General features: G+C 38.8%; 2 protein-coding genes across 2 annotated transcripts; both read left to right on the top strand.

The window, feature by feature from the left end:
* Positions 1–28,237: 28,237 nt before the first annotated feature.
* On the top strand, positions 28,238–29,479 carry LOC110906457 (hrp65 protein-like). Its single transcript, XM_022151588.1, has 2 exons — positions 28,238–28,970; positions 29,127–29,479. The coding sequence occupies exons 1-2, from the start codon at positions 28,238–28,240 to the stop codon at positions 29,477–29,479; spliced, it is 1,086 nt and encodes a 361-aa protein (XP_022007280.1).
* A 12,332-nt stretch (positions 29,480–41,811) lies between these two features.
* LOC110906456 (probable ATP-dependent helicase PF08_0048) lies at positions 41,812–43,866 on the top strand. The gene has a single exon (XM_022151587.1). The coding sequence runs from the start codon at positions 41,812–41,814 to the stop codon at positions 43,864–43,866; it is 2,055 nt and encodes a 684-aa protein (XP_022007279.1).
* Positions 43,867–72,089: the final 28,223 nt, after the last annotated feature.

The following is a 72,089-nucleotide window of genomic DNA, read 5'->3' as shown; positions in this document are numbered from 1 at the left end:
GATAAATGAGTTGGCACGTCGGTAATCGGTGTGGACCAAAACAACATTGACAAGTTTCATATTGAAACAATAACGTGTGAGGTGATATACGAGATCAACGTGTTTAGTCAGAGAGTGTTGTACGAGATGTTAGAAATTTATAAAGTAGCTTAAATATTGACAAGGATAGGAGAGATTAGAAATTCAAAACCATAATCCTGCAACTTCTTCGTTCATTGGCAGGAATCTGAGTGCTCTCCCAAGCTGGATATCCACCCGGTGTGGATTTCAAGGTCGATTTTGCAGCTACTTCAACTAACTGAGAATCTCTTCACAGCAACAAGATTAGAAACCTCCAGGTCCGGCTGGTAAGTGGCAAGGGAGTATGTGGGAAAGCATGTACACATCATCTTTGGACGGTCCATACATGATGTCTTCCACATGCTTTTGCACCAGCAAAGGTCTTTATATTTCTCCTTTAGAAGTAGTGTGCGGTTGTTCAATCCATGCCAAGGTATCCGCACACTCGGTTGGTTTGTTCAACAAACACATTTTCTTCAATCACACCGTAGAGAAATGTACATTGCACGTTCATCTTGTAGACTTTGAACTTCTTGTGGAAGAAAAATCCATGAATCTTCGATAAACTTGTGACGTGCTGCAGTCGCGTACACTTCAATTGAGTCTATCCTATTGACCCGATCAAAAACCATAACAATCAAATTTTGGCACATTTTTCATCTTGTCGTATTTTTCAACTTCATTCATTCACATTCTTTCACCATCATTCCTTCATCGGACATGCTATCTTCTTTTCTCTTTCTCTCTCCATCAAAGGCAACAATATTCTCCTAGAAGTAACAATGTTTCGGAGACTTTTGTCACCGATCTTATGCATGGACGCTCCACTATCAACAATCCGAAGATTATCAATAGTTCCTCTTGGAACATCCTGCACACTCATTCAGAGATGGAAGGGGGAAGTCAGGACCTCTACATTTACCTCCCTTGCAAGGTGAATGCCACCGAGGCTAATTTGTTGAGGGCATCAGCCTTTGTGTTCTTCCCTCGGGGGACGTATTCCAACCGGAAGCTATTGAAGGTCTCCGCTAGCTCCTTCACTTTGGTCACATATTGTGCCATTGAGCTGTCTTTCGCCACGTATTCCCTGTTGTATTATCTTACCACCAATTTGGAGTCCATGTTAGCTTCCACATGCTTTGCTTTCATTCTTCTAGCCAATCTTAATCCAGCCAGGAGTATCTCGTACTCGGCTGTGTTGTTGGTGTTATCAAAGTCTAACCGGATGGCATAGGTGAATTCGATCCCTTCAGGGCTCATGAGAGTGATCCCCACTCCATTTCCTTCTTCACTAGAGGCTCCATCAGTGTACAACTTCCACACTGCCTCCTCATCCTTTTTTTCTCATGTTCCTCCATTTCTTTCCACTTGAGGAGCTCTCTCTCCTCCTACTCGTCCGGCACTTCGGCCAAGAAATCTACCAAGACCTGACCCTTTACTGAAGTTTTTACCCATACTCTAAAGCATGTACCCCCAACTCCACAGCCCATTTGGCTAGGCGGCCGGAGAGCTCTGGCCTCCTAAACACTTTCTAAAGGGGTTGGTCTGTGAGAAAAACGACTTTGTGTGCCTAGAAGTACCTTGAGTCTTCTAGAAGCAAAAACTAATGCCAAGGTTAGTTTTTCTAGGGGCAGGTACCGTTCTTCTGGTCCTTTGAGTGTTCTGCTGATGAAGTATATGTGAATTTGTTTTCCCTCTCTCTCCATCAACATTATCGCGCTGATTGTGGTCTTTGATGCCGTCAAATATAGAAACAGGTCCTCCCCGGGCACAGGGGTGGCCGGGGTCGGGAGCTAGCACATGAGTTCTTTCATTTCCTAGTAGGCTGCTTCAGCCTCGGGAGTCCATCTGAACTTGTTAGTTTGGAGGCAATCCTTCAAAACTTTCCTGAAGGGCAGGGTCCTGTCTGCAACTTTTGATAAAAATGGCTGAGTGCTATCAACCTGCCGTTTAACTGTTGGACGTCCTTCAAGGGTTTTCTTTGATCCTACCTTTTGTCAATACCACCCCTAGGAATTTCCCCCTTCTACCCTGAAGTAACACTTCCCAGGGTTTAGCTTCATATTAACCTCCTACATGGTCTTAACTATTTCTGCAATGTCCTCTAGCATAACTGTCTTAGTTTGGCTTTTTATGAAAATGATGTCCACATATACCTCCAAGTTTCTTCCTTGCTTCTCCCTGAATAAGGTGTTCATGAACCTCTGATAGGTAGCTCCCGCATTCTTTTGCCCAAAGGGCATCCTGGTGTAGCAGAAGGTCCCTTCGTCTATTACAAATGATGTCTTTTCCTCATCCTCCAAGGACATTTGAATCTGATGATAACCCTTGTATGCTTCCAAAAGGCACTTTAGAGGGTATTGGGCCAAAGAATCAACTTGGACGTCTATCTCAAGGAGGGGATAGCAGTCCTTGGGACAAGCTTTGTTCCAGTCCTTGTAGTCTATACATATTCTCCATCCCCCGTGTGACAACCCGAGTTTCTAAGACCTTTCCTGGACATGCTATTTGTTACAAACTCTGTCTTTGAAATTTATTCGAGTATGCGTACTATTTAAATATGTGTATTTTTGAGAATGTGTAAACTATGGGTTGGTTTTTGGTTATAAACTTATGCAAGCAATTAAACTAATCACAAACCACAACCATACCCGACGAAACGCTAGTATTAAAACCCCACCATGAACTCGATGAAACAGTGAGTTTCGTCATCATTGAGCCGACGAAACAGTGGGTTTCGCAAGATGGACTCTCGGCCCAAGCATAGCCCAACTAAACCAGCACTTACGTATATATTGCACACAAGACTCGTGAAACCCTAGAACTCTTTCCTCACCCTTGGTGTGACGGCAGAAGGAAACTCCAAGGCAATCGTTTCATCCCGACCGATTCAAACCCCCTTTCGTATTACGGTTAGTGCATTAAACATTGTGTTTAATGATATGTTGATACATGATAATTGCTATGACTTTGAGTGAAATCTAATAACATTATGAATAGGGTTTTATGCAAATAAGGTTGCATGATTAGCATGGAATCTAGGGTTCAATCATAGGATGGTGTGTTAGAATATGTGATTGATTGCAACATGAAATTATGATCAATGACTGATGTTGTAGTGATTTAAAGTTTAATGTTCTATGCTAATCTATTGGGCTAGATTCTGAGAATGTGAACACTATGGTTGTATTCATACATGTCCACTGTTGATATTTATGTGTAAGTGTGTATATCATGATTGTCTGATGTGTGTGAACATTATTAGTGCGTGATTCGGGTATATGTGTGACAATAATCTGGTTATGTAAGAGTTCATGATTAGATAATGATTTCCAATGATTATGCTGATTAGGGGCAGTATTGTTGCAGTTAGGGTCTGTCTGTGTAGGAGATGACTGTTCCCCGACGAAACATGGAGTTTCGCCAACTGTTATCCTCGACGAAACAGGATCCTCGACGAAACAGGATTCTCGATGAAACTGTGAAGTGTTTCGTCACCATGGCCTTTCGTCGCCAGGGGTGTTTCGCCGAGTCAGTAAATAAACTAATCTGAACAGTAGGCTTGCATGATGATGTGTATGTGTATGTGTTAGTTTTTGGCATGGTGATAGGATCTGATGATTAATCTTGTAATCGGGTAAATCGCTATACAACCATGATGTGCTTGACATAACGGATTTCAATAATAGTGGGAAGTAGTTGGGTCGGACCTTCACCTTGGGTTAAACACACATCAGTCGGATCTCATGTCTTGTGGGATCAACCTCACTATGTGAATACTTGATGAAATGGGATGTCATGTTTACGAATATTAGCTATTGCATGAAAACGATGCTGTCTATACACGGAAACTTTGAATTGTGTGGAAAGGTTAGAACATGCACCTGATAATGTGTGGGATAGTGGGAATCTTAGTGGATAGGGACTTGCACGGGAAATTAAGTATTGGTACATGTCGTGCCATGATTTCTGATAAATGCATTCTGTGTAACTATGCGTGATTTACTGTGTGCTAATGTACGACGTGAATGATTTCGAAACTCATTGTCTCTGGTAATCGCAATAGGGTTTTGGTTAACCAACTGGGAACTGGTAAAGTAAATTAATCATCCGACCAAACCAAGGTGAGTTCACACTCTTACCAAGGAATGGGATTCCTGGTGGGTTGGGAATGGGATTGAATGATTACTCGTACTTTCATAGCAACTGGTTTACGTACCACTGTCCTCTGGTTGGGAAGGACACCTATGGATACAACTAGACTAGAACACATGGGAAGCCCCCACTATTCTTCGCAAACATGTTTGGGAGGCCGCGATACGAATACTAATCTTCGCAAACATGTCTAGGAGACCGCGATACAAATACAGATACAACTAGTCTAGTAACACATGGGAAACCCCCACTAATCGTCGCACACATGTCTGGGAGACCATGATACGAAATAATACGATACATGGTTTACAAAACGAACATATGATTTACGAAACGAATACTATGACCAAACAACCAACTGTGAACTCGCTCAACTTTGTTGTTGACTTGTTGTTACATGCCTTGCAGGTCTTTAGGTGTTTATCAATGGAACTTGTTGTCTGAGAAGCTGGAGTGGTCATGGGTCAAGATACATGGAAACACAATACAAGATTAATGGCTTTTCACATGTGGTTAATAAACACTTAACGAATGATTTATGCTTCCGCTGTAAATTGTGAATTATTGAAACATTGTAACACTTACTGATAATCAATGAAAGTCTTATTTGCATATACCTATGAGTTCAATGTGATTGATGGCTAAGATCCTAGTCAGTCACGCCTCCAAGCGGTGGTACTCCGCATGTGGATTTTGGGGGTGTGACAGATTGGTATCAGAGCCATTGGTTATAGTGAACTTGGTTTTGATTCAAAAAGGAAAAAAAAAGGTTTTTGGTAAAACCAGACTATAACCGAACAGCTCTAAATACGTGAACACGACCATGACACTCGGCTCCAGATTGCAAGGTTCGCCTCTTTTACACTCATTATACTACATAACTAGTAAACACCTACATATGACATTGCATGTGATTTCACGTTTAACGCAACAGTATGAATTCACGTACACTTGCACGTATTATGTAACTGATAGGGTGGTATTTCCCTGAACCTTCACGACTTACGCTTCGTGATACTCCTTGCTTGCTACTAGAGTTTGAGGAACCATTTGACATGAGGTAAGAGGAGCTGAGATGAGCATGCAAATCACAATATTATTGTGGGTGCACACATGATAATATTGTGGGTGCATACGAGTCCCAGTGATGCTTAACAAGTGAAAAAGGGGTCCCGTCTCGCTATTTGATCAATGTGAAACAAACGAACCTATAGGGGCCATAGCAGTAATTGTCCCCTACTCAAACTCAAACGTGAACTTCTCATTTATCGTTGGATTCTTTCGAAACTCGATGCTATCGAGTGTTACCAAAACACCCATCTGAACGCCTAGCGAACCGTGTAGAATGCTAGGTGCTTATACGAACGTCCCTGAGTTGGATGTCCCAGCGTCGAATGATTGATCGATACCTTTCTTACTCCTCCTCGTTTGCTGAAACTCATGTATTGACGCCTCCGAACCCGAAGTGTGATCACTTCTGCAACACTCTCGCAACAGACCGTGAATTGCTCGAACCACTTGCAAAGACGACGAACGGGAGGATGAGCGTAGCACATTACCGACCTCAGTACTTTGACTACTCTGATTATCGGCAACGAGCACCAGTGAATTGGCTTCAATCGAATCCTTAACCCTCGTCAGCGACTCATGGGAGTCAACACCTATGAACCAATCGAGGCATAAGCGGTAATCATTGACCTTAGCGTGGTATGCGTAACTGCCAGCACAGTGAGTAACGCTTTAGGGCGTGGCTCAGGATGTGAAAAGATGGATTATGATGGAAAGGGATCGTAGGGATTTGTTTTGAGCAACGGCATTGAGAGCAGCAGTCACAGCGACAACAAGGTATTCGTAACCCTAGCTTTCGGTAAGGAAATAAAGGTGCCTACATCATGTATTGGCCGTAGTTAAGAGGTCAACGACCAAGGGAAAAACGATAGTACTTGGAATTCTTGTGACGAAAACCAGCAACACCAGAAAAGATGCTCTTGGAAAGGCATTTAGAGTTGGCATGGGCGATGTCAGGACTTTAACACCGCGATAGCAAGTATGAGTAGCAACCTGTTACGTCTCTGTTCTATTTGATCTGAATGCTTCTAGAAATTTGAACCTGTTGTGGGGTCGACTGATGGCAAGCTAACGGAAACCTCATATGATCGTTGGGATGCAGACACGACCTTGTGGGACAAGTGTTCGACAACTATCTTCTTCTGTTATTTTTGATAGGTGTACCCTGTGAGGGAACAATTATACGTAACCCCCCTCCTTCGTGGAGGATTGTTACCTGTTCTAACGCGCCAAAGTAGCACAACAGTTAGCTTCATTTCGGCAAGAAAGACCAGGAGTGCCTACGGAAGGAATTTTCCCGCAGTGTTAACGCTCGATACTGATGTCAAGGCTAAGGAAAGGAGGATCGATGATCCACCAATTATTCGTGATTTCTCCCTAAGTGTTACCGGAAGAATTGTCAGGTACACGTACCGGAAGCCTTTTGTATATGTACTGATTATCCGGAACTCAACAAGGTGACAATCAAGAACCGTTCACATCGACCACGTATTGACAACCTGTCGACCAGCTGCAAGGAACAAGCACCCATTCGGGGATTAGCTAGTGAACAAGCTATGGTCAGATGGAAATCTAAAGGGTTGAATGCTCTTAAGAACAGCATGTCGAATATGATGCAGCCATTTCAATGTTATACACCATGACCATTGAGTTAACCAACTCACCAGCAACTTCAGGGAATCACATGAATCGACCTCATTTGTTGACAACATTCTGAATCCTGACCAGGAGAATGGAACGCCATGGGTGGCATTGGTGTCTTATTTTAGGGCTTCTAAGGGAGGAGCCATTCTACTTAAGGTCTTGTTAAATGTAATCTCTGGATTAGAGAAGTACCTTTTGGTTATATAATCAGTAAAGTGGGAATGCACGTGGATCTCGCTGAGATCCATCTTGGTTGGAACTGACCGACACCAAAAAGTCCTTCGTGGATACAACAACTTCTTAGTCTTATTTGATGCTATCACAGAGAAGTCACGAGATTTGTGAAAGTCGCGCAGCTTAAATCTCCCTAGCACCGCAGGGTGCTGTGTTCGTGGAAGAGAGTACAGGAGGACGTCATCTCAGCTTTCAAATCCCGACACTGCAATGCTCTAAGCATCGTTTTACCCGAGGGTACGGGTGATATAGTGGTATACCATGATGGTCCGAATCAGAGTCCCAGTTACACACCAATGCAACACGAGAGAATGATGACTTACGTGATGGAGCTACAAAGAGAAACTGCACGACACACTACTGGCGGTGAAAACCGTGGCCTTGGGATTTTAGATGGAGGCATTACTTGGACGGTACCAGATGCATCATGTAGACCGGTCACAAGGGCCTCCCAAGCACCGACGTTCGAAAAATCTAAAGCATACAACGTTCCCGCTGGATGGAACTTCTAGATGAATACGACTGCGAAACCTGAACGTACACGAGCCCTGCAGCTCACAATCGACTCTAACTTACCAATATCAGACTCGCTCTGTTCAGATTGGAGAACTGAGGGAAGAGGAATTTTTCAAGTTGAACCCATGCGGGGCATTGAGAAGCAACCTTTCACCAGTCGGACAATACACGATACTTCCTGAAACGAATGTGGGTCCCATTACCCGGAAACTGTAGGGAACTCGCGTTGAGCAAGCACACCAGTTCGACATTCTAGCCGTCCGGGTTTTGATGGAAGGCATTAGGGTTTACACACCTTGCACTGGTAATCGGACATGAAGTCTCGTCTAGTTAGGTATGAGAATGATAGATCGACTTGTGGAAAGTCAAGATGTAGCGCCAGCAACCAGCAATACTCACATGGAAACAAAAACAGACTGCCATGGACTTGGTCGATAGTCTACTTATAACTCGAAATGGAAACGACATCACTTGGACACTCAGTGATTGTTTTGCACAACCAACACACTTCCTAACCATCAAAGAAACAGATAAGTTTCTTCACATGCAGTCATCTATCTTAAGGGAGCGGTCGCTAGGCACGGGGTGCCAACCTTCATTACCTATACTCGCAACCCACAATTTACATCTGATTTGTGGCAAGCAATGCACAAATCCTTTGGCTCAAGTTAGTCATGAGCACAACATATAACCCACAGACGGATGGACAGACTGAACGCATCATCCAAACTTCTGAAGACATGCGTCGGACACGTGAAATCGACTTTGGCAACGGTCGGGGAAAAACACCTCCGCTTTTGCGGAAGCTTTCGAATAACAACAAGTTACCACACCAACATTCAGGCTACTACGTTTGAGGCATTGTACGGACGAAGGTACCAATCATCTCTTTGTTGGGCAGAAGTCGGAAACGGCCAACTCGCCGGCCCAAAACTCATCATTCACACAGTGGAGGAGATTACTCCGATACAGCAACGAATGGCGGCAGTTCGTGATCGCCAGAAAAACTACGCTGTTTAGCGCAAGAAACCACTCGAGTCCCAAGTTGGGGATCGAGTACTACCTAAGGTCTCACTTTGGGAAGGTGTACTTCACTTTGGTATTCGAGACAAAACTCAAACCGCGATGTGTAGAACCTTTCATAACCATTGAGAATAAGCAAAGTAAAGTGGCTTACAAACTAAACCTACCCGCAGAACTCAGTAGAGTTCACAACGTATTCCACGTGTCATCTGAAGAAGTGTCTGTCAGGTGGAACCCTCATAATTCCTTTCAAGGAGCTCATCATCGACTATCAGTTGCGATGGTTGAAAAACCATTGGAAATCTTGGACCGGGAGGTCAAGATTCTCAAACGCACCAGGATACCTATTGTTCGAGTTCACATAACCCCATTGTTCGAGAACAGTGCAACCACTACTGAGGTTGAAGCTACTGCGGAATTTCGGGACGAAATTCCAAACCAACGGGGGGATGATGTGACAACCCGAGTTTCTAAGACCTTTCCTGGACATGCTATTTGTTACAAACTCTGTCTTTGAAATTTATTCGAGTATGCGTACTATTTAAATATGTGTATTTTTGAGAATGTTTAAACTATGGGTTGGTTTTTGGTTATAAACTTATGCAAACAATTAAACTAATCACAAACCACAACCATACCCGATGAAACGCTAGTATTAAAACCCCACCATGGACTCGACGAAACAGTGAGTTTCGTCATCACTGGGCCGACGAAACAGTGGGTTTCGCCAAGATGGACTTTCGGCCCAAGCATAGCCCAACTAAACCAGCACTTACGTATATATTGCACACAAGACTCGTGAAACCCTAGAACTCTTCCCTCACCCTTGGTGTGACGGCAGAAGGAAACTCCAAGGCAATCGTTTCATCCCGACCGATTCAAACCCCCTTTCGTATTACGGTTAGTGCATTAAACATTGTGTTTGATGAGATGTTGATACATGATAATTGCTATGACTTTGAGTGAAATCTGATAACGTTATGAATAGGGTTTTATACAAATAAGGTTGCATGATTAGCATGGAATCTAGGGTTCAATCATAGGATGGTGTGTTAGAATATGTGATTGATTGCAACATGAAATTATGATCAATGACTGATGTTGTTGTGATTTAAAGTTTAATGTTCTGTGCTAATCTATTGGGCTAGATTCTGAGAATGGGAAGACTATGGTTGTATTCATACATGTCCACTGTTGATATTTATGTGTAAGTGTGTATATCATGATTGTCTGATGTGTGTGAACATTATTAGTGCGTGATCCGGGTATATGTGTGACAATAATCTGGTTATGTAAGAGTTCATGTTTAGATAATGATTTCGAATTATTATGCTGATTAGGGGCAGTATTGTTGCAGTTAGGGTCTGTCTTTGTAGGAGATAACTGTTCCCCGACAAAACATGGAGTTTCGCCGACTGATATCCTTGACGAAACAGGATCCTCGACGAAACAGGATTCTTGATGAAACTGTGAAGTGTTTCGTCACCATGGCCTTTCGTCGCCAGGGGTGTTTCGCCGAGTCAGTAAACAAATCAATCTGAACAGTAGGCTTGCATGATGATGTGTATGTGTATGTGTTAGTTTTTGGCATGGTGATAGGATCTGATGATTAATCTTGTAATCAGGTAAATCACTATACAACCATGATGTGCTTGACATAACGGATTTCAATAATAGTGGGAAGTAGTTGGGTCGGACCTTCACCTTGGGTTAAACACACATCAGTCGGATCTCATGTCTTGTGGGATCAACCTCACTATGTGAATACTTGATGAAATGGGATGTCATGTTTACGAATATTAGCTTTTGCATGAAAACGATGCTGTCTATACACGGAAACTTTAAATTGTGTGGAAAGGTTAGAACATGCACCTGATAATGTGTGGGATTGTGGGAATCTTAGTGGACAGGGACTTGCACGGGAAATTAAGTAATGGTACATGTCATGTCATGCCATGATTTCTGACAAATGCATTCTGTGTAACTATGCGTGATTTACTGTGTGCTAATGTACGACGTGAATGATTTCGAAACTGATTGTCTCTCGTAATCGCAATAGGGTTTTGGTTGACCAACTGGGAACTGGTAAAGTAAATTAATAATCCGAGCAATCCAAGGTGAGTTCACACTCTTACCAAGGCATGGGATTCCCGGTGGGTTGGGAATGGGATTGAATGATTACTCGTACTTTCATAGCTACTGGTTTACGTACCACTGTCCTCGGGTTGGGAAGGACACCTATGGATACAACTAGACTAGAACACATGGGAAGCCCCCACTAATCTTCGCAAACATGTCTGGGAGGCCGCGATACGAGTACTAATCTTCGCAAACATGTCTGGGAGACCGCGATACAAATACACATACAACTAGTCTAGTAACACATGGGAAACCCCCACTAATCTTCCCACACATGTCTGGGAGACCGCGTTACGAAATAATACGATACATGGTTTACAAAACGAACATATGATTTACGAAACGAATACTATGACCAAACAACCAACTGTGAACTTGCTGAACTTTGTTGTTGACTTGTTGTTACCTGCCTTGCAGGTCTTTAGGTGTTTATCAATCGAACTTGTTGTTTGAGAAGCTGGAGTGGTCATGGGTCAAGATACATGGAAACACAATACAAGATTAAAGGCTTTTCACATGTGGTTAATAAACACTTAACGAATGATTTATGCTTCCGCTGTAAATTATGAATTATTGAAACATTGTAACACTAACTGATAATCAATGAACGTCTTATTTGCATATACCTATGAGTTCAATGTGATTGATGGCTAAGATCCTGGTCAGTCACGCTTCCAAGCGGTGGTACTCCGCATATGGATTTTGGGGGTGTGATACCCCGTCCTTCTTGCCGATCATCATTGGATTAGCAACCCACGAGGGATACCTGACCTCCCTGAATATTCCTACCCTGAGGAGATTCCTTGTTTCTCGCAGGCAATCCTCCTCTTGTTTGGGCCCATGCTCCGCTTCTTTTGTTTAACAGGCCTTACCCAACTGTGGGTATTCAGCCTGTGCTCTGTTAAGCTCTGGGGAATTCCACACATGTCCCCACGCTGAAACACAAATACGTATATGTTGAGGAGCACCAGCTCCTTGAGTGCACTTTTACACTTGTCGCTCAAATGCCTCCCTACCTTTATTCTCTGTTCTGGGAACCTTTCATTGAGAACCCACTCTTCTATTCCTTCCTCCTGGGGCTCCATCCTGGCTTCTTCCATCGAGATCGATGACACTATTTCATAGGAGGACTTCACCCAGGCCAGACCTCGGGGGGTTTGAAACACTAGGGCTCCATGAGGAGTAGAGGCTTGGGTTTGGAGATCTCCGATCCCTGGTCTTCCCAGGATTGCATTATATTTGGATGGAGCTTGGACCACTATGAATGTTAGCTATATGGTTCGTACCCGGTTCCTTACACCCACTGTGAAGGGGAGCATGATTTTTCCAAGGGGGTGTGAGACGCTATTATTGAAACCCACCAAGGGTATGGAATCCTCCTCTAGCCTATCCCGTACATCTATATCAAACCTCAAGAAACAGTGCTCATAGATCACTTCTACCCTACTCCCCCCGTCTAACTGTATCTGGGCGACCCTGTGCCCGGCTATTATAGCATAAATGTTTAGGGAGAGTCCTTGTACCTCATGCTCTTCAAGATGCGGCATTAGTATTGGAGCCCTCATACAGCTTGAAGGTCCCAACACCCGTGCCTTGACGCTTCTGGTTGGATCGTATTCCTCTCATCTCCTGATCATGTCAACATATCCCCTGTCAGGCTCTCCTCCCTTAGGGTCCCTCCCTTTCCTGTCACCCCCCTCCTTTATTTCCTTAATCAAGTGGGATAAATTTCCCGTCTTTACTTCTGACTCAATCTCTCTTTTCAAGGACATGCAGTCATCCGTCTTATGGTTGAAGCCTTTGTGAAAATCACAATATTCATTTGGGTAAGCCTTCGGCCCTGGTTTAATTGGAGGGGGTTTAGGATAGAATTTTTTACTCTTTCTGTTGCCAGTATTTCACTTGGGGTTTCTGTCAAGGGGTGAAGTTGTCGCAGCAAGGGGCTAGCCCCTTCCCTCGGAGTTTGTAGGGAGAATAGGTGGGCTTTGACATGTCATGTTGCAATTTATCATATAGAGGTTTCCTTGGATAAAGGGTACCTTTTTCTTGAGGCTTGGGGGCTCGGGTGGTTCTTCTCGGAGTGGCATCCAGTTCCTTAGCCTTGCTGCTAGTGTCTTTTCCCCTGACAAAAGCTCTGACTCTGTCCACGAGGCTGTCGAAGGTCTCGAGGAAATCGTCCCCCATCTTCTCACACAATTGGGTGTGCTTCAACCTGTTTATGAAACTATCGATCTTCATTACCTCTAGGACACCCTTGATGTTCATACTTTCTTTGATAAACCTCTACATATACTGATCTACCCGCTCGTTGTCCTTTTGGCGGATGTGCATGATTTCATTGGGATTTTTATCACCTTCCTCTGTTGGCTGAAGTTCCTGAGGAACTTCTCACTTAATTCTTCATAACTGTCGATACTCCCTGTTGGGTTTTTGTCATGTTTATCAAAGTTATTTTATCCTTATAAAATAAAAACGCGGCGGAGATATTTATTTAAAACATGAAACTTCCATGATATAAAATTCATTTTTATATGTAAAGCCCAAATCCCGGACCCATATACGAACATGCATGCTATCAAAATAAAAACACAACTATAGGGTGTTTTAGAATACTACCTTCTTGTAGTAAAAGACATGAAGAATGAAGAAGATGATGCTTCTTGAATGGTAGTCTTCAAGTGTAGAATACCTCAAGCTTGTATACCCCAAGCTTTCCAACAAACAATTTGATTTTAGCTAGCATTTTACACTCATAAACTCACTTGAAAATCCCTCATAAAACCACCACCTTAGCCGAAAATATGAGAGACAAAAATGGAGTTCTTGCACTTGATTTTCAAACTTGGAAAACTCTCGGACAACCTTACGTTGGCTGAAAATACTAGATAGTATTACTAGAGTTTTATTCTTGAAAAATGATCTTGAAAATTCCCTTATGGAACACTTCCTTAGCTGAAAATTTGAGAGAGAGTTTTCAAGTTTTTTTAGTTCATCATCCTTTTTTTTGTCATACAAAATCTATTAAAAGTATGAGAGAGAACTAGCCACCATTCTTGCCCAATCATGGAGCCTCTAACCATGCAAATTGCATGTCCTTCTATTGGACCAAAATTGGTCTTGGAAAGACCATGTTAGGGTGGGGCCCACATGTGTTTAAAAAAATTCAAAATTTTCTTTTAATTTAAGTCTTGTTTTATATTTTATAACTTTTATAAAATAGGTCATAAGACTTATATAATCTCTCACAAGCTTTTATAATGTTATTTAACCTATTAAATAACAAAATAAAATATTCTCTCAAAATAATTATCCATATAATTTATTTGTTTATCAAGTGCAATTATTTAGAAAACCAATTTCTAAATATTATAAGTGGTAATATTTATTTGTTTGATCATATCATAAATAAATATTATAAGTGTTTGTCTAGCTTGTATTTGGGTATGACTCGACTTAGATCATAACGTACTAGCCACATCAATTTAATATGTGTCTTAGGCATATAGAATCCAACAATCTCCCACTTGCACAAGATACATAGAAGATTGATGCAAGTAGTAAAGATCACCTAACTATAGTTTATTACCCCTAATACGTATGACTATATGTCCCATACAATAACATCATCCCCTTCAAGTCCCTTACTTGAAAATGATTTAGGTGAATCTATCATTTATCCTTTCGTTACAGATGTCATGTCAAATCCAGAGACATAGAGTGATCACTCTCAGTTGATTTAACTTTAGTAGGCCTTAGACATCTTACTCTCAATGAATAAGAGGAACAAATCCCTTCTTGACTACATATGTCTATCACAATCACCTTGTACCACACCCGAGTTTAGCTTTGTGTACTGCCTTATTACAGACAGCGAAGAACTAGGTCAAGGTATAATACTTGGTGAATATCAAGACCCAATATGTATCTCAGGTCAGAGGATACTATGGTATTCTCCTTTACTTAAATTTACTTATGATCTATCACAAATGATTCCATGCAGTAATATTTGAGATTGAGTCAGTCCAATATTTGTATCCCACAAATATCTATGAACTTTGGCAGCAACACTTTGCTTTATATTCATACCTAATGAATATCCACCAATCCAAGTTCATAATAGTCTTACATTCATATTTGTTCCCACAAGTATGATCGACTACGGACATTTAGAATAAGTAACTTATTCAAGGATTTAAACATGCTAGAATGGAACATAACTCAACATACCATAAAAGAGTTAAAATAACAATTGTTCCAACATCCAAATACAAAATAGATCAAATCCAATCACTAGAATATCGAAGTCCTAGGGCACAAGTATGATCCTTCATGCTTTGCCCGTTCAAGGAGCTTCGTGAGTGGATCCGCAATATTTTGATCAGTGTGAACTTTGCGAGTACATATCTTTCCCTTTTTCAACTTCATCCCTTATGTAGTTGAAACTCCGCTCAATGTGCCTAGTCTTTAATGTGCACGAGGTTCCTTGATTTGAGCAATCGCACCATCGTTATCACAAAGATTTCTAGGGGTCCTGAATGGTAGGGACTACCCCTATATCAGCAATAATTCAAGTGGCAGATCCACATGAATCATCTCGATCAATGAAGCGGTGATGTATTCTAATTCTGTAGTGGACAATGCTACCCTGATTGTGATCGAGAATCATCTCGATCAGTTTGGAAACTCGTATCCGTGTAACCCTTTACAACGAGTTCCTCTTCACCAGATCCATATATTAGATATATATATCCTTAGTCCTTCTAAGGTATTTCAATATACTTTTAACAGTCATCCAACGATTGTTACTTGGATTTCGCTGGTATCTTCTCGTCATGCTTAAAGCGCATGACATGTCCGGTCTAGTGCATATCGTTACATACATAATGGATCCTATAGAAGACGCATATGGGATTCCTTTCATTCTTTCTTGCTCATTTTTTGAACTTGGACATTGAGACGCACTCAATATTGTCATCTATTGAATAGGTACCAAACCATTCTTAGAGTTCTCTATCTTGAACCTTTTCAAGACTTTGTCAATGTATGCACTTTGATTTAAACCTATTAAGCGCCTTGATCTATCCTTATAGATCTTTATTCCCAAAATATAGGCGGCTTCACCAAGATCCTTAATGGAAAAACAACTTCCAAGCCAGGTTTTACACCTACCATGGTTGGAATATCATTTCCAAATAGTAGAATGTCATCGACATACAATACTAAGAAAGTAATAATGCTCCCACTAGCCTTCTTATGTACACAAGCTTCATCACCATTCTTGATGAATCCAAAATTCTTAATTTCTTCATCAGAACGGTGATTTCAACCTCTCGATGCTTGTTTCAATCCATAGATTGATTTCTTTAACTTGCATACTTTGTTAGGATGTTTTGGATCGACAAAACCTTTAGGCTGAACCATATAAACATCTTCCTCAAGATATCCATTGAGGAAAGCCGTTTTGACATCCATTTGCCAAATCTCTGAATCATATTATACAGGTATGGAAAATAATATCCTTATTGACTTTAGTATCGCCACAAGCGAGAAGGTCTCATCTTAATCAACCCCTTGAGTTTGAGTGAAACCTTTTGCTACAAGTCTCTCTTTATAAGTATCCAAGTTTCCATGCAATCCATTTGTCATAATCGGATTTTAACATTGCATCATGGTATGTGGTTGATTCACTCGAATCTACCACGTAGCATTCATCCATGAAAAATCCATATCTTTCAGGTGGACTACTAATTCTACCAGATCTGCAAACGTTTTGTGTGTACTGATCAACCACTTGATCGTTTTCAACAACTTCTTGTTGAGTGCTAGTATCAACCAAACGTGTATCGGCTTGTGGTTCTCGATCCTCATCGAGTTCCACTGATCTACTAATTCCTTCCACAAGGAACTTAGCTTCCAAGAACTCAGCCTTTTGAGAAACAAATACCTTTTGCTCTGTTGGATCGTAGAAATAATATCGTATATCATCTTTAGGATATCCTACAAAATACACTTAGTGGATCGTACTTCCAATTTGTTTGGGGTGTATTGCTTCACTTAAGCTTCTCAAACCCATACATTCAAATATCATAATGATGGAGTCCTTCCATGCTAAATTTCAAAAAGGTGTCATATCCACTTTCTTGGCTGGGGCCATACGGGACGCGGAGAGCAAAGCGTAACCCCAAAATGATAGAGATAATGCACTCCTAGCCATCATATATCGAACCATATCTAATAAAGTTCGATTCCTCCTCCATCAGAACGAAGAACTTTAATTGAGTTGAGTTTCTACTTCACTTTTGAAGATTTTGAACGTTTCAAAACTTCATCTTTGTGTCAAGTACACATAACCACAACTACTATAGTTGTTGGTAAAAGTAATGAAGCATCTTTCACCATTCCTAGTCATTGGCTTAAAAGGACCACATACATCCAAATGTATGATACCTAATAAATCATTTGCCCTATTCCATTAAAGGGTTTCTTAGTCATTTTACCTTGTAAACAAGATTCACATGTATCAAATGAACCAACTTCCTTTGTCTCCAAAAGATCATCCTTTCGAAGTGTTTACATGCGACTTTTGTTTATATGACCAAGGCGATAATGCCAAAGATAGGTCTCACTCAAATCCATTTTGAGTTTCTTGGTGATAGCTTGGTACATTGAACTATCAAATGATGTATTATCATGAACCAAGTCATAAATACCATTTGAAAGCATAGCTTTAAAGTAAAACATGTCATTCATCGAAATATAAACGTCAATGTTTACAAACATTAAATTAAAACCATATTGTCTCAAAAGGGAAACTGAAATAATGTTCCAAGTCAAACTAGGAGCATACAAAACATTTTCAAAACGATTTCCAAACCACTTGGAAGTTTCAAAATATAGTCTCCTTTCTTGTAATGCTTATTACTTATGAACCCTTTGCAAACAAATTGCAAACATGAGTTCCACATCCGGTATCTAATACCCACGTGTTTGAAGAAATAACATTAAGGTTAATATGTATCATAATGATTGTACCTGAGGTCTGCCCCGCAGCCCTCTTGTTTTTAAACTCTTTGAGATAGGTTGGACAATTCCTTTTCCAATGTCCTATCTCACCACACTTAAAGTATGGATTGTTCGTGGCAACCTTTGCCTTCTTTTGGTTTCGGTGGTTCCGCTTTTAGTCCTTTTTTTTTCTTTTTCCCTTTGAAGTGCCCCTTTCATTTGCAATACTTGCCTTGGTGTTGGGGTGATGCCCTTTCTTATTGCCACCCTCATTGATCGTTAGAACGGATAAAGCCCTTTTACCCATATTGAGCCTTTCGTGGCGATCAATGTGGCTTTTATCTTAAAATATAAGATGATATCGATTGGGTTTCCTCCATTCGACATGCGTGAAGCGCTCAAACTATTTCGAAGCATTCTACCCTTAGGAACATTTCCTACAATTGGTTAATCATGTCGTATGCCTATGATGTTCAAAATCCTTTTGAATCTCGGGAAACATAGTTCCTAACATGAGGCAAAAGGCTTGCATAGAGTCCTCGGTATACTTAATCCAATCGTTATAGGCATCCTTATCTTCCATAACAGGTTCATCGGGATTAGGATCGTTCAATACATAGGATATCTTTTCTTACTTGAGAACGATTTTAAGTTTCGATATTAATCCATGAAGTGTTTTGATTGAGACGATCCTTTTCAAGGATTGTTTTTAGTGGGTTACGGACGGTTTGGGTAATATTGTTAGTGGCCATCTACAAAATTTAACAAGGTTCAAATTTAGTTTTTTCGATATTATTATATTTTAATCATTAATACCCTTTATGTCTCATAGACAATTAATAATTAAAATCTAGAATCCAACGTTACATTTAAATATTGGTTAGGTGACCTTTATCCCTCTATTTAAATTAACAAGGTAGTCAACGTTTGACAATTGGAACACTTTGCAATTTCTAGCCATATGGGATCGGTTAAACATCTTTATGTTTAGTTGGCATGTTTAATCCCCTCAACATCTTTGTTCACCATGCTTCGGTGACCCTAAGAACATGGTTTCCAAATCAAGTCGTCCAACTTACACACACGTGTGAGTTTATACACATAAGTGGTTAGGTGACATTTATCCCACAAACATGGTAAACCCACCTCGAACATACAAGTTCCCTCAAATGTGGTTAGGTGACTTTTATCCCACAAACAAGTTCCCAAGTGATTCGAGTGTTGTATAAAAGGATGGTGTTTGACTTGTTTTATAAAAGGGGTTTATAATATTTCAAAATTCTAGTTTAGAAAATATTTTATGTACCATATATTTGCATGCATTCAAATCCTTGGTACTTTAGTGAAAACCAATTTTCTAGGTTCTTTTAATAAAACCCATTTTATTATAAAAAAATCAATAACCTTTAATAACCTTTTATTAACCATTTATAATGATCTTTAAAGAACTAATTTTAAGCTTGTTGTTGATTATTAGTTTGTTAAGCATGCATATCAACATATCATCTAAACAACATAAATAAACAACCACACAAGCACAACACACATATCAATAGGTGCATAACCATAGCCAACTATTTTGACCACACTTGTTAGCCAAAACAAGTGTGTCAAAAGGTCCTTCCTAAGGGGTGAATATTGACACAAGTAATGTGTCGTTGAACTCCCACTTGATCCCGCATCCAAATGCTTCAAGTCTTCTTCTTGTGTTGTGATTTCTTCACTTTCTTTGAGCTTCCAAATGTCTTTTATATTCAGCTCCAAACTTCTTTGGGCTCCGAATATGTGTTTTGGTGATTGGGCTAAAATCCCGTTAATAACTATGAAGTCTTTTAGGCCCGAAATTGGCCAAAAACAAAACCGCATTTTTGTGTGCATCTTCTTTTACAAAAAAATATCCTAATACATTTTTTTCTAGTAAAATAAAATGCACCTAATCTATTTATTTTACATACCAAATGAAAATAAATAAATTACATAACTTTACAAATGGAAGAACAAAAATAATTAATTATTACAACCCATTAAAATAATTAAATACAAATCACAAACACAAATATTCAACATATTCTAACACAAAATATATATCCACACATATAAAATTCAAGAAGCAAAAAAAATGGTTTCCTTTTTATAACCTACTTTTCGGCCAAGAATGAATAAACTGAAAAAGTGGGTTTTTGTCCAAACAAATAAATCATCCAAATGACATAATTTTTCAAGATACTTTTATGCATGTATGAAAATAATCTTGAAAAACAAAAGGAGAACCATATTCTAAATTTCGGCCATAGGGTTTAACCAAACCCGAAACCCAAAAATTTCATATCCTATGAACCATGCACTCATATAAGCGGCTCTAGATGCCAATGTTGGGTTTTTGTCATGTTTATCAAAGTTATTTTATCCTTATAAAATAAAAACGCAGTGGATATATTTATTTAAAACATGAAACTTCCATGATATAAAATTCATTTTTATATGTAAAACCCAAATCCCGGATCCATATACGAACATGCATGCTATCAAAATAAAAACACAACTATAAGGTGTTTTAGAATACTACCTTCTTGGAGTAAAAGACATGAAGAAGATGATGCTTCTTGAATGGTAGTCTTCAAGTGTAGAATACCTCAAGCTTCTATACCCCAAGCTTTCCAACAAAAACTTTGATTTTAGCTAGGACTTTACACTCATAAACTCACTTGAAAATCCCTCATAAAACCACCACCTTGGCCGAAAATATGAGAGACAAAAATGGAGTTCTTGCACTTGATTTTCAAACTTGAAAAACTCTTGGACAACCTTATGTTGGCCAAAAATACTAGATAGTATTACTAGAGTTTTATTCTTGAAAAATGATCTTGAAAATTCCCTTATGGAACACTTCCTTAGCCGAAAATTTGAGAGAGCGTTTTCAAGTTTTTTAAGTTCATCATCTTTTCTTTTGTCATACAAAATCTATTAAAAGTATGAGAGAGAACTAGCCACCATTCTTGCCCAATCATGGAGCCTCTAACCATGCAAATTGCATGTCCTCCTATTGGACCAAAATTGGTCTTGGGAAGACCATGTTGGGGTGGGGCCCACATGTGTTTAAAAAAATTCAAAATTTTCTTTTAATTTAAGTCTTTTTTATATTTTATAACTTTTATAAAATAGGTCATAAGACTTATATAATTTCTCACAAGCTTTTATAATGCTATTTAACCTATTAAATAACAAAATTAAATATTCTCTCAAAATAAATTATCCATATAATTTATTTTTTTCTTAAGTGCAATTATTTAGAAAACCAATTTCTAAATATTATAAGTGGTAATATTTATTTGTTTGATCATATCATAAATAAATATTATAAGTGTTTGTCTACCTTGTATTTGGGTATGACTCGACTTGGATCATAACGTACTAGTCACATCAATTTAATATGTGTCTTGGGTATATAGAACCTAACACTCCCAGCCAGGAGGTTATCGAACCAAAGCCTGGCTCCTTCGGTAAGTGTTTGAACGGACATGTGGCACCATGTGGGCATAGACCATCGTCCCACTTGCCCAGCACTTTAAAAGCGTGTAAGTGATCCTCCGGATCCTTGGTCCCGTCGTACCTGTCCAGGTTAAGTGGGGGTTTGAGCTTAGGAGGCATGGGGGCCTTAGCGATCCTCTTAGTAAACTTCGAAACTTCAGCCAGATCCTTGGGCAAGTAGGGTTTGTTTAGCATGCCATCATCCTGGCAGTCCTTACTTTTACCTTCTTTTTCCGTGTCACCCTTCTCTTTTACCAACGTTGTCACACCCCAACCGATGGTGGAAACATCGGGATGAGATGAACAAATTGCTCAAAACATCATAACACTATGTGACAATATAAATTAAATTGAATTTCATAAATTGCTAAAGTATAATACAAGAAATCAACATAAACAACAATGTTTCGAATATACAACAACAAAATAGTTTAATCTAGGTGTGTTTCTAAGTCCACTTAAATCTTGTTTCTTCACTTCGCATCATCTTGTCTATCATCCTGCAACATGTATTAAAATACAATCAACAAAAAGTTGGCGAGTATACAAGTTTGATACATAGTATAACATAGAATAAAATTGTTTAACGTGTTCATATCCAACATAAATAGCATGATGCAACTTACTAATACGCTGAAACGGTGTCACTATATGTTCAAACCCTAGAATACAATGCGTTAAAATAGCCTATCCCAAAGAATAACAGGAGGTACATGTTTAACTTAACAATACCCCAAGACTAGTGGGCGGTGCATTACTCCTATAGCGCTATAATTGTTAAGGTGGGCTCGTACGAAGTTAATGAACATATAGACACTAATAGTTCACATAGCATATGAGATTAACAAGCATCAAATCGTTCATAGATTATCTCCCAATAGACTAGCGGGAGGTGAACATGTTTACATGTGGATAGAATATGATTCAAATAGTTTCAAGTGTTTGGTGTTTTTACATAGAATACACGTTGCCCCAAAAGTGTTTTAAAAGTAAAATGGGTTCGAGTATACTCACAAAATTGCATATGCTTTCCGATTATCCAATGTGACGAAGTGGTCGAGACTAGAAAGTTGAATGTGTTTGATTTGGAGTTCAAGAGGTGTTTACATATGGATTTATGGTCTTTGAGTTCAAAGTACATGAAAAATAGGCATATGAAAATAATCATCTTGTACACATAGCACTTGTTCTTGACACTATTGATACTCAAAAGAGTTTGTATGCTTTCATTGATTTATAGTCCATTAGAATCGTAACATGAGTATGGTCCTAGATAATGTAACATATTCTTGACAAGTAACTATTAAGTTATTATCAAGTCTAGCTACTTAGATTTATATAAATTATATAGATAATACGTGAATATTATATAAAGAGCATAAAGTCCTATAGGTCAAGCATGAGGTAGAGAGATGAATCCCCCATTTAGGAACCTCTTTCGTGTCATAGAAGTCATATAGGAGGCAGGAAGAACAAGTCTTCCATTTAGGTACCTCTAGGTGTTCACCACTACACTTGATGTTATAAACATTCAAGGAGGGTCATGAACTTACATGTATGAAATAAGAACATCTAATCTATGGAAAAACATCAAGAAGTGAGTGGATTTTTATGAAAGATAGCCCAAGCTAGTCTAACAATCACACATACATCAAGCTTCAAGCTTGAACACTTCTTGTGGGTAAAACCCTTTCTAAAACAAAATGTTTGTGAGGTTTTAACCTCTGATTTAACTTGTCTCAGCCTTGTATTTAAGCCCAACTAACCATTCAATTGATTATGAGCATTAGGACATAGGTTTGAGATGAGATAACTCAAGTTTGGTTAAGTTTAACAGAGTTTACATGAAAACAGAAACGAACAGTCCACTTTGGAGCCTTTTTGGTGACATTCCAGAGCTTGATTTTCCATGGAAAACCTGTGGAAATGTTCCTAAGGTTGTTCCAAGCAAGTGGGAAAAAGGAACAATGAAAAAGACCAAGAAATGAAGAAGTTATGCATGTTTTAGTGCCTTGTGTCGAATCTGTCTTGCAAATGTTTTCCAGCCGAAATGAGTGTGATTTGAGAGTGAAATTTTGAGTTTGTAAAGTGTATGAAGAGTTGAGGAGGCTTGGTTTTTATAGAGAAGTGATTAGGGTTGAAGTTGGTGTGTAATTAATGCTCAAAACAAGTTTAGAACTCAAAATAAACACCAAAACCCGCCCAAAAACGCGTCTGATCAAAATTATGCGTGCTTGGTTGCTCTCGCGGGCCGCGAAGCCCGAGCCTAAGTTGTTCACAGGCCGCTACTCTCCCCTAAAGTGGTCAGATTTGATTTTTGACATTTTATACCCCTCTACTTTCATATATTGATGTTTTTATGGGATTTTACGGTATTTAAGGCACGAAGAACATAGTTAAGGGTATGTAATGCAAATGGAGCATAAACTAAACATAAAAACAAGTATGCTTATGTTTATTTGTCGAGAAATAGCATCAAGTTTGAGTAATTTAGCATATAGTTCAATAGTTTGCAAGTTCGACGTTTTTAGCACAAAATGTGAATAAAGTGTCACACATACAATATTTTTGAACGTATAAGCATGTATAGGACGTATATAACATAAACGTAACGAAAATATGAATTTCATTATGATTCAAGTCTTGGATTTTACATCGATTGCAACGAAAGAAGGCATGCGAGAGTACAAAGTTTCAAAAAATAGGATTTCAAGTAAGGGTTTCCAAATATAGAAATTATGAAAACGCAGGGCGTTACAGTCTCCCCTCCTTTAGGAAATTTCATCCCAAATTTATTCAAGAGGAAGACTTGAAGAGTTTTGGCAAAAAGGTGATTGTTCAAAATTGAGACTTGAAAATTTCGAAACGTAAAAAGTAAGAAATTTCGAAGAACGACAAGATAAATTTGTAAAGGAGTTCGTTTATCTAAATTGATTTGAGGTACCAAACATAATTGAAAACATATAGGTGCTTATATGGGTAAAGCAAGTTTAACAAGTTTGAAAATCTCAATTGGATATGTATTAAAATGTGTCGTATTATGAAGGGGAATCTTGTGTAAAACGGTTTGTATTTTGATGAAAGTGGGGTAACTTGCATAGGAACTTTTATGGATAGTATAAAATCGCACATTTGTAAAAGTTGTTTATTGAGAGGAACGAGAAGGTTTGGTAAATAAAGTGATAACGATCTACTAAGTATGTTTACACAAGAATAAAGAATAGAAAGATGGTTTTAAAGGTAAAGAGATAAGTTAGGATTCAAATGTTTAAACTGATGTGATTGTGAACGTGGTTCGTATAAGAGGACAATGAATAAAGGAGAATAATGAGAGTATAAAAGTGAAGGATTGATGTTGAATACACGAGCGTGAGTATTAGAAATAGCATAAGTACTGGATAGATAAAAGTAGTGTGTTAAGAATGAAGTCTCGTCGTGGATAATCAGATGTAATGCGTTTGTGAGTTGTTTAATGATGGATTTGTCCAAAGGTTTGCAAAACACTGAATTATTCATGGCACGTTTTACGAAAGATTAGTAATATGGTGGAAACACTTATATATAGGATGTACCAGCGGCGTATCTGCCATGTTTTGACCATATTACGCCTGTCTCGTATTTGGTGTCATGTTACGCTCCGTCTCTTACCATACGCAGTAGTACACTCTATGGTTCTCATACGTCCATCGCTATAATCCCGTGTGCACCCGTGATTATACCAATCGTCGCATGATCCGCATAGCTTGTAGTAGTTGCGTATGAGTTAAGGTATACATAAATTCTAAAAACAAGATTGCGTGTGTATAGAAATGTAGTTGATACGTGGTCGAAAACCGGTGCTTGTAATTGTTTAATTTGATGTTTTTACGCAAGTTTTAATTTCGAATAGCCTACTTTTGATTAGATACTTGTTTTGCAGGTCTAGCAGAGTTCAAGGAGGTTTTTGGGAGCTTTACGGGTCACCGGAGTGAAAACGGGACCACCGGGACGCGAAACGGGTCAACCAGGAGCAAGGAACGCGAAAACGAAAAATGGGGTTTTGGGGCACCATCCCTGACGCCCATATGGGACGTCGCCGACGGTCTATATAATCCCATGTCGCCTGAAAGTGTCGTAGACAGCGAGTTTAGCCGTCGCCGGCTTTTGACGATTGCACACACCGTCGCCGACGGGGCATCAAGTCGTCGGCGATGGCTCCCCTATGTTGACATCGTGAAAATGTGATTCCCTTGGTCTTGGAACGAATTAAAGACATCCCAGCCATCATTATTTGGGAGTTACACTTATTTTGAAGGTTGGAATGTCACTTTGGAGCCTATTCTTATCATCTATTACCTACCATTGATGTCGGATCCAGCTATCATCACCAATCATCATCCGAATCAACCAAATCCAAACCCTAGTTCATCACTATTACAATCATCCTTCGACCCTCCATCCATCCATTCAATTTCTCCACCACAAACCCTAACCACCATTCCATCATTCTCCAAACTTCAAGATGATCAAGATCAAGCTTCCAACATCCGGTGATCAAATTCTTTCGATCATGCGTGGCTAATTTCTTGGAGGTTTCACCCCGGTTTAGACTTTTGTAAGATTTAGGGTTTAGTATGTTTTGATGATTGTTTTGTGACAACTTGAAGTACATTTGAATCTTAGACAATTGTCCTACGTTGGTATTGAATTTGCAAATTGTCGAGTGAATGATTAAATTTGACTTTGTGAAATGAATACACGTATTTATGCCTTGTCTTTTGATAGGATTTTCTAGTCCAAAGTAACGAAGTGCATCATGGTCCATTGTTTATGACGTTGATAGCGATTGGCACCTAAGCTTTGTGATTGCGACCCGTTAATGAATTATTTCACGTAATGCTAATTAAAATACATAATAACCCTAAGTCTTGCATTAGTTGAAACCGGTTGTGAGCCTTGTTTTCTTATTATTGTTCAACCAATCAATTTCAATTCTTGCAATTTGTTAATCATTAGTAGTTAGTCCATTCAATCATTTTAGTAATTTTAATTCACATCTTTCAATCAAACAAAAATATACAAAAATAAGATAGCAAGCTTCATAAGTCGTGACTCATATTTCAGATCCATTAAATCCACTCGCAAACCACATACTCTTCGTGGTTCGACCCCATACTACCACTAACTATTTGTTAAGGGTAATTTGGGACTATAAATATTATCTTTGACCGGAGCGCGACACTCCGATCAAATTTTGGCGCCGTTGCCGGGGAGTGCGTACGCTTTGTGTTTGGATTATTATTTGAATTTCTTGATTACCTGTTTAATTTGTTTAGTTTCCTTTTGCACTTTGTGTTGGACCAAGTTCCGACCCTAAACAGTCAGTTGAGAACGTTCATCTTCACATACAAAGGCGGAATCAATGCACATGAAGTTACACAGCTTTTCCTTTTCAATTCCTTCTCTTTTATTGCTTTCTGAATCAAATTTGACAGAGTTTGGTTACACAAGCAATGATCTAGTTCCGCTCCAACGTACACGAATGAATGACCTGGTTTCGCTCCAAGCTGCTATATATAGTCCCTATGGTTTCGCTTATATGGCACTGACTAATAAGCGAAACCTCTTGAATCCTTATAAGCGAAACCTCCTAACTGAAAAATAAGCGGAACCTCTATTATACATGTACATAAAAGCGAAACTTCAACATAATAACCTAATTATGACTTTCAAGCTCCTATGTTGACCTATCTTGACCTAAGACTTAATGTAGACGTAGTCAACAGACATTCCATGCATCAACACTTTGTCTTTTTCCTTGTTACGCGGGTTGTGTTACTTGTGCAGGTTACAGGTAGTGCATGCATACGCGAAACTCCGGGAGGACTTCACCGTTAGTCTATGAACCGAAATCAAAAGAGTTGCAAGAAGAAATTTAGCAAGCCGATTGGAGGAAACACTTGCTTCTAATCAAACCAATAAAACACCACAACTCACACCGACCATTGAAACCGATTCAATGGCAAACCAAAACTCAAACCAAAACCTCAATCCGAACCAATTCCAATATCGAAGCAACTTCAATCCCGCCCAAAATGTCCAACCTATACCTCAAGAGTGACCGGGTGGTAGTAACAACAATGGACCACCCACACCACCTTTCCAAAACCAAAATCCCAACAACACCCAAAGAACACCCCAACAACAAAACCTTCATTGACAAACTTCCTTACCCATCAACCGTGATGGCCGGAATGTCAATTCCGACCGTCGAGGTAATCGAGATCATGGCAATCCCACGAACGAAGACCTATTCTATAACATAAACGATTTGAGGAACACCATCCATGATGATGAACCATATAGTGTTCCCGGTTACCAATCGCCAGAACATGTAAGTGTTTATATGAAAAATTCGGATGATGGGGGATATTATGATGATCGGGCTAACGATGACGAAGATTGGGGATATGTGAATCAGGGTAATTTCTACAATGCAAGAGGAATTGAAGATGAGGAGTTCGGCTATCAAAACGCCAACTATGTGGGGAATGATGATTACGGGTACGGGGATAGGAGAAATGACGGTTACGAGAACAACCGTCAACCACGAAAAAACAACCAAAGGAACCAAAATGATGGGTTTTACAACAACAACAACAATATCAACCCTAATCGGATTCCTTGTTCCGTGGGAGGAGGTAATCAACGAGGTAATCAAGGTAGAAATCAAGGTTAGGATAGAAGGGGTGATCGAAGGGACAACCGAAGACCGGTTGATCAAGAAGTTAACGGTCCGCATCGTCGTCAACAACCTCCACGAGGAGTGAATGACCGTTTTAGGCTGGTGGTCAGCGAGATTGATTCACCAATTGTTTGTGAAAGAAGGATGTTTGATTGCAAACCTCATTACATCAATATACTTCCTCACTTCAGTGGAAGGTCGAATGATGAACCGTACACGCATTTGGCGGAATTCTCATCCATATGTAACACAATCAGGGGGCACAATTTTGCATTGGAGGAAGTCAAGCTTCGACTATTTCAATTTTCGTTAAAGGTCAAAGCGAAGCAATGGTTCCTTACACTCCCGGCAAATAGTATTCGAACATGGGGAGAAATGCAACAAGCCTTTCTTGATGAATACTATTCGATGGCGAAGACCGATGACGCTCGTGATGAAATTAGGTCTTTTCGCCAACTATCGGGTGAGCCGTTGCATGAAGCATTCACAAGATACAAGGAGTTGATGCGAAAGTGCCCACATCATCAAATAGAGAAGTGGGAGTTAGTCAAGTGTTTTGTACGGGGTCTAGACGACAATACATGGAACCGCCTCGAGTCAACGAGCAACGGGACTTTGTTGAGCAATCATGAAGATGATGATTGGGAATTCCTTGAGCGGATGAGCAAGCGGTCGAAGGAAAAGGAATCGGCCGATAGAGCCAAGAAACATCCCATTTCCCGATCACTTCCCAATCTTGATACTAAGGATCGAATTACTACCTTAGAACGGGAAATGGGTCGTATGAAGAAGAAGGAGGTGAACGCGGTACAATTCGCGGTGTGTGAAGAGTGTGGAGACATCGGCCATAGAACCGAGCAATGTCCAACGGGGCCGAGTGATTACACCGAGGAGGTAAACCAAGTGTATGGGGATCGAAAGCAATATGACATGAACTCCAACACTTACCATCCGGGTTTGAGAAATCACCCTAACTTTCGGTATGGTAATTCTTCGAATCAAATGAACCCGAATTTCCAATCGGGTAATCAAGGTGGCCAAGGAAGTTCTTCTTACAACAACCGTCAAGGTGGTAACCAAGGAGGTTACCAACGTAATTACAATCAAGGGTACCAAGGCTGGGACAATAGTTACCAAGGTGGGTACCAAAGGAATTACAATAATCAAGGCGGTAATGGAAGCGGGTCGAACAATCAAACCAGTGGTGATGATTTGAGTGCCAAAATGGATGCTTTGTTAAATATGCAAAAAGAATCTCACAATGACATCAAGGAGATAAAGAAGACAAACGAGATTCGGGACAAAGCACATGAGGCATTGGCAAAGCAAGTGGGCCAACTCGCGGAGGAAATGGCTCAAATAAGGGGAAGCATGGGGAAGTGTTAGTGCACGATGTCTAAAGCCTACGTCTTAAGTCTTGGGGTCTAATGTGTCAAAACTGTAAAGTTTAAGGTTGTATGTTTAATTTCGCATGAAAGGTCCTTAGTTAATTCCGCACGGAATTACTTGTAGTAATTCCGCATAAACTGTAATGTTTCATTCCGTGCGGAATTAGTGGCCTATATATATGTGTAATGTCTTTCTCATTTGGTACGGAATTAGGTGCATTATAACGAAGTGCTGCCAAAATCCTGCCGTGTAATCAAGTTGTTTTATGAATGAGAAAGCTGTGTTAAAGTGATATCTTTGTTTTCTACTCAATTCTCTCTGATTCAACACTGTTTGTTTATTTCCGCCACTCAAACAGTGGTGTATTAACTTTAATTGACTCACTTGATCATCAAAACGATCCTACAATTGGTATCAGAGCCAGTTATGAGCCAATACACTTGAATCAGTGTTTTTTATTACACTTTATTGGACTTCTGGACAATCTAACGGACAAAATGGACTGAGTTTTTAGTATTGTGTGTAAAACTGTGTTTTAACAAACCCTTGAGAAAATCATAGCAAAATTCGAAGTTTAAGTGACAAAAAATGGCCCAAATAGTAATTCTGCGTGAACGAACCATTTAATTCCATTTGAAATTCTGAGGTAATTTTCACATGGAATAACTAATTCCGTTTGAAAATTGAAGCAATTTCAAGCGAAATTACTAATTTCGTTTGAGGTGTAATTCCATTTGAAAACTCTAATTCCGCAAGAAATCACATCTAATTTAGTTTGAAGTGGTAATATCGTGTGAAAGTTAATTCCGTTTGAAGCTAATCTCGTGTGAAAGTCTGATTCTGTGTGAAAGTCCATTAGGTCTGTAATTTCGTTTGAAGTCTAATCTTGTGTAATTTCCTTTGCAACACCTGTTTTTCAAAACTCGAAAAATTTTTCCGGTAAACTGATTTCTTAAAAATGGAAAATCAAGATTTTTATAACTTCTTTGCCGGCGGTGGGATGACAGCAGCACAAAACCCAGCCAGTATAGAGTATAGTGCAGAACGTCAATATGCAGAATGAGTTGGGGACGATGCAGAAACCACCTAAACTGATGAATACCGATGAGTATTCGGGTTGGTCTGGGAGATTCAAAAACTGGGTACAAGCCAACCACTTTGAATGTTGGATGAAGATTGAGTCGAAGTATGTTCCACCAAGAGATGGTTTGGGTCTTGAAAAGGGAATTGGTAGTTTGACACAATCTGGATAGGATGACTTCAAAGCTGAGAAGAAGATGATGAGCATTCTTCAACAGGCTATTAAAGGGGATATCTTGGTGTTGTTGCAGCATGAAGATAATTCACAATCAGTTTGGCAGCAAATGAAAGTAAAGTTTCAAGGGAGTGTGTCCATGATCAAAAGCAAAAAGGCTTTGATAAAGAAAGAATTTGACATTTTCACCGGCATAAAAGGTGAAACTACAAAACAATTGATTGAAAGATACTGCCATCTAGTTGTGGTGATGAAAAGATTGGAAATAACCAAGACAAATGAGGAGTGGATCAATAAGTTGGCAGATGCATTGCCGTACGACGAATGGGGTACTTATTTGATGATGTTGAAGAACAACTCAGATATTGTGAATTTGAATCTTAGTTCGTTCGTCGAAAAGATCGAAGCTCATGAGTTATAGTTAATTAACATCAAAAAGATGAATTCTGCGAATGTTCAAAAGGATGTATCTCTTTATTACAAAGGAAGCACTCCAGCAACAACAAATCTAAGCCCGAAGATTCAAGCAGCATTCAGCGCAGATTCAACAACGGGTACTTCGTCTAGTACTCCAAGTAACAACAAGCCTTCACCTTTGCTAGTTTTGAGCCAAATCTCAAAACTTCTGAACAGATGTCACCTCAAAGCTCATCTAGCTCGAACAATCAGGGATATGTTTCTGGGATTCAGTGTAATATTGCAGTCAACATTAAGAACGGACATGAGTTTACTGAAGCTGCTGCAAAACAACATATTTCACTGTTAGCTTCCGTTCTGGAGTCGTACGAGAGTTTGGTGGCAGGAAAGATCGGTAATCCTGATATGAACAAGGAAGAATAAGATCAAATAGATTCGAAAGAGCTAGAGCTAATTGACATAAAGTAGGGAATGGATAGTTTGGTTAGAAGAGCCCAAAGATTTATGGAAATCACGGGTTGAAACAGTTTGTCTGGACCAGATCAAAAGCTTGGGTTTGATAAGTCAAAGTGATTTGTTTTAAATGCAAAGAGAGAGGGCATTTTAAGAGAGAGTGTCCGAACAGAGAGGTCAACAATCACCATAATCCATTTACCAACGACTACTACAGACATGCGATCTATCACAAGCCAAATCAACAACCAGTCATTCAAAGACCTCAGATTGAGAACAAGCCGGAGAAAGCTCTCATAGTAAACCAAGATGATGAGAAGGTAGCTTAAGGATTCAGTTGGGATAAATACATCCCGGGCAGTGAAGGAAGAGCTATGATGGCTGAGATTGTAGAAGAGTCAGAGAGTGTTGTTGAACCAGAGGTGGTTAATGAAGATGTGTCTGTGGAAAATGTGGTAGATCTTGAAGAAATTGCTGCTGAAGTCTATTATTATCAATCCGAACAGGAGGTATTAACTAGTTCTTTAAAATCAATCATGCCTCCTAAAGTGTTTGATTCTATTGCGGGTTTCTTCGAAGAGCCAACAACAGGACTATGCCCACATTATGAGGCTAAGAAAGATTTTGTTGAAGAGATGATTGATGTAACCAAGGAAATGACTGAAGAGACACTGAAGGAGATCGCTGACAGAGCCTTAATGGGAAAACTGAAAGAGGTAGACACAGAACCTGTAGAACCAGAGTCTGTTAGTACCGAGTCAGTACAAAAGGAGTCTGATAAGGAGTCAGAAAGTGTGGAGGTCAAAACCAAAGGAGTGTCTGAGTCAGAGTCATAGTCTGATAATGTCGGTAAGCAGGATGTTGATATTGAGCAAGAAGAAAAGATTGTCGAGAAGTTTGAGTCAATTTCTGAAACCCCATGCCAAAATTGTTCAAAACCTTGCATGGAGTGTCTTGAAAAGGACACAAAGTTTCAGGAATTGAAACAATACACTGATGAGGTTAAATTTGACCTAAATGAAGTAAAAGAAGCTTATGACAAATTAGATAAATCTATTAAAATGATTCAAAAAGAGAGTGTTGAAAATGATAAAGCCACAAAGTTGTTAAAAGCAACAGTTTTTTATAAACAAGTGGAAATCAATTTTCATTTAGACACGATTGCTTCATTGAAGAAAGAGATAGAGTTAACCAAAATTGAGAATGAAAGAATTGATAAGAAGGTAAGGAGCTATGTTGCATCTTCTTACGTGATTGAACAGATTGTCCCACAACAACCAAATGCAACACCTGCCTTCAACAGTGTTCCACCCCCAATGTGGAATCATTACACTCAGAAATATCCAGATGGGGTGGAAGCTGCGTTGAATCTCAAACTGAGGACCATTGAGAATGAGTTACCGGAGAGTATTGATGTTACATTCTCTCCGTCCGACACTGACAATGAGTCACAGGTTATCAAGACCGTTGTTGACCAAGTGTTAGACGAAGAGAGTGATAACTCGGAGTTTGAGATTGTGAATACTCATTCTGAGAAATTTGTGTCTGATTCTGAAGAAGACGGTAACTTCTTAGACCGATTCATACCAAAATCAGACAAAGTCGCAAATGATGAGCCGATCATTGTGGTTTACACGATGATTGGAACTGCCAAGCTTTATTCTGATTTTGAGTATCCGCTCCATAATGCAAAGATTGAGAATATTGAAAAAGTGTTCAAATTGGTCGAAATTAACATTTCTGAGGTGAACAACAAAGAGTTCTTTTCAAAACCCAAGAAGTCGTTTGTTAAATCACAACCTAACAACTCGGGTAAGAAAGAGTGGGAGGGAAATTGTGGTAACAAGCGAAATGGAAACAATTTTAAAAACAAAGGAATTGGTTTTGAAAAGAAAATGGTTAAGAAGAATATCAAGTCGAAGGAAACAATGAGTGATGTTTTCGTTGTTGGTCCAAGTGTTGATATTGAAAAAGAGTACATTTTCAGTTAGAAAGCCATTGATGATTTCAATGCAGCGAAGAAACTGAAAGAAGAGTCGTTCAGATCAACTTTTGTCGAATATGACAAAAGAGTTTGTTATCGCTGCAATGAGATTGGTCACATGGCCAAACAATGCAAGAAAGTCTTTGAAAAAACTGTTTTTGAAAAACCTGTTTTGCAAATCCCGACCTAAATCTCCAACTGATAACAAGGTTAAAAAAACCAATGGTTTCACCGGTACGCATTTTGAAGAGGGGTGAATCCTTGAAGTCAGAAGATAAGCCGAAATCAACTTTTGAAGTTGCCGAATCTTCAAAAATTCAAAAGACTTCAAAGATTTATCGAAAAATGAAAGTTTTTGAGAATCAATCTTGGGTAGTGAAATCAAAATCATCGGTTGAGGAGAAAAAGATGAAAAGTGTTTTGAAAAATGAAACAAAAGGTTTTAAAGATGATGTAGAAAAGTTTGAGTTTGAACTTGATAAACTTCTTGAAGAGTTTCCACCGATTAAAAAAGAACGAGTAAAACCAAAAGTAAAAACTGATGTTCCAAATGTCATTTTTAACTTTCCAAAGGTTGGTGTAACATGTGACATAGTTTTTTGGTAGTGTTTCAGCTGTTAAGAAGTCATGGGCGTCATTGTTTGAGTAATTTGCTATAATGTTTGCAGGGGCTGCCGAGGTCGATCATTTCAAGATGGATAATGGACAGCGGAGCCTCAAGACACATGACTGGAATGCTGGCGTTGCTCTATGACGTGAAATCTATCAATGGTGGATACGTCGGATTCACTGGAAATCAGGGTGGAAGGATTGTTGGTCAAGGGACCTTAACGAATGGAGTTATCTCGTTTGAAAAAGTGAACTACATAATAGAACTTGAAAAAAACCTGCTGAGTATTTCGCAAATTTGTGACAAGTCTTTTACCATACATTTCACTAAAAATGAATGTCTTGTCTTAAAACCTGGGTTTAAAATTCCTGAGGATATGGTGCTGTTGCGCGCTCCACAAGAAAATGATTTATACATTCTTGACATGAGTGTCGCAACACCAACAGATCATCAAAAACAATGTTTTGTGACGAAAACCAAAGCTACAGAAAAATAGTCGATAATGTGGCATCGAAAGATGGGCCACATTCATGTTAGGAAAATGAAATTTCTTGTACATAATGATTTGGTTGAAGGTGTGAATTTGAAAATTTTTCACTTGAATGATGACTGTGTCGCTTGCAAGAAAGGAAAGCAGACAAGGAAAACACACCCTCAGAAGCTGCTGAATTCGATCAGAGTACCGCTCGAGAGATTCCACATGGATCTCTTTGGGCCGGTTAATGTGAAGAGTATCAGTGGTGACTTATATTGTCTTGTGGTTACCGATGACTTCACAAGGTTTTCATGGGTAGTGTGTATGGAGAGGAAAGATCAGACGTTTGAGTCACTAATGGTTCTATTCAAGAAGATGGAGACGCTGTATAAGTTGCCGATCAGAAGAATAAGAAGTGATAATGGAACGGAGTTCAAGAATAATCGAATGCTCGAGTTCTGTAACGAGAAAGGGATTCTTCATAAATTCAGCGCGCCATACACTCCACAGCAGAACAGCGTAGCTGAAAGAAAGAATCGTACTTTGATTGAAACTGCTCGAACAATGCTTGCTGATTCCAAGTTACCCATATTCTTCTGGAGTGAAGCAGTCGCCGCAGCGTGCTATACTTTGAACCGAGTGCTCACCGTCAAGAAATATAAGAAAACATGTTTTGAACTTTTGCACCGTTATAAGCCCAATCTAAAGTTTCTAGAACCGTTTGGATCTTCGTGTACCTTCATAGATCCAGATGGTAAATTTGGTGCTAAGACTAGTGATGGTTTCTTTGTAGGTTACGCGAGCCCGTTGAAAGGGGTGTTTGTGCCATGCCTGGGAATAGTAATTCAAGTTCAGCATGTAGACTGTCAAAAGCACAAAGCTCCACCACAACTTCCCGGACAAAGATTCTTGTTCGATTATCACAAACTCTGGGAGTCTTTCCAACTACCGATTCAGCCAAGTGATGAGGAACTAGCAATTTTGTATCAATATCAGCAGTCCATGTCACAAGAACAAGTGCCTTGACCGCTAGTAGTTTCTCCATCCACCGAGGGTACACACAATCATGAGGCTGTTCCAAGTGGAACTGCTCACGAACCACCAGAGGAAACAGCTCCAACATTTGACAATTCTGACGACTCAGAATCGGAATCCGGTCCGACTTTTTACGAGGAACCAAATGTTGAAACGACAGAAGCTGAGGATCACACCGTTGATCTAGACATTACGAACTTGCAATCGGAAGTTAATGTGCCTGACACTGCTATGCCACGAACATTGTCTTATCATCCTTCACAGCAAATTATCGGTGACCTACAGAGTGGTGTTAAGACGAGAGATCAGATCAACAGAGCACTTACCTGTTTTTATTCATCTGTTGCTCCTTTACAGGAAGAATTCTCAATTAAATGTTTTATCTCGCAGATTGAACCTAGAACTTATAATGAAGCTTTGATTGAAGGCAGCTGGGTGAACGCCATGCAGGAAGAGCTGCAGCAGTTCGAGAATCTGGGTGTTTGGAGATTAGTAGACTTGCTTGAAAATTAAAAGCTGATAAAAACAAAGTGCGTTTTCAAGTGCAAAAGAGACGATAGAGGAGTTGTCGTTCGGAACAAAGCACGATTGGTAGTACAGGGATTCAGTCAGCAAGAAGGCATCGACTATGATGAGGTGTATGCGCCTGTTGCTAGACTTGAGGCTATCAGGATCTTCCTTGCTTTTGCGTCGTGGAAAAAATTCAAAGTCTACCAACTTGATGTGAAATCTGCATTCCTGTATGGAAAGATCAAAGAAGAAGTGTATGTGGGACAACCACCAGGTTTCACTGATCCACAACACAGGAACAAAGTCTATCTTCTGGATAAGGCGCTCTACGGACTTCACCAGGCACCGAGAGCCTGGTACGAGACGCTTTCCCAACATCTGCTGGCCAACGGGTTCATCAGAGGGACAGTTGATAGCACTCTGTTTACAAAGGAAATTGCAGGCCATCTCTTAATCATGCAGATCTATGTTGATGACATCATTTTTGGTTCGACGAATGACGACTTGTGCAAGGATTTCGAGAATATGATGAAAAAGAAATTCGAGATGAGTTCGATGGGGGAGATGAAGTTCTTCCTAGGGCTGCAGGTGGAGCAGATGCCCGAAGGAATCTTCATTCATCAAATGAAGTACGTGAATGATGTGTTGGAAAAGTTCAATATGGCTCAATCCAGTCCAGCATCAACCCCCCTGGCACAGAATCATGGAATTTGCCCCGATGAGAGTGGAGAGAAAGTGGATGAGACACTCTATCCGTTAATGATTGGATCCTTGATGTATCTTACTGCTTCTCACCCGGACATCATGTATCCAACGTGTTTGTGCGCCAGATATCAGTCAAGCCCAAAGCAGTCACACCTGACAATCGTCAAACGAATTTTACGGTATTTGAAAGGCTGCCTAAGCATCGGCTTGTGGTATCCTAGATCGGGTGACTTCTCTCTTACTGGTTTTGTTGATTCTGATTTTTGGAAGCTGCAAGCAGAATGCTAAGTCCATCACTCCTGGGTGTCAGTTCTTAGCAACTCGACTTGTTACCTGGCAGTGCAAGAAACAAACCTCAGTAGCGTTCTCTACTTGCGAGGCTGAATACGTTTTGGCCTCAAGCTGTTGCTCTCAGATCCTTTGGATCCAACAGCAGATGCGAGACTTTGGTTTGCAGTTCTTGGACACGCCGATTTTTGTGGACAATAAAGCAGCAATTAATATAACGAAAAACCCGGTTCACCATTCTAAAACCAAACATATTGAAATCCGTCATCATTTCATCCGTGATTGTCACGAGAAGAAATTGATTCGGATAGAACATATACACACCGATGAACAAAAGGCTGATTTCTACACCAAACCGTTTGATAAAAAGAGATTTAACTATCTTTTGAAATTAAATGGGATGAAAAATTTGCTTTCTGGGAGGGTTGAGGAATGTGAAGCCGAGGAGGGCGGCGATCTGATGTGATCTGATGTCTTGTTGTCAAATTTTATTGTATAGTTTATTTTATGCTTTCAATAAAAACAAAAACACAAAAAAAATATGTTTTATTTTTAGGGGGAGAAAGTTTGCAGAAAAATACAAAAACTGAAAAGGAGTTTGTGTAAAAAGGGGAAATGATAGTACATCAGCTAGACAGATACTGTACGCTAAAGAAATGTGATGTTTAATATGTGTTAAGAAGTCTCGCTGATGATGTGCCGATAGGTTTTTACAAAATTAGTAGATTTGTTTGGGATATAAACATAAATAATTACTTGCTTTTACGTGGGGAACATCTCCAGGATATATGGTAACCCCCGAAATCTTGTTTGAAAGGTCCCTCTTTCTGAGATACTAGGTCTTTATACTTAGTGATATCTGGGGTATTATACCTGGACTTCTGATTTTGCGGAAGCAATAGCATAGTCCTCGTATAATACTCTGCACAAGCTTTACTTGTAAAGCCTCCCCTCAGCATAAAAAATGATGAAACATTGCAAAATGCTAATGCTGTTGTAAAAAAGATTCCCTAAAGGGAACCCACCTAAAGTCGAGCCGTCATCTCTCTGCTGAACGGAAGTTCTGACCTGAGCTCTCACGACCTCGCATTCAACCCATTACAGATATCATCTAGGTATACTCATCTGTAAGACTGAATATTGGGATCTGGATACGGGAGTATATACTGAGGTGGTACACGCGTAAAAGTTATGATCTTAAAACACTAAATCTGTATCCCGAATAGATTAAAAATTGTGTGAAAATTTAAGAGGATCAGTATATCGACAATCTAAGCGAACTGTTTAATGCTGTGAATGAAATTTAAGCTTAACGGTACTTGTGTCTTGTCGGAAGCTGATATGATCCCCTAACACGCTCACAAAAATATTGTGTGTACAGATTTCCGCTTATCATATTCTAAATCCAAAAAGATTTTCATTTCATCTTATTTTCGACAACGGACATTGGGGATCAGAAGATCAAAGTCTTTTGTGCAGAACATGTCTGGATCATGAGGGTTGGGTAAGCAGAAGATTGAAAATGAGTTGGTAATTGCTTGAATGTTCAAAAGTTCATTAATTTGAACTTAAAATTGTTTCAAAACATCAGCATCTTCATAATCTGGTTAGCCAAGGTCATTAACTTGGACTTGGCAGGCTAAACAGTTGACCAGGGTCATTAACATGGACTTAGTTAACTGGGTGTGTCGGTAAATTCTGAAAAATTTGAAAAATTGAAAAAGTTGAAAGTAATTTCGTTTAGAAACATTATTTCCGCATGAAATGAAATTAAGCTTGAATGTTAATCCCGCTTGAAAGCTAATTCCGCATGAACTGGGATTTCCGTTTGAAGTTAATTCCGCGTGAAAGACACCAAAGGTAATTCCACACGGAATTACCTGGCCAATAAATAAGATGGTAATTCCGCTTGAAACTCATTCTTACCTAATTTCGTTTCAAAGACCATTCAAGGCGATTTCAAGCGAAATCTCGAAACCTTTAATTTTCTGTCGTTACTCTGTCCATTTCTATTAGATCTTCATTATAGTTGGTGTACTCAACTATATTCATGGGAAAGGTGAGTGTATTTGATGTTTATGAACCGGTTTTTATCTGATTTCGTTTGAACGATGACAAACAGTTGGTAATTCTTAAATCTAGGTTTGTATAAGATCTAAAATGAATGATGAACACATTATTGAACTCGAAATAGGTTGTCGATCTAAGTTAGGGTTTCAATTTGACTGATTTGTAAGTTGTCAGGGATTCAGAGAGTTTGATCCTAGATCTAGGGCATGTTAATGGACAAAAATGAACAAAAATTATATCATGGTGCTCGAAATCCATCGATTAACAAACCCATTTCATTAATTTGATTATCAGTTCATAAAAGTTTGATTTAGGTTAATTCCGTTTCAAACCGGTAATATCATTTGAACTGTGATTCCGCTTGAATTGTATTTCCGCTTGAACTATAATTTCGTTTGAGATGTAATTCAGTGTGAAATGTAATTCCGTTTGGGTGTAATTCCGTTTGAGTGTGAGATGTATTTCCGCATGAGTGTGATTCCGTTTGTAAATCCACATGAATGTAATTCCGTATGGGTATGATTTCGTTTGTGGATGTAATTCCGCATGGAAAGTTGTTTTAGTTGAAAATTTTTCTAAGTGTGATTTTGTTTGTGTGTTGTGATCTTGCAGACTTCGAATGTATTGTTTGATCCTCTGCGTAACACGTGCTGTGTATATGATAAAAGTATTTCAAAGATGGATGGATTTAAAGATATTTTGTAGTTTATGGAGAGACTGCCTATACAGAAAGCCTTAGCAGACCAACGTTTGGTGTTCAAATCTCATATCAAGTATTTCTGGGAGAAGGCAACTTATGACAAAGCAAACAAGACAATCAATTCTCTTGTGAACGTGAATGGAAAAGATGAACCAATTATCATCACAGAACAGCTTGTGAGAGAAGTGATAAATTTTCCTGATGACGAGAACTCTCCAACAAAATTTCCTGAGAGGATGGTGAAAGGGTGTATGTTAAGAATGGGTTACAATGGTGATATCAACAAGGCGAATTATTTGAAGGCAAATTTTCCGAGGTTGTACAAGTTTCTCATTCATTCTGTATTACTTGCTCTAAGCCACAGGAAAGGTGGTTACGACGTGATGAGAGACTACCAGATGAACAAAGTGACAGCTTTAGTACTGAACAGGAAGTATAATTTCACAAAGATTGTGTTTCATTACTTGGTTGAGAATGCATCTGCAAAAGACAAGACTTGGTTGTATCCGCGTTTTATATAGATGAATTTAGATCATGCTTATCCTCAGTTGGAAAGAGATGAGGCGAATGATTTGTTGACACTGTATCACATGGATAATGAATCGTTGAAGCAATTGGCAAGATATCATCCGAATCATCCAGAGCCACCATTTGTTGTTGAATTCTTTGGATTCATTAAAGAAAAGACTTATCAAGATCCAGATCCAGTTACTCACCAGAAGTGGAGGAATGAAGAAGAAAGGAAAGAAGCTGGTTATGTTGATGAGCTGAAAGTTCTTGAAAGTTTCAGAGAATCTCGCAGTGAATGGTTCTTGAAAGAGGAGAAAAAGAAGAAAGGCAGGAAAACGACACCGAAAGTACAAACTGAAGAAGGTTCTTCATCTCAACCTAAAAAGCGACGAAAGAAAGTAGTTGAGACTTTGCTTGTTGATGAACCTGATGAAGAGGAACTAGAACATGAAGCTGAAGCTGAAGTTAAAAAAGAAGTTGAAGCTGAAACTGAAGTGAATATGGGAGTTGATGTTCGTTTATCTCCTAATTCTGAAAGATTTTTGAAAGATCTTAATGAGTTTAATGCTCAGAAAAAAAAGGCAGCTGGTGAAAAAGAAGGTGATGGGGGTGATAAAGGCTCTTCAAGTTCATCCGATGAAGAAATTGATGAGACAGAGCGTGAAAAGAGAATTCAAGCTAAGATTGCTAAAGAAAAGCAGCTAAGAAAGAGGAAAAGACAGGAAAAGGATGATGCTGCGTATGTTCCATCTCCTGAACATGTGTCTGAATCTCAAACGCCTCCGTCTGGTGGAAGAAAGAAAGCAGGTGCAAGGAAAAGTGTTGTATCTCCAAGAGCAACGAGACAAAAGTTAAAGCTGAATCTTAGAGCACCTAAACGTACTCCCAAAACCAAGCAACCTACACAACCTCCTTCACCACCACATGATCCTTCACCACCAAAATCACCACATCAATCACCTCCAAAACAACCTACACCACCAAGACAACCATCTCCTATCTAATCACCACCACATCTATCTCCACCACATCCTTCACCACCACATATTCATACTGCTACACCATCACAAGAACAACCTTTACTTACTTCACAACAAATATTCCAAACACCGCCACCTTCACAACCATATATTCAAACCACAACAGGTTCTTCTGGTTACAAATCTTTTCCAAATATTCCACACGAAGGCATTTCTCTTTGAAGAAATTGGTGATTTCAATTTTGCAAGTGATATACAAGTAAAGGATGTTGAAAAGAAAGTTAATTCAGTGTTGGTTGAAAACAAAAGATTGGCAGATCGTTAGAAGATTCTTGAAATGCGTGTCAAGAAAGTTGAGTCTGAAAACAAGTCTTTGCTGAAGAAAATAGAAGCAGATCAAACTGAAATTGATATTTTGAAGGTCAGAGTAGTAGAGTTGGAGGAAGAAAAGGCACGTAGAGACGAACAGAACAAGTACTTTGAATTGAAAAACAAAGAACTTGAAGCTGCAAAAGCGGTGAAAGAACATGAGTTGTACATGATGAACAAAGTGATTGAGAATAGTCTTGGTAAATCTATAGAACAGAGGTTTGAGGAGATAGAGGTTGAAGAGTTAAGGGCAAAATGCCAAGCTGAAATTGATGCCGAAATGAAGTATAAAGGAAAAGGTGTTGAAGGCTCTGAAGTTGCAGAAAGATCAATAGTTCTAGCTACTGATCCTGAGTCTCCTATTCAGAATCCTGTTCCTATATCTGTTGTGTCAGATATCTTTGATAAAGATGTGTTACTTGAAGATATTGCTAATGATGAAGTAGATGACGATGAGGATGATGAGGAAGAGGATGATGACGAAGAGGATGACGATGAAGGGGATGATGATGAAGGGGATGATGATGAAGAGGATGATGATGAGGAAAAAGTATTCTCTGCTAGTAGTCATAGTGATGATGATAGTAATGATGATGATGACAATCAGGGTGGTACGGGTGTTACTGTTACTAAAACATCAAAAGAGCAAAATGTTGATGATTTAATGCATGATGATGCAAATGAAGATCATGATGATGATGCTGAAAGTGAGGGGGAGAATGTGGATGACAAGAATGTCGATGAAGTTGAGAAGTTAATTCTTCGTATTGAGCCTGATGTAGAAGAAGGAGAAATCAGGCATACGTATACTTTGGATGAAGTTCTCAAGATGTTTAATGTTAATGAAGATGAGTTCAAGTTCAATTTTGAAGATGAGCTGAATGCTTTCGACATCAACCAACAACCCGAGTATGAATACAGGTGTGTTGAAGAGGCAGATGTCTATGACAGGGTTGAGGTTGAAGATTGTACAGATGAAGAGAATGTGAATGAAGATACTTCAGAGTTTCCAACTCTGGTTGAATTCTTTAGTGAAGAAAATAGAGATGAACTGAGAAGGAAAGTTGCTGAAATCTTGAAAGATAAGAACTTTGACGGAACGACAAAAGACCCACAAAAAGAAGAAAGAAAGAAGTGGTTCCATAAAGATACTGTAAGGAAGTTCAAGCGTCCGTTGAAGTTTTACAAAAGAGATAGAGATGTTTCGCTGGGTGATATCATTAGCTGGGGTTTTCTATCTCATGTTAATGCATATGCAATTCGAAGAGAATACGGTGTGCAGTATTTTGAACGATTGTATGATATTATGTCCCTACCTTGGTGGGATGTAGAAGAGTTGTCGAAGGTCAGAACTCTGGGTTATAAAATCAGAAAGAACGATGTGCCTATGTGGGGATTGATGAAGTATGGATCATTGAAAAACTTCAAGCACCGGAAGCCACCTTACCCAAAGAAGGTGAGAAGAGTAAATCCTGAAACTGGTAATGAAGAGACGATATTGCATGTGAAAAAGCCAAGAGTGATCAAAAACATCCCTATGCCAAAAATGGAACAAGATTTCTATAATGGTTTTGTATGTTGGGTGTACAGCTGTATTTCGACTGAAGCTGTGATCACGTACAGGGCAAAAAATGAAATTAGAGAAATCTTTGTGTATGATCCGATGTGGCTGATGAATTGTTCTGCAAAATACATCGAATGTTTGTTTGTGAACAAGATATGGTTTAAAGCTGAAGATAGAGAACAAGCTATGCAGTTTCAGAGAGTTGTGTCTGTTTGTTTTCAAAAGGGTATCAATGCTGACAACAAATGGAACTCAAAGTGGCGAAAGATTGAAGAGAAAGAGAAGTTAAAGAGAGAGAAAGAACGGAAGGCACAAGAAGATAAAGACAATATGCTGAGACATACCCTAAACCAGAGAATGGCAGCTAAAGAAAAGCAAGCAGTGGAAGCGAATGAGAAGCTTAGGAAGATGTTGGCACGAAAGCCTAAGCAGAGAGAAGAAACTTTCAAGTCACTGTGAAGATTGTTTTGAAGACCAAACTGAAGACTCTAACTGTATCCAAGGGGGAGTTTGTTAGTGCACGATGTCTAAAGCCTACGTCTTAAGTCTAGGGGTCTAATGTGTCAAAACTGTAAAGTTTAAGGTTGTATGTTTAATTTCGCATGAAAGGTCCTTAGTTAATTCCGCACGGAATTACTTGTAGTAATTCCACATGAACTGTAATGTTTCATTCCATGCGGAATTAGTGGCCTATATATATGTGTAATGTCTTTCTCATTTGGTACGGAATTAGGTGCATTGTAACGAAGTGCTGCCAAAATCCTGTGTGTAATCAAGCTGTTTTCTGAATGAGAAAGCTGTGTTAAAGTGATATCTCTGTTTTCTACTCAATTCTCCTTGATTCAACACTGTTTGTTTGTTTCCGCCACTCAAACAGTAGTGTTTTGACTTTAATTGACTCACTTAATCGTCAAAACGATCCTACAAGAAGCTTCCAATTGACACCACGGTGAACCCTAAGCATCAAGGGTCAAACTCGAAGAACACACGTGAGGTACAAATAAATGAAATTTCTTTACGTAGTGGTCGAGTCATAAATAGTGGTGTTGAGCCACCATCCCCACGTTTGTTGAAGGGTTAGTGGAAGATGCGAGTGATGATGAAGCTAGAAACGGTCAAACGGGTCAAAATAAAAATAATTCAAAAATTAATAATACTACACCCGTTGTGACCGTTCCCGTCCCAAAGGCTAAGGAGAAGGGTGTGGAGGTTAATACCACCCCTTATCCCGAAGCTTTATTGGGACCATCTAAGAAAGTGGTAAACAAACGAGGCCCACAACAAGAAGAAATGTGGGAAATTTTTAAACAAGTTAAAATCAATTTACCACTCTTAGATGCAATTAAGCAAGTACCTTCATATGCAAAATACTTGAAAGATTTATGCACCCAAAATCGGACTCACATGTTTCCTAAGAAACTTGACCTAACAGAAAATGTGAGTTCGATTCTTTCGGGTGCACTTCCACCAAAACTTCAAGATCCGGGGGCGCCCATTATTTCAATACAAGTTGGTGAATTTAAAATGACCCGGGCACTTTTGGATCTTGGGGCAAGTGTAAGTATCTTGCCGGGTAGTTTATATGACCAATATGATTTTGGTCCACTTCAAGTGTCGAACACCACCGTGGTGTTAGCCGACTTGACCCCTAAACTACCCCGTGGGATAGTCACGGATGTAATAGTCAAGGTCGAGGACTTTTACTATCCGGTGGACTTTCTTGTATTAGATTATGTCTCTTTTGACCGAACCAAGCAACCAACGGTGATCCTCGGTCGACCATTTTTTGGCAACATCGAATGCCCAAATTAATTGCAAATCAGGCACGGTTGACATGACTTTTGGTAACCGTCGGTTGCGGTTAAATGTCTTTTCAGGATTGACGGATCCTCTAGTCGGCGATGAATGCTATATGGCGGACATCGTTGACGAGTGTATACCTCTATGCGACATTAGTGTCGAAGAGGAAAACACAATAGAGGAATGTTGCATGTTTAACAGGTTACAGGGAGAGACAAATCAGAGCATGGATGAAGAAGTGAAAGAGTTAGAGGTCATGGCGGCAAGGGAAGGAAGGCCCATAGAGCCGCTATCGGGTGGACCATGGCGGATTTGAAGGGAATTAGTCCCACGGTGGTGATGCACTAGATCATCACGGAAGATGGTATGAGTCCTTCTCGCAACACACAAAGGAGATTAAATCCAAACATGCAAGAAGTGGTTAAGAAGGAGGTATTGAAATGGCTAGATGCGGGTATCATATACCCTATCTCGGATAGCCAATGGGTAAGCCCGACACAAACAGTTCCTAAGAAGGCGGGTATTCAAGTCGTCACAAATGACGCAGGTGAAGAGGTCGCCACTCGACCGGTAACCGGGTGGCGTATTTGTATTGATTATAGGAAGTTAGATGCCGCAACTTCCAAAGATCATTTCCCTTTGCCATTTATTGACCAAATTGTTGAGAAATTGGCCGGACAAAAATTTTATTGTTTTCTGGATAGTTATTCAGGATACAATCAAATTGCTATACATCCGGAAGACCAAGCAAAGACTACCTTTACTTGTCCATACGGCACCTTCGCATTTAGGCGAATGCCCTTTGGACTTTGTTATGCCCCTGCCAGCTTCCAAAGGTGTATGATGAGTATCTTTTCAGATATGGTTGGGGAGTCTTTGGAAATCTTCATGGATGATTTCTCAATATTTGGGTCATCATTTGATACATGTCTTGACCAACTCGAAAAAGTTTTAAAAAGATGTGTTGAGAAAAACCTTGTTTTGAGTTGGGAAAAGAGCCATTTTATGATTCAAGAAGGGATTGTGTTAGGGCATGTCATCTCGAGTCGTGGGATTGAGGTGGATAGAGCAAAAGTGCAAGTCATAACCACTTTGCCCTATCCCACGAGTGTTAAGGGTATTCGGTCGTTCTTGGGACATGCGGGGTTTTATAGGAGGTTTATAAAAAGTTTTAGTGATATAACGAAACCCCTATGTAATCTATTGTTAAAAGACAACATTTGATTTTGATAAGAATTGCCAAAATGCCTTTAACATTTTGAAGAAAAAGTTAGTTGAGGCCCCAATCTTGCAATCACCGAATTGGTCTTTACCATTCGAAATTATGTGTGATGCAAGTGATTATGCGGTGGGGGCCGTATTGGGTCAAAGGGTAAGACAAGAAACCTGTTGCCATTTACTACGCAAGTAAGACTCTCTCGGATGCACAATTAAATTATACAACTACTGAGAAAGAGCTACTTGCGGTGGTATATGCGTTGGATAAATTCCGTGCTTATATATGGGGTACTAAGGTCATTGTATATTCTGACCATTCTACAGTTAGGTATCTCATGGACAAGAAGGATGCGAAGCCGAGATTAATCCGATGGGTTCTCTTGCTACAAGAGTTTGATTTGGAAATTAGAGACAAGAAAGGGAGTGAGAATGTGGTTGTGGACCACTTGTCTCGATTGGTTGTAGAAGAGGATTCTTCCTGTGAAGAGATTAACGAGAACTTTCCAGATGAGCAAATTTTAAAAATTGGAATATTACCATGGTATGCTAATATCATTAATTATTTGGTTACAGGTGATTTGCCGGCTCATTGGGATAGAAGGAAGAGGTTGCCCTTCCTATCTCAAATCAAGTACTACATGTTGGAAGAACCGGACTTATTCAAGTTTTGTCCGGATCAAGTCGTTCGAATATGCATACCCGACCAGGAGATTCCTAGCATCTTGATGCACTTGCATTCATTTGCTTGTGGGGGCCATTTCAGTGGTCACAAAACCGGGCACAAAGTGCTCAATAGCGGCCTTTATTGGCCGACTATTTTTAAGGATGCTTTTAATTTCGCTAAGAACTGTGTAGAGTGTCAAAAGTTAGGGGGTATTTCTAAAAGGGATGAAATGCCCATGAAACCGATCCTCATTGTAGATATTTTTGATGTGTGGGGGATCGATTTCATGGGCCCATTTCCCAATTCGCATGGCAACTTATACATCTTAGTGGCGGCCGATTACGTATCCAAGTGGGTCGAAGCGATTGCCACCAAAATAAATGACCATACCGTTGTTTGCAACTTTGTACAAACAAATATAATTTCTAGATTTGGGATTCCCCGTGTGATCATTAGTGATGGGGGATCTCACTTTAAGAATTTTAATTTTGGCAAACTCTCGAAACGGAATGGTGTTGACCATCAAATCGCTACCCCTTACCACCCACAAATAAGCGGTCAAGTGGAGGTTTCCAATAGGCAAATAAAAGAAATTTTGCAAAAGACTGTTCGACCCGACCGAAAGGATTGGTCGACGAAGTTGAATGATGCTTTATGGGCTTATAGAACGGCTCATAAAACACCTATTGGAACTACACCTTATCGCTTAGCTTATGGGCGAAATTGTCATTTATCGGTTGAGCTTGTGCATCGTGCTTGGTGGGCTATTTAACAAGTTAACATGAAATATGACGATGCAGGGAAAGAGCAGAAATTAAAGCTTTGCGAATTGGAGGAACTTAGGGAAGAAGCGTACACGAGTGCGCCTCAAAATACAAGGATGATATGAAGAGGGCACATGACGCGAAGTTGAAGCCGAAGGAGTTTGAAGTAGGTCAAAAGGTTTGGCTCTACAATTCACGGCTTAAATACTTCCCCGGTAAGCTCAAGAGCAAATGGATGGGCCCGTACGTGATTACATGGGTCGGAAAGCTTGGAGATGTTATAATGAAGGACCCGAAGGATGGGTCGAAGCAAACGGTTAATGGGAATCGCCTTAAACCGTTCCTTGATGGTAATAATGAGAAACAAGATGAGAATGTGGAGTTGGTGAACTTCGTGGTAAGTGTGCCAACTTATGAGGTCAACTGAAAGGACCGATAACGAGTTTTGTAAAGTTATGTACAATCTATTTAATTGTTTGAGTATTTTTGTGTTTAATCATTCTCGTTTTATACTAACCCTTGTGATTGTGTGAAGTCCGGACATTCCGAACAGGTCTTGAAGACAAAAGGTATGTTTTTAGACTCATTTGTGTGTATTAGGGACAATACACGACTTTTCGGTGGGGTGATAGGGCCGTTAAGGGTTTTCGCGATTTCTAAAATTTAACTTATAAAAAATCACAAAATAATTTTTAATAATTTTTAGGATTTTTTAATGTATATAGTCCATTTACAAAAAGTGCATAAAATCTTCCCTATTTTCAAAAAAAAAAAAACAATAATAATAAAATTGAAAAATAAAAAATTGGAACATCTGCATACCGTCGCCGACGGTAGTCCTAGCCGTCGCCTACGGTGCCCCAAAAGTGTCCGTAGCCTCGAAAATTCCGTAGGCAGCGACTTTAGCCGTCGCCCGCTTTCACCGTTTCCAATCATCGTCACCGACGGTGGTCAGGTCCGTCGGCGACGGCCCTCCTAAAACATTCCGACGCTGTTTGTTAGTTAATGCGCAGGATCGAACCCAAACCTTCTTTTAACCCTTTAAACTCAAGCCAAACCCATTTTTAACCCCACATAATACCCGAAAATCTTATCACATCTTACCCATTTTCCTTCAATTTCATTAATTCAGATCTACACGTTACATCATTCTTCCATCTCCATCTTCTTCCCCAACTCACCTCTAGAACCCTAATCCTTCAACTTCTCATAACTCCTTCGACTCTCACCCAAATCCAGTGATTCTTGAGCCTATCTTGCATAAATTTTCGAGAGGAACAAAACCCCCATAGTGGTTTTCATTAACTCTTGCTGGTTTGCAAGATTTCTGAAGTCAAAGATTCAGGTTTTTGAAGGGTGTTAACCAAGTCTCTTGCCTTGCATCTTTTCATAGTTTTTCTTGTTTGTCCACGTTAAAGGTATGGAATTTCAGTAAATTTATGCATGATTTTCATATGTATTGTTGATTTCTTCCGAAATTTTAAGCTTATTGTTTAAGAGTAGGTTGTTTATCATAATGTATGATATTTTAGCATAAATTTAAGAATGTTTGCTTGATTTGGGTGGGATTTGAGCATGCTTTAGTCTTGGTGATGTGATTACACTAGATTGTTGCATGATTGAACATAGTTGTAATGTTGAATATTGTTGAAACCATGAAATTTTTAGAAATTTTGTGCATAAACATGTTATATTGATATGTAGATGTTAAAATATGCGACTTTGGAAGTTTAAAAAGGCGATTTTACATCACGTTATTGATTAAAATTCAACATTGCATATTATGTTCAAAGTTTGAGATTGTTTGAAGATTGGGGTATACTAATTGTTGTCTTGTCTTTTGATTGTAGCTATGTTTAGAGGATGTAAGAAAGCAAAAACCTCCGGGCAAGGTTCGTCTTCCGGAGGCGGTTCAAGCTCGGGGCAATATCAAAAGCGTTGGGAAAAATTAAGTAATGTAGAAGAAAGTGATGGGCAACTTTATAGACAAGATTGGGATTAGGAGGAGGCCAAGAATAGTCGGTCGGCCTCGGTTTGGAAAGATGAAAAACTGAAGGCTCTTTCCCGGTACCGAAACAAGAGACTAGAGGCGAAGATGTGGAAAATGAAGATAGTCACGGGTGTTTCAAAGCCCGTACCCGAGAGGGTAGTATGTGAGCGTACGTTGAATGTCGAAGAGTTCCGAAAAATCGGCATAGTTCAAAGGTTTGAAAAGATTGGGTGCGAACGAGTGCTTGATTGGTGCGAAGATATCACTACCCGGGTGTATTTGGGGGTTGTTTGTGAATGGTTGTCTACTCTACGGTTTGAGCATTCTGATGGGCCGGCTCCTACGTGGCAATTGATCGGCAATATTGGCAAAAACCAAATGATCATGTCATTGGAGCACATAAATGCTATAGCAAGATTTGATTCGCTTGGGGTTGAAGCGTATGATTACTACGATTATGATCAGTTTTTGGATAATAAAAGAAACGCAGCTGATTCGGCGCAAATGCTAGCATCCGTATTGCCAGGTTCTGGGGGTGCAGGGGACTCGAGAAACGATTTGTCTTTGGAAGGTAAAATACTACAAGGCATTTCGTTGGAGAATGTTATGGTGCGGTATGGGGACCGCGGGACAGTGAAGGCACCCGACTGCCGGGTTTTACATTCGTTGTTGTATGGGATGCCAAGGCTATCATGGCGCCAAATTGTGATGATCAATACATGGGATACAAGGGAATCATTCAAACGGAAAATGATCCCTTATGTGAGATTGATTAGCGCAATGATTTTACAGCAAAATGCATTGTCTCAGGAGTCGCTGTGGGTGTCTAAACCCATCAATCAATTCAACTTCACCTCCATGAGGCGATATTGGAAGATAACGGTTAAGGCTTTTGGTCATCTTCATACAGTCGAGGATGAACAAGGAAACAACTACCGATACACTGAACCGAGAGAGAGCGATGAAGAGGAAGATGAAGATGAAGAGATGCCTGATATGGAGGATGAGACAGAGCCTTCAGGTCTGCGGGGACCAAGGCAAAGATACAGGAGGAAACATCAGGAGATTTCTGCCGATGTAGCGGATTTTTTGAACCAAAGGCAGGGGCCGACGTACCGGTTTTGGAACCGCGGGCAACAAGCAGTTTATGATAATGTGTCGGCATGTATTGGTGAAGGGAGAGAATACGAGGCGAGCAGGAAGGCTTGGGAAGAGGCGCAAGGGGCGTACTCGCAAGAACAGTGGGCTTTCCAAGCATCCTTTCGCGAGAGGATGGAGAAGCAAATGGAGGAACAACAATTGCAACAAGCGTTACAACGGTCACAAATGGAACGCTTGTTACAGTTGCAAGAGGAAGATAGGGCCCGAAGACGGGCATGGGAGGAAAAAGAGGCGAGGCGTCAAAATGAACAAAGAGAGTTGGAGCAACGCCGATGGAGAGCTTTAGCTGTCTCTAACCAAATGGCTATTAATAATGCCAAGGTGCTCCACGATCAGGAGCGACATCAAAGAGACTATCAAGCCGGTCTCCCTTATGCCGAACACTCAGGGTGGACTGATTACCCCAACCTTCCCCACCCACGAGGCCCATCCAATCCAACCCCTCATTGGCCCGAGGCAGTAGACTCCAGCTTCATCCCGATTCCTTACCAACCACCACCTCAAGGGGAGCAGAGTCCACTCGATAACTATAGGGAGATGTTTGAAGCCCTCACTGGTTATCAGTACCAGCCAAACCCGCCAGTTAACCCCAACGAGCGATATCAGCGGTAAAGGCAAGGTATGTTTTGTGTTGTTGTTGTTGTATATTATTTTATTTTCGTTATTTTTATTTTGTTTTATTTATTTTTGCCTAGTTAAATAAACGTTGTGGGTGTGTTCCCTATATAACCCTCACGAGACCTCTCGTCCTCCCAAGCTATTGGGGGGTTTAAAAGGGCTTGTTGCATAAGCTAAATGCAACCGTGATTCCTACGAAAGTGGGTTAGGTTTGTTATTGTTGTAAATTATTTTCCACATAAATCAAAGTGAAATAACGTATGGCTTGGTAATATTTTCATAAAAGTGGTAGAACTAGGTAACTAACAAATTTTGATGGTTGTGAGAAGCATGCTTCTACACAAGGGTTAAGATTTGTAGGTACATTGTGTTCATGGGACAACCGCTTTCTTGAAGAGAAGAAGAACACACGAGGAATGAGCTCGAAAATCAGGTGCATACGTTTCTTTTTACTTTTTATTTTTAGTTAGCAAATAAGTGGATTATAAGTTGTATATTATTTTTTCGGGGTGAAATTTTGGGGAAGTTAGTCGTGTCACATCCCTTGTGTGCTTTAAAAACACTAGTTCTTACACATTGAGGACAATGTTCACCTCAAGTGTGGGGATGGGGGAGTAGTAAAAGTTTTAGATTTTGACCCGTTCATTTAAACACTACACATTGAGGACAATGTTTACCTCAAGTGTGGGGATGGGGAAAATTTCGAAAAAAATTTCAAAAATATCTTGTTTCAAAAGCGATCTTAAAAGCACAAGTAACTAAGTCAACGAGGGATGTCACAACCCATTTGGTCTTTTGTCATGGTTAAGTTCAAATTAATAGCATGACGGGTATTTAGCGGGTGGTTATTTGGGAATAATACGCCTAAGAAACAAGTATTTTATGCATGTCACATACCATACCCTTTTAGATATGTGAGGTTTTTGAGCCACTTTTATATCATATATTACATACTTATGTTTCTTTGTTTGAGTGGACCATTAGTCATATATTGTAGAACTTGCAACTATTGATACGTTTGAGACCATAGACCGAATACAAGCACGAGAATGATTAAGGCATTAGGTAAACCTTTTCTTTTAAAACCATTTATCTATCCTTACCCAAACAAATCCCCTAGTCCCCCATGTTGAGCCTAATTCCTTCGTTTGACCACCCTATAGCCCATAACCTTAAACCTCTTTCTTTTAAACCCGTGTGATGGAAATTCGATTATAGGAGTCGTATTTGTATAGTTGTTTTTGATTGTTTGCATAAAAAAATCAGAAAATGTTATGAAAAAAAGAAGTGAAAAAGCATTGAGAAAAACACAAAAAGCAGTGTTAGTAGTTGTTGAATAAAAGGCGAAAGTTGTTGCCTCATAATTGGTGTTTATAGTTAGTTTTGTTTAGAATAGTCATTTGTAATAAAAATCAAATTTCATCACCTTAGCCACTTTAAAACATCCTATTTCCTACCCTTAGCCTAGCCCCGTTACAACCCTTACAAAGACCTTATCACTTGTGCTTAGTATTCGTGATCGATGGTGGAGAATGATTGAGTTGGAAGCTTATGCGGGTATGTGTTCTAATCGGTTTTGAGTGAATATTCTTTGAAGTGCTAATACATTATAAACATTAGCCAAATTACAAGCCGAGTGGAGAGAACATTGTGAGGGATATGCATGAATTGTTGGTTTCACGGGCGGGTTTATCTTGGATAACCATTTTTGTATGTGAAATCACTTCACCGTTAAATATGTTGAAAATTGTAAAGAGTTGAACTTTAGCATGACAATAGACCTTAACCTTTGTCTCGGGAATGGGGAGTGTATTCGTTGTTCGACCCACGTGAAAGTGAAAAACAGATTTGCTTGAGGGCAAGCAAAAGACAAGTGTGGGGATGTGATACGTGGTCGAAAACCGGTGCTTGTAATTGTTTAATTTGATGTTTTTACGCAAGTTTTAATTTCGAATAGCCTAATTTTGATTAGATACTTGTTTTGCAGGTCTAGCAGAGTTCAAGGAGCTTTTCGGGAGCTTTACGGGTCACCGGAGTGAAAACAGGACCACCGGGACGCGAAACGGGTCAACCGGGAGCAAGGAACGCGAAAAACGGAAAATGGGGTTTTGGGGCACCGTCGCCGATGCCCATATGCGCCGTCGCCGACGGTCTATATAATCCCCCGTCGCCTGAAAGTATCGTAGACAACGAGTTTAGCCGTCGCCGGCTTTTGATGATTGCATACACCGTCGCCGACGGGGCATCAAGCCATTCAATTTCTTGGAGGCTATTATTATCATCTATCACCTACCATTGATATCGGATCCAGCTATCATCACCAATCATCATCCGAATCAACCAAATCCAAACCCTAGTTCATCACTATTACAATCATCCTTCGACCCTCCATCCATCCATTCAATTTCCCCACCACAAACCCTAACCACCATTCCATCATTCTCTAAACTTCAAGATGATCAAGATCAAGCTTCCAACATCCGGTGATCAAGTTCTTTCGATCATGCGTGGCTAATTTCTTGGAGGTTTCACCCCAGTGTAGACTTTTGTAAGATTTAGGGTTTATTATGTTTTGATGATTGTTTTGTGACAACTTGAAGTACATTTGAATCTTAGACAATTGTCCTACGTTGGTATTGAATTTGCAAATTGTCGAGTGAATGATTCAATTTGACTTTGGGAAATGAATACACGTATTTATGCCTTGTCTTTTGATAGGATTTGCTTGTCCAAAGTAACGAAGTGCATCATGGTCCGTTGTTTATGACGTTGATAGCGATTGGCACCTAAGCTTTGTGATTGCGACCCGTTAATGAATTATATCAAGTAAAGCTAATTAAAATACATAGTAACCATAAGTCTTACATTAGTTGAAACCGGGTGTGAGCCTTGTTTTCTTATTATTGTTCAACCAATCAATTTCAATTCTTGCAATTTGTTAATCATTAGTAGTTAATCCATTCAATCATTTTAGTAATTTTAATTCACATCTTTCAATCAAACAAAAATATACAAAAATAAGATAGCAAGCTTCATAAGTCGTGACTCATATTTCAATTCAATTAAATCCACTCGCAAACCACATACTCTTCGTGGTTCGACCCCTTACTACCACTAACTATTTGTTAAGGGTAATTTGGGACTATAAATATTATATTTGACCGGAGCGCGACACTCCGATCAGTAGTATATAAGCATGTTTGCGTTCCGAATAGTATAAGAAAACGTAAGCGAATCCCTCGGGTTTCGCTCACGTATAGGTGTGAAAGTATATATTTTGAGTATGAAGAAAGCATGAGCATAGTATAAGTTTAAATATGAATACGAATGTGAGCATAAACACAAAACACATGACAAGAGTATGAGCACAAGCATAACGTGTATAAAAAGCGAGTATAAATGTGAGTACAAATTTGAGCATAAACGAATGAATGTGAGTATAATCATAAATCATATAAATGAGAGTACATAAGTACGAGTATAACAGAAATCGTATAAGTGTGCGTATAAATGCGAGTACGAGTATAACATAAATTGTATAAGTGAGAGTATGAACACGAGTACGAGTGTGAATACGAGTATAATTATGAACACAAAATGTGTAAGTATGACTACGAGTATAAGTATGAGTATGAACAAAAGATGCATGAAACATAAATGTTCGAGTATGAACAGAATGTATGAGTATGAATATAAGTGTAGGAATAATTGTATAAGTATGAACAAAGTGTAGGAACGTGAAGATAAGTGTAAGCATAATTGAATAGATATGAGTAAAACATGATTGTGAATATTAGTGTAACCATAATTGTATAAGTGTAGGTGTAAGTGAAATGTATGAGATGAATGTGAATATGACTATATGTGTAAAACATGTGTAAGTATGAAAAATGTACGAGTAGAAATATGAATGTGAACATTAGTATAAACGTAAACGAGGGGAAATGAATATAAGTACCAACGTATAATGCATGAATGTGTATATGGGTATGAATATAGATACAAACGAAATTGTATAAGTGTGGTTATAAACGTAAATGTATGAATTTTGAATTATAAACATAAATGTGTAAGTATGGATATAAGTGTAGACATAAAATGTTTAAATATGAGTGTAAGAAATAATGATTTTGTTTGTAACATTAATCGAAAGTTACGAATTAAAGCACGTAAAAGATTAAGAAGGTTTGAGTAAGAAAGAGAAGAAAACGAGTGGTATGCGTGAGATTGTTGTGAGATATTGGCTAAAACGTGTAAAATGATTTGTGCGTGTAGTCGCTTGAGCAAAATTGAATCAAAATAGATTAAGTCGAATTGGGAATGTAGAGTCTAGTTTGTGGTAGTGAAGAGGATATAAAACATCCATTGGTTGCGTGAAATGGTACTTTGTAAAAGAATGAAAATGCTACTTTTGTTTTAAAAGAATTTACATAAGTTGAAAATTATTGGTTCTTATGAAGTTTCCTTGCCCACATGTTTTAAATTCATTTGATGTATCGAGTAATGTTTGAAAAGGTTCTAGAAGTTAATGAGGTTACATCGTTTTAAATAACTTTTCATTAACGAAGAAATTTGAAGTTTAGAGGTTATTGTGAAAACGTTGATCCTTAGAAAAAGAAATTTGGTATATGAGCTTAGTGATCGTGAAAAGTGTTCTCAATAAAATACTTTGTTGATTTTGAAAAGAATTTTGGTAAACGATCGAATAATATTTGTGATATTTTGTATGAAAAGTTGGTTTGATTCTCAATTGAAAAATAATTATCTTTAGTATAATGATGTGAGATGAGTGTGTTTTAGTAATTACGTGGAATACAAAATTTTGTGGGCAATGGATTTATTGGGCCGACTAAATTGATAAGTAGCATTCGCGAAATTCTGAAAATCAAGAAATGAGCGTTTACGGTAATATTAAGAATTTCGTAGATGTGAGAGAATGTGAAAATAGATTGTAGGATAAGAAGTAGGTTTAAATAGACAATGCATGTTGCGATGAATAGGAATTTGACTAATAATAATCAGTTTGGGTATAAACGTGATAGTGTGTACATAATAAAGTCTATTAAAAGTAAGTCTCGCTAATGATCACCTAAGTAAGGGAATCACCCCTAACTCGTTGGTGAGGTCGTTGTAAGATGAGAAAAGAAATGGAGTTAGTCGTCGAGGTAAGGAAATCACTCATATCTTGATGATATGCCTCCATTTATTGTTACAAGGGATATAGATAAAATTATGTGAACTCATGTACGTGAATAATGTATAAATGCATGAAAAAGTATTAGTACGATATATGCGCAAAAGTGCAATCTCAAAAATAATTTGAATTCGAAAAGAGGAAGTTGTATCATAAATGATCGAGAATAATAAAACGTAAATTCGATTAAAATTTGGATGGTTCCAAAACGGAACGTTGACTAACCAAAGTGGTCAAAAGGTCTTTTGAATTTGAGAAGCATGACTTGGCCTAATAGGTGGTATACTCTCGCCGACACGTCGGTTAACTGTATTCACCCTTCCGGTTACTACATGTCTCAATTCAATCGAAAATTCGAGACTTGGCGCGAATTTTGAAAATCAAGGAGTGTGACTACTCGACGAGATGCGGGTTTCACCCCTAACATGACGATTTCGTACCCTAAGTGTGGTTGGTACTTGTCGGGTCAAAATTTAATTTCGACACGTTGACGAGGGTCCACTAGAATTTGAAATTGACATTTCCATTAAGATGTGGATTTCACTGCTAACTTAATGGTGAAATTTCGTGCAAAAACGGAGTTAAGTGGAATGAGAGTTGTTTACCAAATTATGGGTTTCATGCCTATTTTGGTAAACTCGTCTCGTTTGTATAATATGAGTGTTTTTGAGTTTAGTGGGAATCGAGTAAAATGTGTGAGGAAGATGTATGTTAAAGATTAAGCCAACAATTATAAACATGTCAAGAATAGCACATAAGGAATGGAATAATAAAACATGTATTAACACATAATAAAACAAGTATTAACACATCAGAATAGCATGTCAAGTATATTACATAAGGATAAAATGACATATATGTTTAAAAGGCTCAAAGAGATAAATAGCAAACACATAAAGTGGCATGCATGTAGTTTCAAGAAAAACATAAGAATAAGGCTCTAAAACTATAGACTAGGTAAAAGCATTCCTACTTTTCCTAATTCCCTATAGTTATGGCTCTGATACCAATCTGTCACACCCCAACCGATGGCGGAAACATCGGGATGAGACGAAAAAAAATCTCAAAACATCATAACATTATGTAACAATATAAATTAAATTGAATTTCGTAAATTGCTAAAGTATAATACAAGAAATCAACATAAACAACATTGTTTTGAATATACAACAACAAAATAGTTTAATCTAGGTGTGTTTCTAAGTCCACTTAAATCTTGTTTCTTCACTTAGCATTATCTTGTCTATCATCCTGCAACATGTATTAATATACAATCAACAAAAAGTCGGTGAATATACAAGTTTGATACATAGTATAACATAGAATAAAATTGTTTAACGTGTTCATATCCAACATAAATAACATGATGCAAGTTACTAATATGCTGAAACGATGTCACTATATGTTTAAACCCTAGAATACAATGCGTTAAAATAGCCTATCGCAAAGAATAACGAGAGGTATATGTTTAACTTAACAATACCCCAAGTCTAGTGGACGGTGCATTACTCCTATAGCGCTATAATTGTTAAGGTAGGCTTGTACGAAGTTAATGAACATATAGATACTAATAGTTTACATAGCATATGAAATTAACAAGCATCAAATCGTTCATAGATTATCTCCCAATAGACTAGTGGGAGGTGAACATGTTTACATGTGGATAGAATATGATTCAAATAGTTTCAAGTGTTTAGTGTTTTTACATAGAATATATGTTGCACCCAAAAGTGTTTAAAAAGTAAAATGGGTTCGAGTATACTCACAAAATTGCATATGCTTTCCGATTATCTAATGTGACGAAGTGGTCGAGACTAGAAAGTTGAATGTGCTTGATTTGGAGTTCAAGAGGTGTTTACATATGGATTTATGGTCTTTGAGTTTAAAGTACATGAAAAATAGGCATATGAAAATAATCATCTTGTACACATAGAACTTGTTCTTGACACTATTGATACTCAAAAGTGTTTGTATGCTTTAATGGATTTATAGTCCATTAGAATCGTAACATGTGTATGGTCCTAGATGATGTAACATATTCTTGACAAGTAACTATTAAGTTATCATCAAGTCTAGCTACATAGATTTATATAGATTATATACAAAATACATGAATATTATATAAAGAGTATAAAGTCCTATAGGTCAAGCATGAGGTAGAGGGATGAATCACCCATTTAGGAACCTCTTTCGTGTCATAGAAGTCATGTAGGAGGTAGGAAGAACAAGTCTTCCATTTAGGTACTTCTAGGTGTTCACCACTACACTTGATGTTATAAACATTCAAGGAGGGTCATGAACTTACAAGTATGAAATAAGAACATCTAATCTATGGAAAAACATCAAGAAGTGAATGGATTTTTATGAAAGATAGCCCAAGCTAGTCTAGCAATCACACATACATCAAGCTTCAAGCTTGAACACTTCTTGTGGGTAAAACCCTTTCTAAAACAAAATGTTTGTGAGGTTTTAACCACTGATTTAAGTTGTCTCAGCCTTGTATTTAAGCCCAACTAACCATTCAATTGATTATGAGCATTAGGACATTGGTTTGAGATGAGATAACTCAAGTTTGGTTAAGTTTAATAAAGTTTACATGAAAACAAAAATGAACAGTCCACTTTGGAGCCTTTTTGGTGACATTCCAGAGCTTGGTTTTCCATGGAAAACATGTGGAAATGTTCCTAAGGTTGTTCCAAGCAAGTGGAAAAAAAGAATCAATGAAAAAGACCAAGAAATGAAGAACTTATGCATGTTTTAGTGCATTGTGTCGAATTTGTCTTGCAACTGATTTCCAGCCAAAATGAGTGTGATTTGAGAGTGAAATTTTGAGTTTGTAAAGTGTATGAAGTGTGGAGGAGGCTTGGTTTTTTATAGGGAAGTGATTAGGGTTGAAGTTGTTGTGTAATTAATGCTCAAAACAAGTTTAAAACTCAAAATAAACACCAAAACCCGCCCAAAAAACGCGCCTGATCACAATTCTGCGAGCTGGGCTGCTCTCGTGGGCCGCGAAGCCCGAGCCCAAGTTGTTCGTGGGCCGCTACTCTCCCCTAAAGTGGTCAGATATGATTTTTGACATTTTATACCCCTCTACTTTCATATATTGATGTTTTTAGGGTATTTTAGGGTGTTTAAGGCACGAAGAAATAGTTAACGGTATGTTATGCAAATGGAGCATAAACTAAACATAAAAACAAGTATGCTTATGTTTATTTGTCGAGAAATAGCATCAAGTTCGCGTAATTTAGCATATAGTTCAATAGTTTGCAAGTTCGACGTTTTTAGCACAAAATATGAATAAAGTGTCACACGAACAATGTTTTTTGAACGTGTGATCATGTATAGGACGTATATAACATAAACGTAACGAAAATATGAATTTCATTATGATTCAAGTCTCGGATTTTACATCGATTGCAACAAAAAAGGCATACGAGAGTACAAAGTTTCCAAAAATAGGATTTCAAGCAAGGGTTTCCAAATATAGAAAGTATGAATATAGTTAGTTATTTAGTATCATTTTGGTAAAACAGTGGATGGATTTTAGGGTTTTCTTTTCATTTTGCAGGTGAAGAGGAAGTGGGTAGGGATTCTTCTGCACATCACCCAAAAGCAAATGGTATTGGTTTATATACTTACTCTTATCAATTGCTATTTTAGTGTTATCAATATGTTTTATTTGTAAGTTAAGACAAGAAATTCAAGTTAAGTTAAAATGCAAGTAAGAAATGTGGAGTATATGCTTGTATTGAATTCATATCTTTAAATTACTGCTAAGTCTTGAAATTGAAGTCTTACACTGGTCAGCGTATCCATGGTTCACTTAGGCAATTTTGGAATCATACATTTTCAAACGCTGACCTATAATCCCTTAAACCAACTTCAAAACAGATATTTGGATCTGATGTAAATTCGAGAAAATAATTATGAAATGTAATCGTTACAAATGATGGTTACTATGGTTATTGTTGCTATAACTACATTTCCCTCAATAGTGTCATTTTCTGTTGAAAGGATTTGTGACTATCTTTTCATGAACAATTGCAATGTGATATGAACGGTGCATCTATCTATATAATACATTTTGTTGGTCTTAGAGACCAATATAAAGAATAGTAAAGTACAATTTCCGTCCCTATGGTTTACTCCCCATCGCACATTCAGTCCCTGTGTGCCAAAATCGACCATTCCTGTCCTTGTGGTTGTCGATTTGAATCAATGACATCCCTGTTAACAGAATTCGTTGGTCAACCATTAGTTGACCAGTAATTTGTCTAAAATATTCTCAGTTATTATATTTGACTAACAAAAAATGTTAACTTGGAAGTTATTGATTCAAATCAACAACCACAGTCAAGCGGAAGCCTATACGCCGAACTTCTGCAGAAGAAAAGGTTAATGTTAAGATTCTTTTAGTCAAGAATATAGTTAACTTTAAAAGTTCTTTTGGTCAAGATGCATCCTCCGCCGCCTTGAAAACGGGATTATTAAATTACGTGAGGAAGGAAATATTCGAAGCATCAGTTTATTCCCCGAACAATCATCAACGTGTTCCTTGGCTACAACATACTGTGTTCAGGTGTAGTTAAATCATAAATGCTTATTAGTCTGTCAAAGTCAAACCACTTATCGTGGTTCGTATCTTGGCTTATACAATTTCTGGTTCTTATATTGTAACGTTAAGAACTTAAGATATAATCATTCTCTTATATTGTTACAGGTTCGTGCTTCTCCTGTATTTTTACCCGAATTCAGTGACCTTACTGAAGAAGCTCAAGAATATATGTTTGGTTATTCGATTCGTATGTTGCTTAAACCTGAAGGATTTTTTGTCCATGGTATGTCCTTTGATTCGTGCCAGCTGTACCGGAGACATTGGATTATCAAATCTAATGATAATGTTGTGGGAGACTTCAATGGTTAAGCTGTCATAGGCCAGGTATACCATATAATGGCGTATATTATTCTATATCAATTAGGTGGGCAAATAAATAATCTTGTGTTATAATTTTCAACAAAATAAAGTTAGGTCACTGCACTTACAGATTGTTTCTTTGTTTGTTTATCTACAGTTTCCCTTGTTACGATCAGGGGAGAAAGAGTTTGTTTACGAATGCTGCATAAATTTTACTGCTTCACCTGGATCGATAGAGGGTTCTTACTCGTTTATCCTGGACAGGTGTGTCGTGCTATGTTCATCATATCTTTTTTTAGCATTTGTATTAGATAAATTTGTAAAATGTTTATGTAATCTGTTTGCAGACTGGCAGATCCATAAGGAAGCCCTTTTGAGGTTGAAGTTGCTAGATTTCCTTTGGTTTTGCCAGAGTACATCGATTCTTCAGCCTTCTATTCTTTTTTTGACTCACTGCGGATGCAGTGACCGTTTTAAAAATGGTCCAAAGATATTAGAAGTAAAAGGTTGATGTGGTAATGGTATTAACCAAAGAGTTGACAGTTATGTGACACTCAAGGAGCTGACAATTATGGTTAATAAGATTATATTAATAAGGTAAAGACATTAATATTTGGGAGCAAGAATTACAAAGCACGCATGGGCACCTGTAGGGACCAGATCAATAAATTAGAATTTTAGCACAGAAAAGAAAAGTATTGTGTTGGTGATTTTTATGGTTTGATTATTAATCTATATAATTTTAGTTACATTGAAGTATGTTGGGTTGCAGATCAGAGTGAGCTGCATTGTAAGTCGGCTTTCAATTGATGTGGTCATGGGAGAGCATGTGTGCTTAATTGTTGGGGGTTACTTTACAAGCACAAAATCTTTGTGAGAATGCCTTGATGCATTTTTGGCAAGAAATTGTTTGGATTTTTAGGAATATTAAAGGAAAAAACAAATACGATATGATACAAGTTTTTTCAGTTAAAACTCCCAAATGATTTGTTGTTTGGCTGGCTTTGTGAGACGTTAAACGAGTATATATTATAATAAAAAAGCTAATTTTTTAGTAACAATAAATATATTAATACATTTGCTATGGTTGTTATAGGCTTAGATGCCAGAAGTACTAATACATCTTATCCGTTAGTCTATTAACATCAAACTTATGACATTTATAATATTACCCATTGTATGACAATAAAGTTTGGTAGCAATTCATCATGAATTTAAAAGGTTGTAAGAACAAGTGGCGGACCCAGAATTTTTTTCTAATGGGGTCCATTTTTTCGGTATTTAAAATTTTCATAACAAAACTTTAAAATATCCGGGCCGGGTCAGAGCGAGGTTTAAATTAGGTTTACAAAAATAGAAAAAATGGGCTATACAAAGATTGAACCCATGACTTTTTGTTGATAAAGAGAAGGGTTTACCACTACACCGACTTTGCTTTTCTTTCTATGGTGTCTGCCTAATTGTATTTATGGGGTTCTTGTAAAATTTAATATAGCGGATCTACTAATTTTTTTAAAAAACATCGGGGTCTGAGGACCCTGACCGCTCCGTTCTTAAGTAAACTAACCATGGTATGTGAAGAAGTGCACGCCACAACAAATGCAATCATCTCACTATGTTAATAACCATCAATTGACCATTACACCATAACCATCGTATAACTGTGGCAAAAAATTAACATCATTTCACTACAAATTTTACTGAACTTTGTTAGATAATTATTGAGATTGCTAAGGCTTATGACATAGAGACACCACACTAATGCTACGAATAAGAAAACTAACAGAGTATTGTATAATATAACACCAAATGATTGACAAACTAACAACATTGCGTTGTAATTATTGTTAGAAAATTTATAATGTTTATTTTTTATCGATTAATGTTTATCTTTGTAATTTTGTTAGCAAATTTATAATGTTCAGCATATTGCATTTCGTATTTGTATCGATTAATGAATTATGATTAACGCATTATGTACTTATGATTGATTTGATGGAAAGATTGATAAACTAACAGATAAAAAAATTAATAAAAGTATATCACCAAAAGAGTCGATAAACTAACAGAAAAAACGAGTGCCAACACATCACGAATAAAAAAACTAACTTAAGTACTATACAATATATCACGAGACGACGACGACTGATAAACTAACTGATGTGTGTAAAATGCAACATATAAATCACATCAATTAAGGCATAAAACTAACCCTTTTTAAGTACTAATGTTGGAAAAAGAGTGTTTTTGTCTTCCTTTTGTATTTTCAGGATGAAATGAGCTCAAAATCACAAAAGAAGCAAAAAGATAGCTAATTCTACCATAAATACAAGAAAAGGAACAAAAGTGGACTGCCCGGACCCTCAACGGCACCTCCCAAGGCAAAGGAGAAGAAACAGAGTCTGAACACGCCCCGTGTCCAGCGAACACGGGGGCGTGCCCAGGAAGCAGCAGAAAAGACAAACCAGTAGAAGCTTCCATTGCCCACCACGGGGCCGTGTCCAGCGAGCACGGGGGCGTGGTGAAAGTACAGCAGGCGCATTAATTGTAATTCGCAATTACAATTAATGAAGTGAGAGAATGTCAGACGGGCACGGGGCCGTGTCCAGCGGACACGGGGCCGTGTCCAGCCTTCTGTTCAGCCTATAAATAGAGGAGCTTGGCTTCATTCTCTCTCATCCCTTGGCACACCACCTCTCTCACACTTCATCCACCACCCACCACCACCATAACACCATCATCCACCACCATCATCCATTGTCCATCGTAGAGTGTGTGAGTCGTCTCGGGATCCAAGATTGATCGTAAGAGTTCTTGACAATCAAGGCCATGTTTGCCTAAGTCTCTTACATCACTTGGTGAAGACAAGTGTTTAGTATAATACTTTTTATTTTTAATCTTTTGCACTTTTTATTTGGTTTTGTATTAATGACTTTAATAACTAGTTACTTATGTTGAAGGTGATCTTTCCTTATCGTTTGTCCGTGGTGTCTTGGCATTATTTTACTGTCTATATAAAATAAAAGATTTTCACCATTCATATCTCCACGATCTATATGGAGGTATGTTGGCTACCTGGTCGGGGGTTAAGGGAACGGTTTGGTAAGGGTCTTGCCCTTGTTCAGCGTTTAGAGGTCCTGCTTGGGACCTGGGTCAAATTTAGTAGGATCTCCTTCAATGCCCATAGGTATTGGATGGCGGGGATCCAAACTCTTTGACCCCCTCATAAGTTAACTACTATTAATACTATAACCCGGCTATTTAGGACTGTATCCCTGCTGACTCAGACTACTTAGCCGAGGGTAACGTCACCGCCAAAAGCGGGGCCTACCACAATTTGCATTAATAACTTAATTCATTATCTTTCAATAATCCGACCCTTTAGGATTGTATCCTTGCTGACTCAAACTACTGGGTTGAGGGTAACGTCGCCTTCAAAAGAGGGGCCTACTACAATAACTAAGATAATCTCTTAAACAAGTGCAAAAGTGCGAAAATAATCAAAGGTTATACTAATACACGTGTCGGATCCAAGTGATTCATCTTGTCTATCTGTTTTTATTTTATTTTTATTTTCAGCATTTAGTTAGTTTTTATTTTCTTAGTTTAAAACATTTTTCTAACCTTTTGATTTGATTAGACGTTGAGGATAAACCGGTATTAAAAGCTCTTGTGTCCTTGGACGACCTCGGTATCTTACCAACACTATACTACGTCCACGATGGGTGCACTTGCCCATATGTGTGTTTAGTGTTAGTAAATATCGTGTTTTATAAATTTAAAACTTGGCTAAAAGTGTAAAAAGGGCTTAAATATACATCAAAAATATAACACACTTCACGCACATCAAGTTTTTGGCGCCGCTGCCGGGGACACAAGGATTTTAAGAAAGTTAGGAATCAACGGCCTAATTATATTTTTATTTTTCTTTAATTTTTTAGGATTTTTTCTTAGATTTTTAGCTTCTGCAGAGCTCAACACGGGGCCGTGCCCGCTGAACACGCCCCGTGCTCAATCATTGGAACTGGCAATCCTGTTTTAAATCAGACAGTAGGCTGAACACGGGGCCGTGTCCACTCAACACGCCCCCGTGCCCAAGATTCAGTTGCTGAAAACAGAACCGTTAGATCCCGGCTGTTGGTAATTTCTGACACAAACATGAGTGATAGTAATTCTTTTTACTTTCGGCACTCTTATGGTTTGTGGTGTCGAATATGTGGAGGCGAACATGAGGAATTAAAATGTTTTTTCCTCACTTATAGGCCCCACTATATAGACCCACCGATTCCTTGTAACCTTAAGAGGGGCGAAAGTAAAAATAAGCATTATTTATCCCTCGAATGCGCCCAGCCAGATATTCTAGGAGAAATGCTCCTTGACGAGTTATTTCAATTAGAAGAACTACTTCTCAATTGGTCAAAAGAACTTAGGAAGGATTTTTTAGATCCATCCCAAGATGATGACCATGAGGAAATGTTGGAACCGCATTCCGACAACCTCGTTGCTCCCGAAAATACCTTCTTACCTAGAAAAGACGCGGACGATAGTCGTCCCTGTGCCGATTGTGCCGTGAAGGACTCCCCATCGACTTCGTTCGGTGCATACATAGACCTGAGCGATTCGGCATACACCTTCTTTAACGAGAGCCCGGGAAAGGGTTAGACTTGTCCACCTAGAATGAAAATAAGAATTACCCTCACCGACAACCTCTTGCGTTCTCGCCTTAGTATAGGACAATTAAGTTATCTTAGGCACTTTGGGGTTGTTCCAACAAGTCAAGAGCCACCCGATATAGATTAGTTCCTTAGTAAAGACAAAACTTCATAAGACAGCTTTCCGACACGGGGCCGTGCCCGGCCAACACGCCCCCGTGTCCACCAAAAGATTCCCCCCTGATCAGAACGTCAGAATACGGACAAACTGTGTCAGAATCTTATCTGCACACGGGGCCGTGTCCAGCGGACACGGGGCCGTGTCCAGCAGGCTGTCGTTTTCTATAAATGCAGCCAAGAATCCTGCACATTTGGACCAACTTGGGGACAGAGATTTGAAGGAATCTTCTCTCAAACAATCCTAGGTAAGTCTAAAAGAAGTTTCCAACAACCCATCTTGTCCTTTCCTCTTCTAGACATTTCCTTCTTCTTCATCTTTCTTCAAGAACTACCATGAAAAGTTTGAATTTTCAATCTTTGTGGTAGGAAACAATGAGTTTTGATCATAGAATCTTGGTAAAAACATGTTATGTAACATTGTTTAGAGTTATTTACTGTCAAAAAGCTTGCATAAACTCAGAAAATAACTTAAAAACCCAAGATTCCTTGCTCCAAAATTCTGCAGAAAGATGAACACGGGGCCGTGCTCAATGAGCACGGGGCCGTGTCCAGAAACTGTTTCGTCATATAAACTGCTTTTGGTTTATTTTTCGTAGAATGGCGAGTGAAAACAGCGAAACATCATCCGTTCATTCCTCAAACAGCCGAAGGGGAAGGAGGCCCTCCGTTGAAGCTACACTTGTGCACTACGTGATAGCGCTAAGAGAAGCTCTCGACGAAATGACGTCAGTAGAGGAGGTCCTCATTGACCGTATTAACGATCTTACAATGGGACTTGAAAGCAGCTTCCAAGAGATTAACCTTTTGCACCAAAGGTTAAACATTTTGGTGGCACCCCCTATGGAACCAGTCCTTCCACAACAAGACTGGAACTTGGCACTCGGTGTTAACAACCCTACCGGGTGGGGAGACTTTCCCGCAGAACCTCCTATGGAAAACCCACAAGAAGTTCCAGCGGAAGTTGAAACTCCTCAAACTAATGCGAACGAGCCCTCTTTTCTCCTTCCAAGGGAGGTAGAGGAGTGGCTTGCCGACATATGAGGAGAACCACACCCGAGAGGAGGAGTTCTACAAAGCCTTACCTAACCAAGATTAGTAGCTTCTTGGAAATTTTGCTAAATTAAAATAAAACATAGGGCTAGAACTCCATAAGTCTAATATTTATGTAATTTTTATCTTTATGTAATGTCTCTCTATTAGCAATGTTATGATGGTTTTTAAGATTGATGGTTGTTTTGAGAATAAAACACACTCATGGTGGTAATGGATGAAAAAGGGAACGAGAAAAATGAAACCATGCACGAAGAACAGAGCAACCCGACAAAAATCTCCATCACAGAAGGCTCAACACGGGCCGTGCCCAACCAACACGGCCCCGTGCTGAGCCCCTGCAGAAAATCACCCAGTTCAGGTAACTGGACACGGGCCGTGTTCAGCGGACACGCCCCCGTGTCCAGGCTTCTGTTTTAATTCTGTAATTTTTGTTACTGGCACTTGACCACGGGGCCGTGCCCGGTCAACACGGGCCGTGTCCAGGATGCCAGTAACATAAATCTGTGCTTTTTAACCCACTTTTATACATTCTAATCAACCAAAAACACTATTTTTGGACACATTGAGGACAATGTGTAATTTAAGTGTGGGGGGGGATGCTAAAACCTTGAAATTTTGCAAAATCCTAAACACAAGCCTTACACAAAACTCTATTGGAACCGCTAAACACCCCAAATTTTTTCAAAAACTTTTTCATATTTTTTTTTATTTACTTGTCTTAGTTTAAGTTGGGAATAACAAGTTCTAAAAAGGTTATATTTTTACAAGTTTACAACCGATAGCGTCGTGATAAAAAAAAGAACCAACATAAGAAAATTATGAAACGGTATAACAAGTCTAGTTAAAAATTCGATTATATATGCTTGGTCACATTAAAAAACCCATTCCCAAAAACCTTTTTATTTTTAGTAACAAGTTCGCTTTTTCGTAAACTCACCTTTTTATGTGACGATCGAAAAAAAAAAGAAAAAAAAAATGATGATGAAGTCAAAAACAAACAAAAGCTATAAAAGCTTGTTTGGAGAAATACTTCAAAATAAAAAGTCACTAAAAACAAGGTACTTCACGAGAACCGACGCTTGTTACGATTTTCGCCCTTTTTACTAACCACTAACCAACCACCCACCTTTAAACCCAAGCCTTCACCCCAAAAGTCCTCTTGATATTTACAAAGGTAAAAAGTTAAAAAGGAGGAGGATTGATTGCTTGGCAATCCTATGGAAGACGTAAGTTCCGTGCCGCTCTCGAGTGATTCACTAAAATATACACCTTCGGCCGAGTGTTGAGTGATCTCCCGTGAGGTATGTGAACTTGTATATAAATGGAATTTTAATAAGGAATGCTATGCCCAAATAAGTAATTCATCTTATGAAAAGTTCAAAATAAATCATAACGAAGAGGATTGTAAATAAATAAAAATAAAACCTATAAAAACCTTGGATTCCCGACACTCTAGGACAAGCTAAAAAACTTCTCTTCTACCTATTCCATTTGAGAGTGTAAGCCACATTTAAAGAGTTTTGCTTGAGGACAAGCAAAAGTTCAAGTGTGGGGGTATTTGATGTGTGTAAAATGCAACATATAAATCACATCAATTAAGGCATAAAACTAACCCTTTTTAAGTACTAATGTTGGAAAAAGAGTGTTTTTGTCTTCCTTTTGTATTTTCAGGATGAAATGAGCTCAAAATCACAAAAGAAGCAAAAAGATAGCTAATTCTACCATAAATACAAGAAAAGGAACAAAAGTGGACTGCCCGGACCCTCAACGGCACCTCCCAAGGCAAAGGAGAAGAAACAGAGTCTGAACACGCCCCGTGTCCAGCGAACACGGGGGCGTGCCCAGGAAGCAGCAGAAAAGACAAACCAGTAGAAGCTTCCATTGCCCACCACGGGGCCGTGTCCAGCGAGCACGGGGGCGTGGTGAAAGTACAGCAGGCGCATTAATTGTAATTCGCAATTACAATTAATGAAGTGAGAGAATGTCAGACGGGCACGGGGCCGTGTCCAGCCTTCTGTTCAGCCTATAAATAGAGGAGCTTGGCTTCATTCTCTCTCATCCCTTGGCACACCACCTCTCTCACACTTCATCCACCACCCACCACCACCATAACACCATCATCCACCACCATCATCCATTGTCCATCGTAGAGTGTGTGAGTCGTCTCGGGATCCAAGATTGATCGTAAGAGTTCTTGACAATCAAGGCCATGTTTGCCTAAGTCTCTTACATCACTTGGTGAAGACAAGTGTTTAGTATAATACTTTTTATTTTTAATCTTTTGCACTTTTTATTTGGTTTTGTATTAATGACTTTAATAACTAGTTACTTATGTTGAAGGTGATCTTTCCTTATCGTTTGTCCGTGGTGTCTTGGCATTATTTTACTGTCTATATAAAATAAAAGATTTTCACCATTCATATCTCCACGATCTATATGGAGGTATGTTGGCTACCTGGTCGGGGGTTAAGGGAACGGTTTGGTAAGGGTCTTGCCCTTGTTCAGCGTTTAGAGGTCCTGCTTGGGACCTGGGTCAAATTTAGTAGGATCTCCTTCAATGCCCATAGGTATTGGATGGCGGGGATCCAAACTCTTTGACCCCCTCATAAGTTAACTACTATTAATACTATAACCCGGCTATTTAGGACTGTATCCCTGCTGACTCAGACTACTTAGCCGAGGGTAACGTCACCGCCAAAAGCGGGGCCTACCACAATTTGCATTAATAACTTAATTCATTATCTTTCAATAATCCGACCCTTTAGGATTGTATCCTTGCTGACTCAAACTACTGGGTTGAGGGTAACGTCGCCTTCAAAAGAGGGGCCTACTACAATAACTAAGATAATCTCTTAAACAAGTGCAAAAGTGCGAAAATAATCAAAGGTTATACTAATACACGTGTCGGATCCAAGTGATTCATCTTGTCTATCTGTTTTTATTTTATTTTTATTTTCAGCATTTAGTTAGTTTTTATTTTCTTAGTTTAAAACATTTTTCTAACCTTTTGATTTGATTAGACGTTGAGGATAAACCGGTATTAAAAGCTCTTGTGTCCTTGGACGACCTCGGTATCTTACCAACACTATACTACGTCCACGATGGGTGCACTTGCCCATATGTGTGTTTAGTATTAGTAAATATCGTGTTTTATAAATTTAAAACTTGGCTAAAAGTGTAAAAAGGGCTTAAATATACATCAAAAATATAACACACTTCACGCACATCACTAACGGTAAACGAGTATCCTATTGTAAATCACTACTCCCGCTGCATCGCACGGGTAAATGGCTAGTGTGTGTGTGTGTGTATATATATATATATAATATAGGGTAGGGTTCATGCGAGAACCACCCTTACTGCGAGAACCGCGAGAACCAATGTGGACATGGGGCAATTTTGTAAATATCCAAACAATTTTTAAAACAAGCACCTGATGTCGGACTTCAATCATATATTCAATTATAATCAATAAAGCCTTTCACGGCCGAACTATCCACAGGCTCTACACATTCTCTCCATCTCTCCACTCCATCTATCTACATTTCATTCTGATTACATACGAATCTCTCAACATTTCACCATCACCTGTTCGTCGATTACAATCGATTCACCATATCAAAGCATTTGGATTGACATTTTATCGGAGATTTGAGATTTTACAAGCATATATTTTAGATTTCGTCATATAATCGAGGTTAGTTCCCAAAATTTTGTACAAAATTAGTCGTATAAACTTTGTTACGAACATAATCACAGATCGTACTTTTTTTCTTACATTCGTAATTAGGGCAATGTGATTGTAAACACCGTGGATTTATAATCCGTTCGCAATTAGGGCTAATTAGGGCAACGTGATTACAATAATAGTCAATATGACAGTATATTAAGGAATAACCATCGGAATCGCAATACAACCGCCGAAATATGTGGTGTATCATTGATAATGTGCATTGTAGCATAGATATTGTGCAATGTAACATATATACTTTGTGCATTATAACATTTATATTTTCATGTAAATCGAGCACGTTTGCAAGTTTATACAAATCGTTTGTACTTTTTTATATGATATATATTACGTCGTTTGCATATTGTTGATTCGGAATTCGTGTTGTATTGTGTGATATATTGGTATGCACATGTGCATATGTTGACATCATAAGTTTATCAGAATATGTTATTAAGGTAATGTTTGGTATTATATATGCACATGTGCATAAATTGTAATAGTAAGTCAATATGCACATGTGCATAGTTTGCAATAACATGTGAATAATGTATTTTAGTCTTATTTTGATGTAATGATTGGTTATGCACATGTGCATTTCATGTTAAATTATGTTAATAAGATGTTGTTGTGTGATATATACATATATGCACATGTGCATAGATTTACAAAATATGTTATTATGCACACGCACATAATTTGTCATATTACGTTATTGATATATTTAACAGTTATTAAGGTAT

The sequence above is a fragment of the Helianthus annuus genome, chromosome 14, assembly GCF_002127325.2.
Source record: "Helianthus annuus cultivar XRQ/B chromosome 14, HanXRQr2.0-SUNRISE, whole genome shotgun sequence".
In the NCBI taxonomy this organism is placed as follows: Eukaryota; Viridiplantae; Streptophyta; class Magnoliopsida; order Asterales; family Asteraceae; genus Helianthus; species Helianthus annuus.
The sequence above is the reverse complement of the archived record's forward strand: the minus strand, read 5'-3'. Positions and strand labels throughout refer to the sequence as shown.

Bases quoted from the DNA above. Each gene is read 5' to 3' on its own strand.
- LOC110906457 (XM_022151588.1), top strand. From the start codon at position 28,238: ATGTTTGATTGCAAACCTCATTACATCAATATACTTCCTCACTTCAGT. The intron at 28,971-29,126 runs GTGATTACACCG...CGGGTAATCAAG, and splicing joins GCAATGTCCAACGGGGCCGA to GTGGCCAAGGAAGTTCTTCT.
- LOC110906456 (XM_022151587.1), top strand. From the start codon at position 41,812: ATGCGTGTCAAGAAAGTTGAGTCTGAAAACAAGTCTTTGCTGAAGAAA.